The sequence below is a fragment of the Carettochelys insculpta genome, chromosome 6, assembly GCF_033958435.1.
Source record: "Carettochelys insculpta isolate YL-2023 chromosome 6, ASM3395843v1, whole genome shotgun sequence".
Classification (NCBI taxonomy): domain Eukaryota; kingdom Metazoa; phylum Chordata; order Testudines; family Carettochelyidae; genus Carettochelys; species Carettochelys insculpta.
In genome coordinates, this window is record NC_134142.1 from 123,655,535 (window position 1) to 123,724,471 (window position 68,937).

The 68,937-nt window shown below is 52.7% G+C and overlaps 4 protein-coding genes across 9 annotated transcripts in view; 3 read left to right on the plus strand and 1 right to left on the minus strand.

Annotated features, from left to right (window-relative positions):
• LOC142014957 (apoptosis-associated speck-like protein containing a CARD) overlaps nucleotides 1–4,901 on the plus strand; it is a 14,726-nt gene extending 9,825 nt beyond the window's left edge. Inside the window, exon 3 of the mRNA XM_074998289.1 lies at nucleotides 2,179–4,901. Within this exon, the coding sequence (XP_074854390.1) occupies nucleotides 2,179–2,435 (257 nt within the window). The 3' untranslated portion in view covers nucleotides 2,436–4,901. The remainder of the gene's footprint in view (nucleotides 1–2,178) is intronic.
• Nucleotides 4,902–15,759: 10,858 nt separating this feature from the next.
• On the plus strand, nucleotides 15,760–36,930 carry LOC142014936 (uncharacterized). 4 transcript variants are annotated; one of them, XM_074998235.1, is made up of 4 exons: nucleotides 16,923–17,804; nucleotides 19,012–19,172; nucleotides 21,930–22,912; nucleotides 33,668–36,930. In XM_074998235.1, exons 2-4 carry the CDS (start codon nucleotides 19,094–19,096, stop codon nucleotides 34,469–34,471), a joined length of 1,866 nt encoding a protein of 621 aa, XP_074854336.1. In that variant the 5' UTR covers nucleotides 16,923–17,804; nucleotides 19,012–19,093; the 3' UTR covers nucleotides 34,472–36,930. The 4 variants fall into 4 exon arrangements, with proteins under 4 accessions (XP_074854334.1, XP_074854336.1, XP_074854332.1 ...); XM_074998233.1 differs by lacking the exon at nucleotides 33,668–36,930 and having other exon boundaries at nucleotides 15,760–17,804; nucleotides 19,059–19,172; nucleotides 21,930–27,790; XM_074998231.1 differs by lacking the exon at nucleotides 33,668–36,930 and having other exon boundaries at nucleotides 21,933–27,790.
• An 898-nt stretch (nucleotides 36,931–37,828) lies between these two features.
• On the plus strand, nucleotides 37,829–50,265 carry KAT8 (lysine acetyltransferase 8). The gene is made up of 11 exons (XM_074998276.1): nucleotides 37,829–38,766; nucleotides 39,093–39,167; nucleotides 40,056–40,231; nucleotides 40,501–40,554; nucleotides 44,445–44,609; nucleotides 44,822–44,911; nucleotides 45,233–45,373; nucleotides 45,770–45,863; nucleotides 46,152–46,302; nucleotides 46,643–46,797; nucleotides 48,784–50,265. Exons 3-11 carry the CDS (start codon nucleotides 40,148–40,150, stop codon nucleotides 48,846–48,848), a joined length of 999 nt encoding a protein of 332 aa, XP_074854377.1. The 5' UTR covers nucleotides 37,829–38,766; nucleotides 39,093–39,167; nucleotides 40,056–40,147; the 3' UTR covers nucleotides 48,849–50,265.
• Nucleotides 50,266–50,709: 444 nt separating this feature from the next.
• Nucleotides 50,710–60,478, minus strand: PRSS8 (serine protease 8). 3 transcript variants are annotated; one of them, XM_074998274.1, is made up of 7 exons: nucleotides 60,330–60,478; nucleotides 55,535–55,561; nucleotides 54,595–54,757; nucleotides 53,569–53,840; nucleotides 52,863–53,029; nucleotides 52,190–52,584; nucleotides 51,412–51,543 (listed from the first exon to the last, which is right to left on the minus strand). In XM_074998274.1, exons 1-6 carry the CDS (start codon nucleotides 60,382–60,384, stop codon nucleotides 52,207–52,209), a joined length of 1,062 nt encoding a protein of 353 aa, XP_074854375.1. In that variant the 5' UTR covers nucleotides 60,385–60,478; the 3' UTR covers nucleotides 51,412–51,543; nucleotides 52,190–52,206. The 3 variants fall into 3 exon arrangements, with proteins under 3 accessions (XP_074854376.1, XP_074854374.1, XP_074854375.1); XM_074998275.1 differs by lacking the exon at nucleotides 52,190–52,584 and having other exon boundaries at nucleotides 50,710–51,543; XM_074998273.1 differs by having other exon boundaries at nucleotides 51,408–52,584.
• Nucleotides 60,479–68,937: the final 8,459 nt, after the last annotated feature.

Here is a 68,937-nt window from a genome sequence, read left to right on the forward strand (position 1 = left end):
CACCCAAACTTTCTCTGTATCCCCCTTCAGTTGCCCCACTTACAACTCTGTCTCATCCGTGCCAGCCCTGACACATCAGCCTGATGCATTCCCTCACTGAACCTGAGGCACTGCCACCTTTGCACTGGTCCGGCGTTCCACTTGCCCCCTGCCAGCTGCCCCACCTGCCAGCCACCAGTCCCTCCTGCCAGCCAGCCACTAGCTCACTGCTTCTCCTAGGCTGGGTCTACACGTGCCCCTTCCTTTCGAAAGGGGCATGTTAATGAGCAGGTTCAAATATGCTAATGAGGTGCTGCAATGAATATGCATTGCCTTATTAGCATAATGGCGGCCACGGCAATTCGGAAGTGCGGCTTTTTGAATCACGCACTGCCCATGGAGATGGGACCTTCTGAAAGGACCTCCCCCCCCCAGTTTTCTAAAGCCCTTCTTCCTATCTGTGATCGGAAGAAGGGCTTTTGAAAACTGGGGGGGTCCTTTCAGAAGGTCCCATCTCCACGGGAGGCACGTGATTCGAAAAGCCGCACTTGCGAATTGCTGGGGCTGCCATTATGCTAATGAGGTGATGCATATTCATTGCACTGCGTCATTAGCATATTTCGAACCTGCTCATTAACATACCCCTTTCGAAAAGAAAGGGCACGTGTAGACCCAGCCCTAGTGGCCAGTTCCTGCTGTCTTGTGAGTTTTGTTATAGGCAAAACCCTGTGATTTCAGCTCTCCATAGCTTCAGCTACCAGTGATTTCAGCTCATAGTAGCATTCAGCTCCAGACCTAGCCACAGCATCTCAGAATCTACCAAGGTGGATTCTCACAGAATAACTATAGACTTATCATTAGGTCTATCTTTGAACAGTGGGGAGGAGAACTAGTCAAAACAGTCTTACAGCTAGACAGCCAAAAGGTTTCCAGCCAGCTGGTTCAACCACTATTCCTCCCCCTCCTTTCACCTCATGATGCTTAGATAGAGAGAGCCCTCTGCAATCCATTTCTTACACAGTGGTGATGACTGCCCCGTACCCCTACAACAACTTCAAGCATTATTGAGACTCCACAATTCTTACGCTGGGTGAGAGCATAAATTGTGACTTTACAACAACACGTTTACAATAGACAAAAGCTTATTGCTTCACCTGCTCCCATCAGGCTTTGTTTACAAGGTATTATATATGCACACCTTTGCATTTTCAAGCAAATAATCTCTGAAGGACACATTCTTCAGCAGTATTGAGCTCCTGCTGGCACATTCCTTACACATGGATCTAACTGTTTGCTCAAAGTCAAACTAAATAAAACTGACGTAACGTAGCCCAGACGTGCCCTGACGGCTTGTCTCCGCTTCACTGGAGAGAGACAATTTGGAGATTGACCTCCCAGAGATTGATTTAGTAGGTCAAGTAGAGATGCACTGAATCGACCACTTGTCACTGTCACATCAACTGCGGTACTCCATGGGGTTGTGAGGAATAAGGGAAATTTGGCTTCAGGTATGTCAACTCCAGCTATGCTATTCACGCAGCTGAAGCTGCATATCTTAAGTCAACGTTCTCTCTAAGGCCAGACCGTAAAGTCAATTGTATATATGCAACTCCAGCTACAGCAGTTGTGTAGCTGGAATCGACTTGTCTACAGTCGACTTACCTGGGCATCCTCACTGGGGGAAGGTGACAGGAAAACTCTCTATTCGACCTCCCTTAACCCTTGCGAGACTGAGGAGTACAGGGAATGACTGTCAAACCCAGATGGGTCAATTTCGCACGTCCCCATCAGCGCACTAAATGGAAACCCGGAAGACCGATCCTGACTGGGCTGATCTTCCAGGTAGTGAAGACATACCCTAAGTCTAGACTTGCCCTTGCCCTCTACTGTAGAGGTGACTTGGTTGCAGGCGGAGGTTAATGAGCCTGTTATAACCTTGGCTAGGAGAGCTGGGTATGAGATTTTGCTACCTAAGGTAAAAGAGCAAGACGCCACCAGTTCACTCCCTCCTCACACCAACCCACCTGAGATATGGCATTATTCATGGTGGCCCTCTTTTGAAGCACCTCTGTGTTGTGTGGCCATTAAACAGCTGCCCCACATCCCCCGGTCAGCTGTGTTTTCCTGTGGGTTGGAATGATGGAACAGTACATTGGCAAATAGCTGTTCATTACCTTTGTGTGTGTTTGGCCTTCCCAGAGCAACATTTTGTCGACCGACACCGAGAGGCGCTGATTCAGCGTACCACCCCGGTGGAGCCCATCCTGGACGTCCTTCATGGGAGCGTGCTGACCGACGAGCAATACCAGACCGTCCTATCCGGGAACACCAGCCAGGAGAAAATGCGGAAGCTGTATCAGCTAATGCCAGGCTGGAATAAAAGATGCAAGGACCAGTTGTATGAAGCCCTGAAAACCAAGAACAGGTTCCTCGTTGAAGACCTTGAGGGAAACTAAGACACTCAAGAAGTTATGTTTCCCGTGAACATGCATCTCTTCCGGTTGCAAGAGTCCCCATGTCCGGGCATGGTGCCTTCATCCTCCCTCTGCCAACATTACTCCAGGGTCAGAGAACTCTTGTCCCTTTGGTGGAATGGGTGAGCTGGTGATGGGCTGCAGCAATGGGATGGTTGCTCAGGTGAGTCTATGCTGCAGTGAAACACCTGCCTCTGGCCCATATCAGCTGACTCAGGCTCCTGAGGCTCAGGCCAAGGAGGTGTTTAATTGCACCATTGCAGTGCAGGCTCAGGTAGAGCCTGTGCTCTGGGCCTTCCCTCCTCAGGAGGTTCCAGAGCTCTGGCTCCAACCTGAGCTAAAATATCTGCAACACAATTAAACAGCCCCTTAGCCTATAGCCTATGAACCTGAGACAGAAGATATGGGCCAGCTGTGAGTTTTTCACTGCAGTGAAGACGTACCCTGAAGGAAATAAGGGAAGTACATGATGGATGGGAGCAGGGTTCCCTCTGACATTGTCCACCTGTGGTGGAATAAATTTTGTTATGTGCACCAAGGCATGTTCAGATGTGCACCACCCATAGAAACACAGGCTGCTGGCTGTGGGCACTCTGCTAATCAGCTGGGTGGCACCTGAATCTCTCCTGGGCAGGCACCCAAGAGCTTAGCTTACAGGGAAGGCTGGATGGGATACCAGCTGAGCCCTCTGCCCTGCAGACAATGGAGCAGAACTCAAAGGTGCTTGAAGGGCTGTGTAGGGATTGCTTGCCTGGGTCTGAGATGGGGATACTTCTCAGTAGCTGTCACAGCAACGCTGTGTAGGTATCACTCAGCCAGTGCTGAAATGCATCCACCTCTGGGGTGCAGCATGGTAGCAAATTAACTGTGGCACAGCAAAGCTGCACAGGGATCACCTCTCTATACCTGAAAAGCAGCTGCTTCTGGAGTGGGTTATATGTGCTGGAATTTACAAAAATTGGACACCATGAGGAAACCAACATCTAACAATGATGTGAGGCTCCATGGACATCCACCGTGGGGGGCACACCTCCCTAGTGGGGCACAGAGGAACCTGGGGGAGGTGAGCGGTGACACCAGAATGCTCATGTCACCTCCATCCACCTCTGTCCCCAACTCATCTCAGCAGAGCCAGTATTCTGCGCCAATTTCTGCCCCCAGCAGCATCTGCACCCGGCACTGGCTGCACCCCCAGGGCCTGTGACAGGTGCCTGCCCTCACCCTGAAAACCTGAGGAGGGAGGGGCAATTACTGGCTGTGCTCTAGCAGTGCAGCCCAGTCGCAAGGTCGAAGAAGCCCATGGCTGAGAAGAAGCCGGGGCGATGCAGCAGCTGGGGAGAGAGACCAAGGAGGGAGAGAAGGGAACAATTCCATTAGTGGTAAGGGGTAGGGGAGGCCACTAGACAAGTTTGTGCACCACTGTCCTAGTGTGGGCATTCTGCAAGGCCAACCTGCATCCCACCCCTCGAGTACTTCCACCTGTTCCTTCAGAGCCCACCCCTGCGCCTCACCACAGGCACTTGGGCTGGGACTACAGGCAGAGCTTGCAGCTGTGCGTCTGCAGATGCTCTCCAAGGACAGAACTGAGCCATCCCGGCTACTAAATTATTCCAGCCCCAATGAGCAGCAGTAGCTTCTGCAGCTGACCGAGTGCTGTCCACACCAGGGCTTAGGTCAGTGTAACTTACATCACTCGGAGTGGTTTCGTCCTGAGCGACACAATCAACAAGCTGTGGTGTGTACCTACTGCCTGTGCGTCTCCATCTGACCTCATCAAGTAACCTCCCAAAGAGTCACTGTGCTGGCCCAAATGCCACCTCAGAATTCCTGGCAAGGCTCTGACTCTGTCTTCCCACCTTCCTCACCAGCTCCCAAGAACTCAGGGCCTGTTTGTTGGGTGAGGTGGTTTTGTTTTGGCTTTTGTTTGGGGGTGGGGAAGAGAGGTTAGAATCCTAGAATGGGACAGGACCTCTAGAGGTCATCAAGTCCAGTCCCCTGCCCTCATGGCAGGACCAAGTACCATAGACCATCCCCCACAGATGTCTATCTAACCTGCTCTTAGCTATCTCCATTGATGGAGATTCCACAACCTCCCTAGGCAATTCCCAGTGCTTAATCACCAGGACAGGAAGTTTGTTCTAACGTCCAACCTAAACCTCCCTTGCTGTGATTTAAGCCCATTGCTTCTAGTCTTATTCTCAGAGGTTCAGGAGAACAATTTTTCCCCTCCTCCTTGTAAATGGGTTTAAAGATGATTTTGCCCAAACTATTTTTTTAAAACTATGCAAATGTGTATTTTGTTATGAAATGGACAACAAGAAACAAACGCCCCAAATAAAGCTGGACGTGTCTCCCGGAGCACCCAGGCTGACCGGGATGATGCTTTGGATCTATGGCTCTGTGTTTTTTCCAGTCAGAATGTTTGTCACTGAGAGGAGCCTGGAGATGGATGGAGAGGAGCCTGGATGAAGTGGATGGTTGAGGAGGACCCATCCTCAGTGGGGATGTGGGGATGAATAGTTTGGGAGACCTGGACAGGCTGGGGGTGAATGGTTTAATGGGTGGATGCTCTGGCTGGGTGGCATGGTTCAGAGAGTTCAGAGGGTGTGTGGCTACATAGCACGAGTCATGGATGAGAGGGACAGAGCAGGTGGCATGAGGGGTTAAAGAGATACACAACACAGGGACATGGGTCCCCTTCCTCTGCAGAGTCCAAGGACAGCTCCCCATTCAGACCTTGACAGGAAGTCTCACCAGGTGGGAAAATGAGGTGGGAGCAGGTGGAAGTGGTCCCTGGGAGGGCTTGTTAATGGGCCTCCTCTCCTCTCCCACCAGAAGGTGGCACAGTAAGAGCGGCACCTACCAGGGAAGCTACCCCAGCCAGAACTGCCCTACCTGCATGGCTCACATCCCCCTGTCTGATCTGACTTGTTTTTGTCTCTTTTGATACCTACTGTGGATAATGGGCCATTTCCACCTTGCTGAACAGACCTTGTCAGCTCTGGCCCTCCCTTTTTCTGGGACCCCCCTCTTTAAATACCCCTCTGAAACCACCTGCCCACTCATGCATCTGATGAAGCGGGTCTTTGCCCACGAAAGCTCATGCTCCAAAATCTCTGCTAGTCTATAAGGTGCCACAGGACTTCTTCTTGTTCTCAAAGCTACAGACTAACACGGCTCCCTCTCTGGTGCCTGCATGGCCATCCTTTGGATGTAGGGGCCCCTGTGCTGTACTATTAAACTTGTGCCTCTTTGCTTGACAGCAGCTTGGAGACAGTGATTTTTTAGAGCTGTGATTTTGTAATCCATAGCAACCCAGTAATGAAATATTTTAAAGCAAATTTTTACACTCAGATGCTGTAGACTTACACAGTAAATTCAGAAACGGACCATCCATACCTGGGACTGGCAAGTGCTTGTTAAATAGCTTCATTACCCCTTGAATTGGCTCTTTCATAGGCTCAGTGTCTGCTAATAGGTCAGGTGGACTTTTTCACGGTTAATGAGAAGCAGTTAGCTCCGGAAGAAGAAGGGCCTCCGAACAGGGATAGGAGGAGGTGGGTGGGTGGACATTCAGACTCAGTGGTGCCTTGAATTTCCAGGTGTCCTACACCACTGCATATGGGCTACATCTACGCGACAGCGATCTGTTGACAGAAGTGACTGTCGGAAGAGATCTTCCTACAAAACTTCTGTTGACAGATCCCGTCTGAAGTAAGATGGAAGGCCTAGGTCCACGCAGCATAGGCCTTGTGTGAGGCCTAAGGCCTATCCAACAATGGACAAAACATGGCTCAAAGCAAAGCTAAGCTGTGAGCAAGAGGCAGGTCTCTGCTAACAGAACTTGGCACAGATGGGGCTGAGAGTACAGAACACTCATTGGTAGTTGACCAGGAGCAGAACAACAATTAGGGTAAGTTGAAATCACAAGGTCTCACCAGCTCATTAAAAAAGACCTTGGTACCTACTCCTTACAGATACAGACTCAGGTTCAGGAAAGAGTTTAAAACGACACCATGATGGATAGAGATGATCAAACCAAACCACGAGGTACAGGGACATGGGTGGTATGTAAGTAGCGTCAGAGGGTGGTAACCTGATGAACATCACCAGTGTTCTGGTCTGGCTATGGTCTGAAGAAGTGGGTCTGTCCCACGAAAGCTCATCACCTAATCAATTATTTTGTTAGTTTTTCAAGTGCTACTTGATTGCGGTTTTATTTTGATAGTATATAGACTAGCACGGCTCCCTCTCTGTTACGAATCACCAGTGAGGTGTGCTTTGTTTGTACCTCACACCAGGTACATAACATGATGTCTTGAAGGGATCGTCTCTGTCTGACATAGAGGGCAGTGGGATTCCCACTGGCTGTGTCACTCCACTGCTTCAGGTACATCTGTACACTGTTTCAGTACAGTATACTATACTTGACAACAGTTATTTGTACCTGGCTTGGCAATAAACCCTGGCTGGGCGCCTTCAATCCTTACCTGGTCTGTCGTCTTTGGGGAAGTTCATGGGGTCTGCTGAGATTATTGGTCCCATATAATTGAACACACACGCAAGCAGCCTTCTGGTTATCACCAATGGAGTCAAAGACCCATGAGGACACAACGGCAGTAAATCTGCCGAACTACAACATCCACACACGAAAGATCAATCCGCTCCCTTGACAGAGAGCAGCCAGACTGCCCGGCTCTCTTGACAGAATGGCCACCTGGAAGCGCAGCAAAGAGGATGGTCGACAGAGGGCTCCCTGGTGACTCTACATGGCTTTTTTGTCGACAAAGGCATTATTGCACTTCGCAGAGCGACAGAACGCTGTTGGCAGAAGTGCTAAGTTTTGTCAACAGACTGTTGACAAAACACATTTTGTGCATAGACGTTCCGCAAGTTTTGTCAACAAAGCCCCAGTTTTATAGACAAAACTCTCTAGCGTGTATGGGTAAGTGTAACCCATGCACCTATGGGGTGTGGGTCACAGGCCCATGTAGTGGTGCCTAGACGCTTTCAGAGGGAAAGAACAAGTCTCCTCTACAGCCTTAGCTGAGCAGCAGAGGGCTTTTAGCTCAAACTATGGAGGCTCCTGCACTAGGTTCTGAAGGTCCCTAGTTCAAGCCCACCTGAGGGCAGTTACAAAGGGGAGCTTATCTGGGATTTCAACAAGCTGGAGGAAGTTTGTGTTGGGATAAAGCCTGGATACTGTATGTGAAGCAACAAAGGTATATTACAGCCAGCTGGTGGAGTGATTCTGAGCTTGGCTGAGTTTCAGAATGTCCTGACAGGCATCAAGTTATGTGTGGTTATATTGAGAGCTGATAGGCAGAGGAAAGAACAGTACCAGACAGTAAGGAAATGAGCAATCCCAATGAATGAACAAACAATCTAGGAGCTACAAAGAGTTTCCATGCACAATTTAGAGGACGTTTTATCTATAAACAACAAGTTCTTTGAAGAGTGCCGTCATCAACACCGATGTAAAGCCGTGATATCTCATCTGTAATACACCGATGTCTTGTCTGGCATCTTCACATGGACATGACCATTTGCGTTATCTCTACAGAATCAAAGCAAGCGGACAATAAAGGATCAAAGCAGAAGCTAGTGAAAAAATCACGTCACTCGCCCTTAACTACAGTCCACTTCCCCTACCCGGAGGGTTCCTTCCTGGAATGTGGCTGCCTAGGGACTTATTTACACCAGCTGGGATGTCCTCCCCAGATGGCTGGGGTGCAGGGATCTTACCAGACTCCACTTTGGAACAGTGGTTCTTAGCAAATATAATGACCTACTTCAGAATTTTATCCTCCATATGTAACCCACACACCTACTGGATGCAATTCACATCCAGTGATGCAATTCACATCCCATATAGTGGCACCCAGACCACTTACTGGCATAAGAAATGAGTCTCCTCCACAGGCTTAGCTGAGCAGCAGTGGGCTTTTAGCTCAAACTGTAGAGGCTCCTGCACTAACCTCTAGAGGGCCCAAGTTTGAGGCCAGCTGCCAGTGATTACATAAGGACAGCCCTGCCTACTTCATAGAACAATAGGGCTGGAAGATACCTAAGAAGCCATCAAGTCCAGCACCCTGCCCAAGGCAGGACCACATCCCATCAGATCAGCCCAGCCAGGGCTTTGTTGAGCCGAGACTTAAACACCTCCAGGGCTGGAGACTTCACTACTTCCCTGGGGAGAATGCTTCACCACCCTCCTAGTGAAAAAGTTTTTCCTAATGTTCGACCTGGACCTTCCCAACCATAACTTGAGACCATTGTTCCGTGTTCTGCCATCTGTGACCACTGTGAACAGCTTCTCTCCAGCCTCTTTGCAACCTCCCTTCAGTAAGTTGAAGGCTGTTATCAAGTCCCCCCTCAGTCTTCTCTTCTGCAGACTAAACAGACCCAATTCCCTCAACCTTTCTCCATAGGTCATACGCTCCAGCCCTCTATTTTGGTCACCCTCCGCTGGACCCTCTCCAGTGTGTCCACATCCTTCCTATAACTGGGGGCCCAGAACTGGACACACTACTCCGGATGCAGCCCACCAAAGCCGAATAAAGAGGAATAATGGGAATAATCACTTCTCTGGATCTACTGGCAACGCTCCTCTTGATGCAACCTCGTATGCCATTAGCCTTTTTGGCTACACTGGCACACCGTTGACTCATGTCCAGCTTCTCGTCCACTACAACTCCCAGGTCCTTTTCTGCAGAACTACTACTAAGCCAGTCGGACCCCAGCCTGTAACAATGCTTGGGATTCTTCTGGCCCAGCTACAGGGCTCAGGTGGGTGGCTCGCAGGGCTTGCAGGGCTTGAGCGGCCAGCCACCTTGCAGGACTTGTGGAGATTAGGTGGTTGGTCCTGGCAGAGCAGGGCTTGGACAGCTGGGCCCAGCAGCGTGGGGCTTGGACAGCTCAGGCTGGTGGGTGGCTGGCTGCCCCAGCAACGTGGGGCTCAGGCAGCTCGGGATGATGGGTGGCTGGCTGGCCCTGGCAGCGTGAGGCTTGGGCAGGTGGTTTGGGCAGCTGGCCCACAGCTGCAGTGGGTGGCTGGTGTGCAGGCAGATGGTCCTGGCAGCACAGGGCTCGGGCGGCCGGCGGGCAGGTGGATGGCTGGTCCAGGTGGCTGACGGGCGAGAGGGTGGCTGGCCCTGGAGGCGTGGTGCTCGGGCAGGCGGCTCTAGCAGCGCAGGTCTCATACGGGTGGGCAGCTGGTGCTGGCATCTCTGGAGACTGGCATGGGGCTCAGGCAGCTGGCCAGCCGGTGCTGCACCAGGCAACCACGAGGGACCAAGCAAAATGATTTGTGCTTATTTTTAATCTTAGATAACATTCTTATCTCAAGCTTTTGTGTGTCTTTCAAATTGCGAATTGAATGTTTTGTTTAAGAGGGGTTGGATGATGGTAAAGAAGAGGTGGGCGGGGCAAGAGGGTCTCTCCAAAATCAAAAGGGGGATATGATGCTGAAAAGTTTTGGGAACCACTGGCCCAGAGCGTGCCTGATTTCCAGGAACTCATTTGTTGTTTGGAGCACCCGCTCTCACCACTGCCCTGCCTTCCAGCCAGCAGGGCCTAGGGCAGGAGCCACAGCAGGCAGGCAAAGGCGTGTGGGGAGCATAGGACAGAGGAGGAAGAAGCCGAGTTTAGAAGCTGAAATAGCAATGAGTGCCCGGGACCGGCTGGAGAGAGTCCTGGAGGAGCTGGAGGAGATGGACTTCAAGAAGTTCAAGCTCAAGTTGAACCAGGCCCAGCCACCCTCGGGATTCAGCAACATCCCTCGAGGCCGGCTGGAGAAGGCAGATTACCTGGATGTGTGCAGCCTGATGATCAGCTACTACCTGGAGACAGGGGCTGTACAGATGGCCAAGCAGGTGCTGGAGGACATCAACCAGAGACACCTGGCTGCTCAGCTGGAGAGGGCATAAGAGGTGAGGTGAGGGGAGGGGATTTCAGATTGGTCCCACAACCCCTTGTACAATTTCTGCCCGTCCCTGGCTTCTAAAGGGCTTTGTTACTTACTTTCACTTTTGGTTTCTGGGTGGACGCTTCTGTCTGCTCCAGGGCACAGCTCTGCAAAAAGCAGGGTAACGGGCTGGCTTAGGGAAAGTACTAAGGGGGTTTCTCTCTTTCTAGAGGACCCACTTTTCATCCCCGCACTTAGCAGGGCTCCCTGCCACCCACCCCCTACCTAGTCCGTTTCATGTAATTGAACCTGACAGAAATTTTGGTTATGTTCATATGAATAAAAACCCCTCTTGGCATATGTAAGAAAATAAGTCTGTAGAGTGTAAAAACTTTATTAATCGGCCTATGACTATGAATACACAGATGAAACAAAGTAACATATTTCCACCACCTTGAATGAGATGGATGAGCCTGAGACGCAGCAGCCGATCATGCTGCACCCCCTTAGGAAGTTTCTGGCCCCCCTTTTGCATACCCTGGATCTAGACCATCCCTGCAGCGTTTGCCTAACCTGCTCTTAGAAACCTCCAGTGACAGAGATTCCTCCCTATCCAATTTATCCCATTGCTTATCCACCCCACCAGGAAGCTTTTCCTAATGTCCAACATAAACCACCTTGGCTGCAATTTAAGTGCATTGCCTCTTGTCCTATCCTCAGAGGCTAAGGAGAATAATTTTTCTCCCTCCTCCCTGCAACAACCTCCATGTACTTGAACACTGTTTTCAGTCTGCCTCAAACTTCTCTTCTCCAGACTAAACAGACCCAGGTCTTTCATTCTTCACTCAGTGGTCACATTTTCTAGACCTTTAATCGTTTTTGTTGCTCTTCTCTGGACTTCCTCCAGCTGGTCCACATCTTTCGTGAAATGTGGCACCCAGAACTGGACAGAGTATTCCAGTGAAGGACTAATCAGCGCAAAGTTGAGCAGAAGAATTATTTCTTGCATCTTGCTTATAACATCCCTGCTAACACATGTTGAGTTTTTTTCAACACTGTTACATTGTTGACTCATATTTACTTTGTGACTCAGTACGACGTCCAGATCCCTTTCTCTGGTGCTCGTTCCTAGGCAGTCATTTCCCATTTTATAGCTGTGCAGCTGTTTGGGGTAGATCTGATTATCTGGATATATCTCAATGAACCATTTGTGTGTTACTGGGTGTGTCTACACTGGGAGCTCACTTCCAGGTTAACTTCCGAGTTACGCACTACATCGAAGTAGCCAGCAGAGAGTCTACACACATTTTTCCCATACTTCGAAGTTAAGTAGCGAGCCCAACTTCAAAGTCCTCACTTCATTCCCGGGAATGGAGTAGCTCCTACTTCCAAGTTTAACTTTGAAGTAGGATGTGTGTAGCTGCTCATCTTCGAAGTTGCTTACTGCGAAGTAACCAACGTTGAAGTTATTTTTGTAGTGCAGACACAGCCATTGCAGCAGCCTTGGTCACTGGAGTAACACAAGCCCTCTGGCACATAACAGTCTAGTCTCCTGAGAATCCACAGATTCATAGGACTGGGACTTCAAGAAGACATCAAGTTCAGTCCCCTGCACTCCTGGCAGGAACAAGCACTGTTTAGACCATCCTGGAGCGATAAGTGTTTGTCTAACATGCTCTTAAAAAGTTTTTAATGGTGGAGATTAAACAATTTAGCCCATTGGTTAACCACTCCCATGGGTAGGAAAGTTTTTTCTCATGTCCAGCCTAAACCTCTCTTGCCCATTGGTTTTTGATCTATCATCTTGTAACCATTCACGGGGGGACTTGAACCTTCGGAGCTTAGTGCTTGAGCCTCTACAGTTTGAGCTAAAAAGCCCACTTGCTGTCAGCTAAGGCTATAGTGGGTGCTCAGTCTTTCTCACTGTAAGGCTACGTCTACACGTGCACCCAACTTCGAAATAGCTTATTTCGATGTTGCGACATCGAAATAGGCTATTTCGATGAATAACGTCTACACGTCCTCCAGGGCTGGCAACGTCGATGTTCAACTTCGACGTTGCTCAGCCCAACATCGAAATAGGCACAGCGAGGGAACGTCTACACGCCAAAGTAGCACACATCGAAATAAGGGAGCCAGGCACAGCTGCAGACAGGGTCACGGGGCGGACTCAACAGCAAGTCGCTCCCTTAAAGGGCCCCTCCCAGACACACTTTCATTAAACAGTGCAAGATACACAGAGCCAACAACTAGTTGCAGACCCTGTATATGCAGCACGGACCCCCAGCTGCAGCAGCAGCAGCCAGAAGCCCTGGGCTAAGGGCTGCTGCCCACGGTGACCACAGAGCCCCGCAAGGGCTGGAGAGAGAGTATCTCTCAACCCCCCAGCTGATGGCCGCCATGGAGGACCCCGCTATTTCGATGTTGCGGGACGCGGATCGTCTACACGTCCCTACTTCGATGTTGAACGTTGAAGTAGGGCGCTATTCCCATCCCCTCATGGGGTTAGCGACTTCGACGTCTCGCCGCCTAACGTCGATTTCAACTTCGAAATAGCGCCCAACACGTGTAGACGTGACGGGCGCTATTTCGAAGTTACTGCCGCTACTTCGAAGTAGCGTGCACGTGTAGACGCAGCTTAAGTGTTCTAGGTGCCACTACATGGGACAGTGAACCACATCCAAACATGGGCATTACAATCACAGCTTAAGGAGAATAATGTTTCTTCCTCCCCTTGTAACAGCCTTTACTGTTATCGTGTCCCCTGTCAGTTTTCTCTTTTCCAAACTCAACAAATACTCTAGTCTAATTATGTTTGCTGGGTTTAGTGTGCCAGGGCTGGGTGAGGGTGATCGCCTGTGATGCCCAGGAGGTCAGATTAGGTGGTCTGGTGGTCCTTTCTGCCCTTAAACTCTATGACTTTGTGACACTAAGGTGCTTTGTGATTTGCACAATGAAAAATGCTTTGCTAAAAATGTTTTACCAAATTCTCCTGACAGGGGAATCGAAGGAAGAAAAACTCCCGGACCAAAAAAATGCACTTTCTCCTCTAACGAGCTCCAAATCCTGCCACACAGAGATGGAAAGAAAATTCATGATCCTGAAACGCTGCAGCTCAGTCCATCATGTTCACTGCCCCAGACTGAATCTGGCCACCCTCTGTGGGACAAAATGCCTAACCTGGCTCTCTTTGCACAGGCCCATGGCCAAGGATGAAGGATGACCACAGGTTTCCACGAGGCCTATTTTTTCACAAATAAAGAGCTATTTTACAGTTGTTCCTGACTGCTCTTATCTTTCTGGTCCATTTAGTGCTGGGGGAAGGTGGTCCCTGGAGATTGGATCCTATTTGTACATCCACAGAGGGTACAATCTAATCACAGCAAGGAAGTTTTCTGCTCGACCGTGCTTGAGGCCTGGTGGCGCTCATTTCACAGCAGACCGCTTTTCAGCTTTCAGTCCCAACTGCTGTGCAGGGAGATTTGAAAAACTGGAACAAGCACCTCGAGGTAAAAGGCCCCTTACCTCATTCCCTGCTCCAACCAGTTAACCACTCTCCCATCCTGGAGTTACATTGGAGGATGGCACTGAACAGGAGAAAGGTTCCCTTTGCTACTCCCCCAACCAGCCCTCCCAAACTGGAGGTAGGTTGGTACTCAGCGGGGAAAAAGCTCCATATCCCATGATCCCCCGCTCCCCTGCAAGACATACCAGTCTCCTCAGCATGGACTGGGTTAAAACTGATGCCCAAGAGTCGAAGGACCTCATCTGCAATCCCCATACCTCCCAGAGCTGTGGTGCCCAACACGCTAGCCTCATGTTGCTGTTTCACCAGTTGAGTGTGGCTAGTTGGCTTGAACAATAAATATGTTTTCAGAATAAAGTGGCTACTTCACTAGAATTTCAAAACTGGTTGGACACCCCAGTCCTTGAGGTTCCAGGGACTAACTAGGCGAGGCTGGCTTTTTTATACCAAGCACACCTGTCGTGGTGAGATCTGACCAAGCGTGCAATTACATATGCTTAGTTTTTTCGCCTCACCCCTCGTGGAGATTTCGTTGTGGTGGTTCCTTTGGTTGCTGTGGGATTGCTGAGTCAAGCCAACAAGCTGCATTTTGTTTTGCATATGGTAAGGTTTGTGGCCAGGATATGAGTGTCACAGCCATGGGATGGCTGGGGGAAAAAGCTCTGTCCAACAGGTCCACAAGTCGCACGCTGGAGGTCGTCATGATCCGCTCTGACCTCTGTAACCCTGACACAGCCAGCAGTAGGTAGAACCCAGGAGTCCTGCATCCCTCTGCTCCAGTCCAGCAGACCCCATTTGCATCCCAGCCCCTGCTGTAAGCACTGCATCCTACTCCGCTCCTGACCTGTGCTTTACCCTACTATGTGGCTCTAGTCTTTATTACATGCAGGTTTTCTCCTCAGGTGCCCCAAAATCTCTGAGCCAGCTCAAAACACAACATCAGGAGACCTCATAACAGCAACCTTGATTGGCCCCCAGTACCTCCCCTCAGAGACTCTCCAAAGCCTCCTTCAAAGACCACCCCAACACTCACAAGAGCACTTCCCTAAAAGCTCTGCTCACAGACACCCTGAGAAACCCCAGCCTCTGTGCATCCCCCAAATCTGCTTCAGCGATCTCCCCCGAAAGCTGCCTGAGCGTCCAACATCTGTCAATGGCACCCCAACATCCTTAGTGAGGGACACCCTATATTCCCCCATGAGCCCCAAAAATCCCAACCCCAAGCCTTCCACTCTCTTCCAAGGGGATCCTCAATGTCCTCCTCAGAGACCTTCCAACAGCCCCCCCATGGGGGCCCCAATGTTCCCTCATGGACTCTTTCCCTTCCCCCATCCCCCCCATATCAGTTAAAATAGTTACAATGCCTCTCCCCCATTGTGTGGAACTTCCCGAGGCAGAGGGGGAGGGGCAATGGTTCCAGTCCCCCTCCCACTGTCACCAGGGGCTCAGGGTGGGGCTCACAGGTAGGAATGCTGGGGCTCTCAGAGGGCTCTGCTTTGTGGGTTCATGAGGGTATGATAATGGAGGGTTTTAAGGGGGATATTTAGGCTGTCTCTCTGGGGTTTACTGGGGGTGCAGGAGAATCTAGGGGGCCGAGAGATTATATGTTTGGAATCTCAGAGGGGATATCCAAGAAAGAGGATAGAAAAGAAGTCTTTCAGAAAGGAATTTGGGATGGATCCGAAAGGAGCATCTAAGAGGGCTGTCTATAAGGACAGGTATTGGGGTGTCCCTGAGAAGTTCATATGTTGGGATCTATGAGGGTAAATATTGGTGGGGTCCATCAATGGAAAATATTGAGGGGGTCTCTGAGAGGTCAATATTGGGGATTTTTGAGAGGGCTCTTGGAGGAACCCTAAGACAGGTATATTTAGGGGGGCTCTGAGGGTGCTCAGTATTGGGAGTCCATACAGAAGGGAGTAATGGAGGGGAATATTGGGGTGAGCTAGTGGACAAGGGTGTGCCTGAGTCAGATGACAGGTGCAGAACAGGGTAGGGAGAACAAGGGGAAAAGGAAAGAGACACAAAAGAACAAGAGCGTGGAGAGATCCATGTGTACAACTTTTTTTTTTTAAAAAAAAGATATTGGGGTAGAGTTTGAATTCTTCCAGAAATGGAAAAGGGAGAACTCTAGAGAGAACAAATGAGAAACGGAGACAGATGGAGGTGAAGATACCACAGAGGAAGGAGAAAAGACCCAATACATCAGAGTCCATGTTTCCGACTGATTCCTCCACTTAACAGCATGTACACTCTTTATTCCCATGCAAGAGCTCTTCCAGCAACAAAACTAAACCACCCCCACGAAGGGGCGGTAACTTCTTCACCAGAACCTCACCTCACACCCATCAAGCTGTGTCCACAGCTGCACTCGTGGATGCCAAACCTGCTGCTGTTCATGGGGGACTTTTTTTGCACATTCCTGAGTGACAAAATTTTTAGCAACACGAGCACCAGTGTAGACAGAGCTATAATGCAGCCTTGTCTATACTAGAGAGGGTTTGCTGAACAAGAGCAGTTTTGCTGATGCGGTTTACAAACCAGTTCTCCAAATGAAATAAAGCTGTAACAGTAAGGCTACATCTACGCTAGAGAGTTTTGTAGACAAAACTGGGGTTTCGTTAATGAAGGTTGCTATGGGGGGGGGGCCTTTTGTTGAAAGAGGGGATCAGAAGATTGATCCACTTTTGTGTGTAGATGCAGTCTGTCAACGATAGTTTTGTCAGAACACCTCTTCGGACGGTAACTTCTGTAGACAGGTGCTTCTAGCGTAGACGAAGCCTCAAAGTTTTAAGCGTACAGCGGGCCTCATTCTAGTGGCTTTTTTTAGTTCCGTTTACATTCCTTCCCAAGCAGAATAAGCTAAACCGAAACAAGTACTTAATTTCTGGAATAAAAGGCCTGGTGCACACTAAGCAGGTATGTTGGCATAGATTTGTCAGCTAGGAGGGCAGAAAACTCATGTTCACATCCCTCATAATCATGCCAAGAACTCTCATCTATGTATCCTATAATGTTTCTGCAGGTTGAACTTCTCTACTCAGGAACCTTCTCATTCAGCAACATCCATAATCCAACCTGATTTGAGTTCGCTGGATGACTACTCATCAAGGGGGTGGCCAAGCGTCCGGCGGCCCAAGAAAGTTTGTTTCCAGCCACCCGCCCCGGCTCTCAGTGTTCCGTGCTGGTATTTGGCTGTAACCTACCCCAAGCGTCTCCTAAGAGCCCAGCAAGCAGCGGAAGTCTCGGCCGTATCGACCTCCTGGGGGTCTGGCCAGTTCTCTGCCTCCGCGCCCCGAGGGTGCTGGGCTGGAGGGGTTCAACCTGTGCTTGAAAGCAGGAATCAGGTCCTCCGTCAGTCTTCTCCTCCCCCGCTTCTGCAGCCGCCGCAGCTCACCGGGGGTGGAGGCGCTGCGACCCACCCCCACAGGGGTCACACGGGACACCCCCCCCTGCGGCCATGCGGCTGCTTCTGTGCCACCGCGAGCTCCCTCGAGCAGATCCAGCCTCCCGTGAAACCGCCCGCACTTTGCAGCGCGGCCCGGGACAGGGACCTCTCCAGGCCCGCGGGTGACCCCCGGCGGGACACGCACCCGCAGAGGCGGGTACCCGCTGCAGCGGGCGGGGGGAGCGGCGGTCTCCAGAGCTCCGCGGCAAAGCCCCGTTCGCTGCCCGGGGACATTCGGCGCCGCGAGCCCCGCGGCGGCGGCGGGAGGCAGCTCGGGCCCGTTCCCCGGGCGGCGGCCGCCGTCCCCGCCCCGCCCCGCCCCCAGGCCCGGCCCGGCCCGGCCCGGCCCGCTCCGCCGGCGGGAACCATCGCGGCGGGCCGCGTTCCCGGGGAGGCCCTTGGCGCGGCACCGCCGCGGTTCCTGTCCCGCGCCCGGGCGGCGGTGGTGGCGGCGGCGGCGGCGGCGCCCGGGTGAGATAAGCGCTGCGGGTGCGGCCCCGGGGGGCAGGCGGGGCTGGGGCTGGGGCTGGGGCTGGGGCTGCTTTGTGTCCGTCCGTCCGTCCCTCCGGCCTTGCAGCCTCGTGTCTGTCTGTCTGTCTCCCTGCGCCCCCTTCGTCGCTCCCCCCAGGCACAGCCTCCCCCCCCCCGCACACCCGCCTGCTCTCCCCATCGACTCCTTCCCCTCGTCCTGCTGCGTGTCCGTGTGTCCGTCCCTTTCTCTGGCCCTACAGCCTAGGATTTGTCTGTCTGTCATTCCCGGCATTGCTCCCCGCCCCCGCCGCCGACCCAGGCTCACCCTCCTCTCCCCACAGACACCCCCCACCTCTCCGCACCTCCCCCCATCTGCATGCACCCCTCTGTCTGGCTGTGCACATTGAGCCCCACATCTCCCGCACTCCCCTTTATACCCTCCCTGGCCTCCCCACTACACACACCCTTCTCTCCCCATAGACACCCCCTGCCTCTTCGAACACCCCCCCCGTGTCTCTATATCTATAGCCCCATATATCGCACTCCCCATAGACACCCCTTCTCTTCATATATACCCCCTCGATCCTCATACATCCTTGGATCTTTCTCAGTCTCTCTGTCTCTCCAGCCCTAGATCTTATTATGTTGGTCTATCAGCACATCCTGGCCCAACGCCAGAGTCTAGCTCCTCCGACTTGGAAAATGCAGTGCATTGCACCCAGAATCAGTCAAGGAACATAAAATCTAGCACATGGAATTGAAATGAGTCCCAAGCGCTTTCTTTGGTGCTAAATAGGAAAAGTAGTTGAGTATTTTTTATCTTCAGTGAGGGTTAGACCCCCCAATGAAAAACAATGATTTTCCAGTGATTGATGTGGGGTGAACTGTTCAGCTAATATTTAGAGAATATTATCCATCCTGCTGCTGTTGCTATTTTTTTATTATCACCATGATTTGCATTACAGTAACAACCACAGTCCTCAACTGAGAATGTGGCACCATGGTATAGGTCACGGTATATGCATATAGATGGAAAACTTACCATCTAAAACCCAGTCTATGTATACATTTGTACTGATTTAACTATTGTGGTTTGCGGCACGATTTTTTAAATGAAGTAATTATATCCATAAAACCCTCTAGTGTAGATGATGTTATAGCAGCACTGAGCTCCTTATTCCAGTAAAGCTTGTTTCCTTTTTTGTAGAGCTTTCGTTGGATGTCGGGTTCACCTGTTTTCTTCCCAACAAGCAGGATTTTCAATCTTTGAGCTTTCTGTGGTGTCCGGGATGGAGCCAGAGGACGAGCCTCATATCTTGGATCTCCAGGGTGCCGAGGAAAGGGAGATCCGGAAAGATGTGCACACAGGTGAGGAATGAGTAACGCCAGCTCAGACGCTGTCCAGGAGGAAAGGGAAAGCTGGGATCCTGGCAAAGGCAGTGGGTGCCCCCCGGCTCTGCCTCATCTCATTCAGTATCAAACAAAACTGGTGTCCTTGCCTCACAGCAGGTGTTATTCATGGCATAGATCAGTGGTGGGCAACCTGTGGCCCACAGGCCACATGCAGCCCACTAGGGCTCCACCTGTGGCTCACGGACCCCTGTCTGTCCTCCACCCCCACACGCTTCTCACGTGCCGAGACACTGGAGCCCGGCACTTCCTCGACCTCTCCCTCCCTCCCAGCACTTGCTGAATGACACAGTTCCCATTCCTCCCCGTCCCTCCCAGAGCTGGGATGCCACAAATTAGCTGTTCACAGCATTACATCTCTGGGAGGGAGCAGGGACAGAGTGTGAATCAGGCAACTCTCATGCTCTGGAAGTGCTGGGAGGGAAGGAAAGGAACAGATAAATGTGGGGCTCTAGTGTGTGAGAGGCATGAGGAGGGGAGCAGAGGGAGGGGTTGTGGGCAGAGCCTCAGTGGGCCGTGGGCTGCTGAGGTGAAGGGGGGCAGCCCAGCCACTGTTCCTGTTTCCCCATCTCCGGCAGAGACCCTTGTATATTATTTTGCTGTGACATCCACATAGTGACCCACAAATTTTCACTTGTACAGTTGTGAAGAAACTCTTTCAAACAAACCCCATTATATCGATGCAGCGATACCTGTCTGAGCAGAAATAGCTCTCTAATGTTTTCTTTTCAGTAAACCTCGCACCCCAAAAGCTTCAGCTCCCTTTCCCTGCCTGCCATAACCTGCACTCTTGCTTCCCAACCTGGGGAAAAAGGGAGGGGAGCGGGATTAAATAAACAGTGTGGAAGGATTAGGTTATTTCTTTTCCTAGCTAATGCATCCTTTAAAAAGTCCACTTAAAATGAATTAATTCAGAACATAAGTAATGAATTATCCAGGCCCTGGACTGTCTGGAGAAGCCTGAGCATGGCTGAGCCATGTGGTTTGAGCCATTTCCCCTGGAGTGGTGCAAACGCAGTGGTTTGTTTGGCTAGCCCTGTCTGCGGGAGAGAGGTGAGAAAGCAGAGGACAGTTTGAGAAGAAGGTTTGTACATGACACGGAGAGTAGAGCTCCTTGCATACCAAACAGGCTAGCGGAGCAGAACTTGGAAGTAGTAAGCCAGGAAAGCACTGCTGTTTCCGCTGTGTTTGGGGACACAAGACTTCGTGTGTTCTTGAAGTCCTGTGGCACCTTATAGACTAACAGATATGTTGGAGCACAAGCTTTCGTGGGCAAAGACCCACTTTGTCAGATGCATGCGTGCAGTGGGTTGTTCCCCACGAAAGCTTATGCTCCAATATATCTGCTAGCCTGTAAGATGCCACAGGACTTCTCGTTTTTGTGGATACAGACTGACATGGCTACCCCTCTAATACTGTGTGTTCTTGGTAATCGAGCCAAATAATACACTGCACTCACGTGGTCAACTTTTTCACCTAATGAAAACAACCTGGTCAAACCTTAAATATTGCGTATCTGTTCGGACCAAAGGGGCCCAATGGGTAGGGTCTTTGTGTGTCAGGAGAGAAACTGAGTTGTACAATTGTGTGAGTTAACTGCCATTAATTGACAGGCCTAGTAATATGTAATCCCAAGGAAGAAGGAACGTTGGCTGAAAGGTAACAGTCACTACACTAGTCATGTTAATCATGTTGAATAGTAACAGAGAGTAAGCCATGCTAGTCTATACACTATCAAAACAAAAAGCAGTCAAGAAGCACTTTAAAGACTAGCAAAATAGTTTATTAGGTGAGCTTTCGTGGGACAGACCCACTTCTTCAGACCACAGCCAGACCAGAACAGACTCAATATTTAAGACACAGAGAACCAAAACCAGTAAGCAAGGAGGACAAATCAGAAAAAGATAATCAAGGTGAGCAAATCAGAGAGTGGAGGGGTGGGGGGGAAGGTCAAGAATTAGATTGAGCCAAGTATAATTCTTGACCTTCCCCCCCCACCCCTCCACTCTCTGATTTGCTCAACTTGATTATCTTTTTCTGATTTGTCCTCCTTGCTTACTGGTTTTGGTTCTCTGTGTTTTAAATATTGAGTCTGTTCTGATCTGGCTATGGTCTGAAGAAGTGGGTCTGTCCCACGAAAGCTCACCTAATAAACTATTTTGCTAGTCTTTAAAGTGCTACTTGACTGCTTTTTGTTTTGATCATGTTAATCATGTTATGGAATAGAGCATCCAAAACTGAATGAGCTACTTGATTCCAAGCAGAGACTTGTGAATATGCACCAATCCAAAAATGGGGAATGTTGGACTTGAGAACTGGAGCTCTGGTATTTGAGCAAGAAGTGGATGGCCAGTAGAGCGGATTATATGACTTTTCGCTTGGATTTCATTATGACTAATGATTATAATAAATGCCAAGAAAGCTGTCTTACCCATTCATTCTGTAGAAATTCTCTTAAAAGCTATCTCACCGTAAACAGATAGTTTATAAGCAACAGGTGTGCAGAGGGCAGGTTCTCCTATTTTCAGGAAATAGAAACTATGACAACAGCTCCCGTCATCGCTAAAGTGGTAGCATTCCTCCCTGACCCCTGGCGGGTGCCTGTTCCATCCTTTCCTTGAGTGACGTTGGTGCTGAATTCAGGATCTTCAGGGAGGGGTGTGAGTCCTGGTTCCCATTCTTACCTCCTGAGGTTTAATTCTCTCCTTCCCTCAGCAGGTGGCAGGGAGGCAAGGGAGGAGGAGGAGAATCCTCAGCCAGAAGCAGAGCCATGTGGGATGGACTCCGGGCTCATTCCTGCCTCTCAGAGCCAGGGAGGACCAGGGCGGCTGCGCGTGAACCCTCCCAAGATGAGGCGTCGCCGGTCTGCCCACCGTGAGAGAGGATTCATCAACCTGATGGGCATCCTGGAGCCCCGGCGGCCCGCGGCCAAGCCCTACCGGTGCACGGAATGCGAGAAGAGCTTCAGCCAGAGCTCGAACCTCATCGAGCACCAGCGCATCCACACGGGCGAGCGGCCCTTCACCTGCAGTGAGTGCGAGAAGAGCTTCAGCCGCAGCTCCACGCTCATCGAGCACCAGCGCACCCACACTGGCGAGAAGCCCTACACCTGCCCCGACTGCGGGCGCAGCTTCAGCCGCAGCTCCACCCTGACCGAGCACCAGCGCACCCACACCGGCGAGACCCCCTTCCACTGCCCCGAGTGTGGCAAGAGCTTCAGCCGCACCTCCAACCTGGTGAAGCACCTGCGCACCCACACCGGGGAGAAGCCCTACGGTTGCGGGGAGTGCGGCAAGCGCTTCAGCCTCAGCTCCAACCTCATCAAGCACCAGCGCACCCACACCGGCGAGAAGCCCTTCGCCTGCGGGGAGTGCGGCAAGCGCTTCAAGAAGAAGACCCACCTGGTGTCCCACCACCGCACCCACACCGGGGAGCGTCCCTACCAGTGCACGGAGTGCGGCAAGCGCTTCAGCCAGAGCTCCACCCTCATCGAGCACCAGCGCATCCACACCGGCGAGAAGCCCTTCCGCTGCCCCGACTGCGGGAAGTGCTTCTGCGTCAGCTCCAATCTCATCAAGCACCAGCGCATCCACACTGGCGAGAAGCCCTACGGCTGCAGCGCCTGTGGGAAGAGCTTCCGCTACAAGCCCCAGTTCACCCGCCACCAGAAGCTGCACCAGGGGGAGGAGGAGGAGCCAGTGGCTGTCCTGACCTTGGGGCCGTGGGCTGCAGCACCTCCGCTCCTGCAGATCGCGAAGACAGTTTAAAGCGGGCAAACTCCCCCCCCGGGGATAAGAGGGATGGGTTACTACAGCCAGCTGGTGGTGAAGTTCTGCTGAGCCCAGTGCAGAGCTGGAATGGAGGTGTTTTTTCTCTAAGCTCTGCGGCCCATGTTGCTGGAGTTTCTTTGATTCCTGTTCTAAGAATCTGGGGATTCCTGGTGGACTCCTCTAGCTCAGCATTGGTCCCCCAACTCTCCTGGCCACTCCAGCACAGAGCAGTGTGTGGTGTTCCTCTTCCTGCTTCCTTACAGCAAGTTAATGCCTGATCTGCCAGGTCAGTGGGTCTGTCTAGGGCAGTGTCCTTTCCCTCCTCCGGTGGATCAAACATGGTCTAACACAGCTTCCCATTCAGTTCCCAGCTTCCCCAGGTCAGCCCACTGAGACTTTCTAGCCCAGTATTCCTTCCCCTCACGGGGCCATGTTGGAGCAGACTAACGGGCCCATCCCTGCTGCACCAGTTCAGATCAATGGTCCATCTGGTCCAGTATCCTACCTCCAAGAGTGGCCAGTGCTAGAAGCTGCAAAAGAAATGCCAAATGCACTTCACTGGGCAGTGTACCACAGAAGGGGAAGCTAGCTCCTTCCAAACTGCAACTGCCTCTCAGTTTCTGTGACAGATTATGAGTCACATGTCCTTGACATTTCAGTGTTCATCCTGTCTAGTATCAATGCAGGTGCTATTGTTATTCTTACAAACATCAAATCTTTTGTTGTGATTGTGTGACACTTGCCTCCATAATATCCTGCTGCAGGGAATTCCACAGGTTGACGGCATCCATTTCTATTGCTGTCACTGGCGGTACAGCAGGGGGAAGTCCTGCAAAGCAAGCTCAGTCCATTGGAAGGCTGTTTTTTCTTAGGTCTTGTAATGTAGACCAACAAATTAATTTGCAGCAAGGGAGGGTCAGTCTACTCTGTGCTAGCCTGCCACAGATTAGCTGTCCGTGTGGACCCTACTGACATGTATTAACTTTGTGTTAATGTGCTTTGACCAACTACCATTTCAAAGACGACTTTCTGCCATCATTTAGTCGCATCAAGCTAATGCACTGCAATCAAGAGAAGAAAGTGGGGATGGTTAGGCTGCGCTCTCAGAAAACCATCATCCAGTATAGTCCATCAAGCTCTCACATGGAACCCACAAGGAAAACGCAAAGAGGAATTCCTCGGACAACGTGGAGAAGGTCTCCTGAGACTGAAGGACAACAACTGGCGTACTCCTGGATCCAGCTTGAAGTTTTGTCCCAAGACAGTGAAGTGGAGGAGATTTAGTTGAATTATGCTCCACATGGAGTACAAGGGTTAAGCAGTAGTCGTAGGTTAGTGCAGGGTCGATTCACGGACTGAATGTTCTTATAGACAAGCCCTTAGGCTCTAGAGAGCAAGCTGTAAAATGAGCAGTCCTGATGTCTATAGGATCTGGACAGGCGTCTGAGGCTTACTGCTCTTGCAAAAGGAGCAAACATCTGGAAGACAGAGTAATTGACCTTCTAGTCACTGCAAGAGATGGGGGCCTTTGGTAGATAGCATGGGCTAATGGCAAAAGAGTCTCTTACATGGAATTAATTGATTGGGTCTCAGTCTTTTCCTTAGCAGGCTGGGTGTGTCTCGTAAAATTGCATTTCAGCTGGTTCTCATGTGGGCAGAAAGGCCAAGGACTGAAAAGGGGTTGAACTCCCCTTTGGCCCCATGGAGGCAGTTCCTGAATGTGAGGCACAATGGCAGGATCTCTGTGCTACCCATTCAGGGTGGACAAGTCTGAAGACTCAGTCGCCGGTGCCGTCCATAGCATCGTTTTTCATCCAAAAATGGGGCTGGAGCAGAGTGTGGCCACGGCTCACAAAGCTGTGTGGAGGAAAGTGGAGCTACGATAGGAGCATTCCAGATTCCCACCAGGTCTGGGGTCCCCAGGAGCTCATGAGAGACCAGGAGAGTCATTTTTAATTCTGGGAAATGGGATGGCGTGACTTGTTAGGACAAGTGTCCTCTTGTGTTCCAGGACAACAGAGGAAAGAAACCATCTTCCTGTCTCGGATGGTTAAACTAGATGACCCTTGTGGTCCCTTCCATCCATGTGTTTTTGGACCAACCCCAGGAGCCTCAAGCATCTGTCGAGATGGCCTGTGCACTGTGCTGGTTCTGTGTCCCACCAGGCTAAGAACGTGGTACATAATTGGACAGAGAATGCTGACGCTGTGTCGGAGCCAAGGGAGCTTGTGAGCTGTGGGGAGAGGGATTTGAGCTGCACAGATGTTTCTCTCTTTTTTTTTTTTTATCACAAAGCTTGGGAATTAATCTGTATTTCAACAGCAAGGGTTGTAATGAGGAGTACCTGAATGCTGAGGTCACCTAATGACTCTCTTAAGTGACTACAGAGTCTCAGCTGCCCTGCAACTTTCAGTATATAGGTTTCTCCCTTCCCTCTCCTCTCAGCACATCCCTTCAAGGCAAAACTGAACCAGTTGTTGCTGTACGCAGAGGATTTGGGCTCCAGGGCATGGTGAGGCACCACTGGAAGGGTAGAGGATGTGTGTGTGTTTTGGGCAAGGTCCATCTCGCACTTCCCAGGCTCCTATGAATGCGTGGAGAGAATCCAGTCTCCCTAGGCACCTTTCCCTGTGATTAAATTCACGCCCAAATATAAACTCAATATAACTTTTAATAACATAAAATGTAAATGATGGGGATGATTCAAGGTGGTTTTCTTGGACACGCGTCAGACCTGTGATCCCAAAGTGATGATCACAGAGGTAGGTAGGTAAACAGGAGGTGATTCTTATTGTAGGCTTTACTATATATGGTTGTAAAGCCTTGTATTAAAAGGGATTAAATATTAGAGTCTTCATGATTATAGAGACAGTGTTCTTACGCACTTGATTGTGGTGTTGCATTGCTGTATAGCCTAGTTTCGCTGAGTTTTTACAGATGCAAAGAAACAACAGCCCTACACAAAGATAATGTTAGAACTGATGATGTTAATGCTGGCACAAAAACCAGGGGGAATGTCAAAGCAAAGCTTTTGTTCCTGAATGTTAACTATGCCATAGGCATAGACACTGTACAGGTTCTTCCATTACCATGATTGGTAAGAGGGTTAGTCGAAGCAGAGGGCTGGGTATCACCATACCTGGGCTGTGTTCTCAGCTCAGTGAGAGGAGTGGGAAGTAGTGGTTACAGTATATCTGTGGCTGGAAGGGTGGGGTGAATTGGAAATTGGGATCCTTGAATTCTAGCGGAATGGTGCCTAGAGGTGGAAGTTTGGGGGTGAGGAAGAGGTGGGAATTCAGGCCCCCTAGGTTCTATAACCGCCAACATCTATTCCCTTCCCACAGCTGGAAAGCGGTAGCAGGGTTCCAGGATCCAGATTCCTATGTTGTATTTCTGGTTCCACTACTGACTTGCAGTGTGATTCGGAGAACTTATCACAACTGAGTTGTTCCTGATTTATGCTCATCTGCGAAACAACAGATGCACAGACCTCAAGGTCTGATTCATACCAGGCACAGTTCTTATATTTCATTCTCTAAACATGGGAACATCCAGTTCCTCACAAAATATTGGGGTAGTTCAGTCTGACAAGCATTTCCTAATCTAAAGAGTACTGTAAATAGACCTATGATTAGAGGACATGCACAACACTACATAAGCAAATTGCTAATTACTTTGGGTTTATAGGCAGGCAGAGATGGCAGCTTCTGATATTAAAGTGTGGGAACATTGTGTATCCATTGTGGTATAGCTGTAGCAGGTAATATTTAGCAGAATGCCATGAAAAAATGACCAAGTATTGAGTTATTATGTAAAAAAGGCTCATGTAATTTAATTTGGTAATAGGGGACTCTGACCTGACTGCACAAGTCTGGTCATCCTCTATGTTCCTTCTGATTTTTTCCACACAGATGAAGAATAAATGTTACGTGTACAGAGACAGGCAGATGTGCGCCACCAGTAGGAAGGAGACGTTGCCAACTGTGAGCATTCAGCTCATCAGCTGGGCAGCACTTGAATCTCTGCTAAGTGGCCACCCAAGCAATCGGCTTGCAGGGAACACTGGTCATCTTGTCCAGCTCTGTTCGTAAATGTAACAGATTTTGACTTTGTAAATTTAAATGTAAGCTATATTAATTTCTTGTTGGCCAGTCAAATTGGACATGCAGCACAATCAACTTAAGTCTTCCGAGTCCTGGAATCCCTCAAAAAATGATAGGTTCAGAAAATCAAGACTTTTTAAAACAATGAGAAGTTTGTTGTTCTCTTTTGTTGCTTTCTTTGAACCTTTTTTGGTTACCTCTTCATGCTTTCCTCTGTAACCACAAGGGTTAGACCCTTATATTTTCAGAGTGAAATGTGAGATATTCACGTAAGCAGATGCATTCAGGAGTCGAGATGCTAAGAAAAATAAATTTTGTGAGGCTTGCGATAAAATCACAAGAGATGACAACACTACAGACATGAAACATCAGGTGCATTCATCTGAGACCAGTCTAACCTCAGACTCACTTGAGATGCTTATAACAACACTGGAAAGTTAGCTTTAAATGTTGATGTTAGGTCTAATGTCTCTGTACCTCTGCCACTAGTAGAGCTCCATGTCAAAGATGCTTATGAATTGATTTGTTAAATGATACTGGGTTGTTGGTTTTTTTTCCTTTTATTGGCAGACACAGCTTAGGTTCTCTGCTCGTGTCTTGCTTGTTTTGTACTGACCATATTCCTTCTTAACTGCTCATGTTTTCTTTCTTTGTTGTAAAACATCAGTAGATTGTCATGGAAAATAAATGTGAAAGTCCTTGAATGTTAGCTTTGTCTTGCAGTGCAATGTGTTAGGTGGCACGCTCCAGGATAGTGATTAAAGCTGGAGTGGACTTGAGAGCCAGGAGTTCTGGGTTCTGTTCTCAGCCCTGGGAGGGGAGTGAGGGTGCTGGGAGTCTGAATTGCTGGGTTATTGTCCCAGCTCTGAGATGGGAAGTGGTTCTGGTGGGTTTAGAGTAGGTCTGGGAATCATGACTCTTGGGTTTTCTTCCTGGCTTGGAGGGGTGAGTGGGGTCCGGTAGCTTGAGGGAAGACTGGGAGTCAGGACTCCTGGGTTCTCAGGGAAGAGAGTCGGGGCTGGTAGCTGATATCTAGGACTCCTGGGTTCTGCTCCCAGCTCAGGAGAAGGGGTCAGGACTCCTGGGTTCTCCAGGGAGTGGGGGGGTTGGTCTCAGCTAAATGAGGAGCTAGAAGATGCCTTGCTGTGGGGACAAGGGGCAAGTCATGCTGCATAAGAAGCTGGTGGGGGGGAGCTGAGAGTGGTGTATGCTGGGACACCAGCTCAAACTTATTAACAGCAAAACAAAAAAGCAGTCCAGTAGCACTTTAACAAAATAGTTTATTAGATGATGAGCTTTCGTGGGACAGACCCACTTCTTCAGACCATACCCATACCAGAACAGACTCAATATTTAAGGCACAGAGAACCAAAAATAGTAATCAAGTTTGACAAATCAGAAAAATATTATCAAGGTGAGCAAATCAGAGAGCAGAGGGGCAGAAAGGGAGGGAGTCAAGAATTAGATTAAGCCAAGTATGCAAATGAGCCCCATAATGACCTAAAAAATTCCCATCCTGGTTCAAACCACGTGTTAATGTGTCAAATTTGAATATGAAAGAGAGTTCAGCAGCCTCTCTTTCCAAAGTAGTGTGAAAATTCATCTTCAGTAAGATGCAAACTCTTAAGTCATTAACAGAATGGCCCACTCCATTAAAATGCCAGCTGACCAGTTTGTGGATCAGGAGTGTTTTTGTCTGTTTTGTGCCCATTAATTCCTTGTCTAAGCGAGTTTGAAGTCTGTCCAATATACAAAGCATCTGGGCGTTGTTGGCACATGATGGCATATATCATGTTAGTTGAGGAACACGAGAATGTGCCCGTGATTCTGTGAATAACCTGGTTAGATCCACTGACGGTATCTCCAGAATAGATACATGGACAAAGGTGGCAACGGGCTTTGTGGCAAGGAAAAGTTCCAGGACTTGTGCTCCTGTGGTATAGGTTGTGGTTGTGGATGACAATCCTCTTAAGGTTGGGAGGTTGTCTGTGGGAGAGAACAGGCCTGTCATCTAGGGCCTTCTGGAGTGTGGAGTGTGGTTAAGGAGAGGTTGTAGGTCTTTAATAATTCGTTGCAGTCGTTTGAGTTGGGGGCTGTAGGTGATGACCAGTGGTGTTCTGTTCTTGGCTTTTTTGGGCCAATCTTGGAGTAGCTGGTCTCTGGGTATTTGTCTGGCCCTGTCAATTTGTTTTTTTATTTCTCCTGGTAGGTAATTCAGGTTTATGAATATATGGTAAAGATCTTGTAGTTTTCGGTCTCTGTCAGTAGGATCAGAGCAAATGCAATTGTATTTAAGGGCTTGACCATAAACAATGGATCCAACACACCTATGAACAACAGTCTGACTCTCTCAAACCCCGCCCCCCCTCCACCAACACCAAAAGAAGAAGATCTCTACGTGGACTCCCCCTGAAGGTCGTAGTGAAAGTCTGGATTTCTACATACAATGTTTCCACACCTGTGCGCAGACTGACATTATACACAAACAATGCCAAAGGAGACACAGTCTCAACTATGCTGAACGCCATACTGTCCAGAGTCTCAAAAATAACCCAGACATTATAATCAAACCAGCTGACAAAGGGGGTGCAGTTGTCATCATGAATAAATCAGACTATGAACAGGAGGCAGCCAGACAACTCTCCAACACCAAGTTTTACAGACCTCTTTCCGCTGATCCCACTTTGGAATTCCAAAAGAAATTGCAATGACTACTTAAGGAACTCCCTGCTGCTACTCGGGACCTCATTCACTCAGACACACCATCTGAGCCCCAACCTGGATTATTCTATTTATTCCCAAAATCGACACACCTGGAAACCACGGACGCCCTATCATTTCGGGTATGGCACCCTTACCACCGGACTATCCAGTTACGTGGACTCCCTCCTCAAACCGTATGCCACCAACACTCCCAGCTATCTCTGAGATAACACCAACTTCCTGAGGAAATTACAAAACATTGGAAAAGTTCCTGACAACACCATCCTTGCCACCATGGATGTAGAGGCTCTGTACACTAATATTCCATACGAATATGGATTACAAGTGATCAGGAATACCATCCCTGATGTCACCATAGCCAATCTGGTGTCTGACCTCTGTAACTTTGTTCTCACCCACAGTTATTCTGATTTGGGGACAATTTATACCTTCAGATTAGTGGACCTGCTATGGGTACCCGCATGGCCCCACAATATGCTAATATATTTATGGCTGACCTGGAACAACGATTCCTCAGCTCTCGTCCCCTATTACCCCTCCTCTACTTACGATACATTGATGACATCTTTATTATTTGGACCCATGGTATAGAGACTCTAGAAGAATTCGACAGAGACTTTAACAATCTGCACCCCACCATCAACTTATGCTTCAACTACTCCATGCGAGAGATACATTTCCTGGACACTACAGTACAAATCAAGGATGGCCTGATCAGTACCACACTCCACCAGAAACCCACTGATTACATACTTACCTACACGCTTCTAGCTTCCATCCTGCACGCATAACTAGATCCATTGTTTACAGTCAAGCCCTTAGGTACAATCGCATTTGCTCTGATCCTACTGACAGAGACGAAAAACTACAAGATCTTTACCAAATATTCATAAATCTGAATTACCCAGCAGGAGATGTAAAAAAACAAATTGACAGGGTCAGACAAATACTCAGGGACCAGCTACTCCAAGATTGGCCCAAAGAAGCCAAGAACAGAACACCACTGGTCATCACCTATAGCCCCCAACTCAAACGACTGCAACGAATTATCGAAGACCTACAGCCTATCCTTAATCAGGTTGCCACACTCCAGAAGGCCCTTGGTGACAGGACTGTTCTCTCCCACAGACAACCCCCCAACCTTATAAGGATTCTCACTAGCAGCCACAGTCTATACTGCAGGAACACCAGTCCTGGAACTTTTCCTTGCAACAAAGCCTGTTGCCACCTTTGTCCACATATCTATTCTGGAGATACCGTCAGTGGACCTAACCAGGTTATTCACAGAATCACGGTCACGTTCCCACGTTCCTCAACTAACATCATATATGCCATCATGTGCCAACAATGCCCAGATGCTTTGTATATTGGACAGACTTCAAACTCTCTTAGACAAGGAATTAATGGGCACAAAACAGACATAAAAACACTCCTGATCCACAAATCTGTTAGCTGGCATTTTAATGGAGTGGGCCATTCTGTTAATGACTTAAGAGTTTGCGTGCTACTGAAGAGGAATTTTCACACTGCTTTGGAAAGTGAGGCTGCTGAACTCTCTTTTGTATTCAAATTCGACACATTAACGTGCTTTGAACCAGGATGGGAATTTTTAGGTCATTATAGCAACAAAGGGTCCTGTGGCACCTTATAGACTAACAGAAAAGTTTTGAGCATGAGCTTTGGTGAGCACAGACTCACTTCATCAGATGCATCACAGCATCTGATGAAGTGAGTCTGCGCTCACAAAAGCTCATGCTCAAAACTTTTCTGTTAGTCTATAAGGTGCCACAGGACCCTTCGTTGCTGTTACAGATCCAGACTAACACGGCTACCCCTCCGATATTAGGTCATTATCGGGGCTCATTTGCATACTTGGCTTAATCTAATTCTTCACACACACACACACAGTAGTAGGTAGTAGGCATCCTTCAGTCTGCATAGACTATGGATCGCGCCCTTAAAAGTTTCAATTGAAGACTTCATTTACAGCGTCTATTGTGACTATAAAGACCCACACGAGAGTGACAGTCCTTGCTGCATCTCTTGCAGATGTAGTGGGTGTCTGGAAAGTCCTTAGTGTGCTTTCTGTGCGCTCGCTTCTCCTCTGCTAGCTGTCTGATCTTCAACTCGCCCTTCTGAAGGCCCTTGTGTAACCCCTGCCTCCATCTGCTGCGGTCGTCTGCTAGTTCTTCCCAGTTGTCCAGCTCGATGTCTACCTCTCCGAGGTCTCTCTTGCAGACATCTTTGTAGCGCAACTGGGGGCGTCCAGAGGGTCTTTTGCCAGAGGCTAGCTCACCATACAGGATGTCTTTTGGAATCCTTCCATCGTTCATCCTGTGGACGTGGCCAAGCCAGCGGAGCCGACGCTGCCTGAGGAGGGTGTGCGTGGTTGGGATTCCAGCTTGCTCGAGGACGGCGGTGTTGGTCACTCTGTCCTTCCATGATATTCCAAGGATGCGCATGAGGCAGCGCAAGTGGAAGACGTTCAGCCTCTTTTCCTGGCGGCCATACAGGGTCCAAGTCTCGCTGCCATAAAGGAGGGTGCTGAGGATGCAGGCTCTGCAGACTTGCATGTTGGTGTGAGTGTGCAGCTTGTTGTTATCCCACACTCTCTTGCTGAGTCTGGACAGAGTTGTGGCCGCTTTTCCGATCCTCCTATTTAGCTCAGTGTCCAACGACAGGGGGGCCAGTGATGGTGGACCCGAGGTAAACGAACTCGTGGATGACGAACACACACACACACACACACACACACACACACACACACACACACACACACACACACACACACACACACACACACACACACACACACACACACACACACACACACACACACACACACACACACCCCCTCTCCCTCCCCCGCCCACCCCACTCTCTGCGGCTTATTAGCAGCAGCGGCTCCCGCAGGCACCAAGCCCAGCGGCCTGAGGGGCCTGCCTGTCTCCCTTGGTCTCCTAGCAACGGCCGCCCCCTCCCGTTTCCTCTCGCCACGTGACCCAGGCCGATGACCTCATCAGCGGGTTCCCCCTGGAACGCTGGGCTGCCGAGCGGAACCCCGCGGGGCTGCTCGCCGGCGGGAGCCCGGCATGGAGCCGGCTGAGCGGGGATCCCCGCGCTGATGATGCCCGGCGGGGCCGAGCCGGGGAGCCCGGTGGGACGGGGCTCCGAGGACAGGGAGCTGCCAGGTGATGAGGGGACCCCAGCACAGCTGACCCCTGCGTTCCCCCTTTTCTCTGACCCCAACCCCCTGTCCTGAACCCCCCTTTTTCTTTCCCACCAGGGCTAGAATAGGGGCAGAGGCAGCCTTTCCCCTCCCCTCGGGGGACAGTGTCCGAGGTGATCAGGATCTTTTACCCTTTTTCTCCCCAGAACTGGGAAAGAATTCCAGTCCTCAGGCATGGAACAGGATCCCAGTGTGCTAGGTGCTGTATGTTATTGATTTGATGTATTATAGGAGCCTCGCAGTGCATCAGGATCCCAGCGTGCTAGGCATGAGACATTATAGTTTACTGTCGTGCCTAGGATAGGAGCCATTGTGAGAGTTGCTGCAGAGACACCGCAAACAGAGAATCCCTGCTGCAAAGAGCTGTCACTGCCAAGCATTTTGGTGGCAGTGGCATAATCATAGTGGTTCCTTCTATTGGGATAACGTATGAATCCTTTTTTCCTGGCAGCTGTGGGGACAGTGAGTAAAGTGGAGCCCAATGGGACATGCCCTGATGTCTGTGTGCAGCAGAGAGGCCCTGCCAGGAGGAGACGGATTAAAGAAGCTTGCTCTGAGCCTGGTTTCATTAACCTGCTGGGCATCCTCGAACCTCCACACGCTGCCGCCCGGCAGCCAGCGGCCAAGCCCTACCGGTGCACAGAGTGCGAGAAGAGCTTTGGCCAAAGCTCGGTGCTGATTGAGCACATGCGGATCCACACAGGCGAGCGGCCCTTCGTCTGCAGCCAGTGTGGGAAGCGCTTCAGCCAGAGCTCCACCCTTCTGGGCCACCAGCGCACCCACACCGGTGAGAAGCCCTTCACCTGCCCCGAGTGCCAGCGCAGCTTCAGCCGCAGCTCTGCCCTGACCGAGCACCAGCGCACCCACACTGGCGAGACCCCCTTCCACTGCCCCGAGTGCGGCAAGAGCTTCAGCCGCACCTCCAACCTGGTGAAGCACCTGCGCACCCACACCGGGGAGAAGCCCTACGGTTGCGGGGAGTGCGGCAAGCGCTTCAGCCTCAGCTCCAACCTCCTCAAGCACCAGCGCACCCACACCGGCGAGAAGCCCTTCGCCTGCGGGGAGTGCAGCAAGCGCTTCAAGAAGAAGACCCACCTGGTGTCCCACCACCGCACCCACACCGGGGAGCGTCCCTACCAGTGCATGGAGTGCGGCAAGCGCTTCAGCCAGAGCTCCACCCTCATCGAGCACCAGCGCATCCACACCGGCGAGAAGCCCTTCCGCTGCCCCGACTGCGGGCGCGGCTTCTATGTCAATTCCAAGCTGGTCAAACACCGGCGCATCCACACTGGCGAGAAGCCCTACGGCTGCAGCGCCTGTGGGAAGAGCTTCCGCTACAAGCAGCAGTTCACCCGCCACCAGCAGCAGCACCAGGGGGAGGAGCCGGTGGCCGTTCTGACCCTGGGGGCAGTTAACGTCCTTCTGACTTAGGAATTCCTTGGGCCTCCCGTCTTTGAGCACTGGAATCTCGCATCTAGATTTCCTGCAGCTGCGGGAGCAGGGGCTGGTGGTTAGGGTGGAGGGTGGCTATCAGAACGCCTCTGACTTCTGTCCATGGCTCGGAGAGGGGAGTGGAATTTCGTGGTTAGAGCAGGTGGGGACAGGACTCCTGGGTTCTCTTCCCAGATCTGACAGGGAACTCAGGGGTGGAGGTAGAGCAGGCAGGACTCTTGAGCTCGGGGTAGGGAGTGGAGTCTAGTGGCTGGCAATGGGGACTCCTGTGCTCTGCTCCTAGTGAGAGGAGCAGAGTCTCATGGGGGTGAGCAAAAGGGGGACCAGGAGTCTGCACCCCCGAGTTCTGTTCCTGGATCTGGTAGAACATTGGAAATGTGTGTGGTGAAAGGAGTTTGGGCATGGCTCTAAACTGAAGTTACAGCGTGCCTTGGTTTAAGCTGCCAGGGCTCACCTCCAAGGGAGTGGTTCAAATCTAACTATTGTAAGGTGCCCCAGCGTGAGAGACACTGATTGGGCGTGCTCAGACATTTCCCGCATCAAGACTGCCCTGGGATGCCCTTTCCATCATGTTTATGACTCCCTTGATGGACTGAGAGCACCCAAGTTCAGAACTTACACACTAGTTGTTGTCACACTGGATGAAAGATCTTTAGAATAGGCTTGTTCCAAAGGCTTGTATGTTGTAACTGTGTGTTAGTAAAATACAAACCATGCACTGATAGGATGCTAAGGTTCAGATTCGTAGGTAGTTGCAGGTGGGGTGGGGGAATTCAAATTTAAACTTCCCATCTCAGCTGTGTTCCCTGGGAAATGGCATGATGTGACTTGTTAGGACAAGTGTTCTCTTGTATTCTAGGACACGAGGGGAAAGAAACCATCTTCCTGTCTTGGATGGTTCCATAACCCTAAGCTGAGTGCTTGGGTGTCCACCCAAGAGAGATTCAAATACAACCCAGCTGATTGGCCTAGTGGGCCACGGCTTCCCACAGCAGGCAGCATGCTTCCACTCATGGTGCACATCTGTGCATGCCTCAGTGCCATAACAAAATTTATTTCACACATGGATGGAAAAAATTAGAGGGAATATTGTACCTCAGTATTAACTTCATTGCACCAACTCATTGCGACAAGATCACCCAGTGCAGCAGAAGAGAGGGGTAGTCTAAGGGCTTGTCTGCATTGGCACATTCTTTGCTGTAGTTTCCTCTGTGGGTTCTTTCTTCTGCGAGAAGAGGGATTTGATTCTGGAGCAAGTGCTGCTCTTCAGAAACATACTAGTTATTCCAGAATAGAGTGGCTATGTAAGGACCTTATTCCACTCATATTCCAGTCAGTTTCCTCATGTAGATGAGTCCTGAAAAGAGGATTGGGAGCTGGTATTTTTCTCCTCACAGGGCAAGGACTGCAGTCTGGTTAGAACCGGCAGGCCTGGGAGTCAGGATTCCTGGGTTCTGTGTCTATCTCTGCGGTTGACCGGAAGAAGGCAAATAATTTCCTCACTGTTTTTCCACTCTTCTTTAGGGCAATAACACTACTGACCAGTGTTCCCTGTAAACCGCACTCTCAGGACAGATTCAAATGCAGCCCAGCTGGTTACCAAGCACCCACAACTAGGTGGTGTTTCTGCTGGGGGTGCATATTCACACATGCGTCGGTGCACATAAAAAATAGTGTTCTGCACTGATGGAATAGCTTCGAGGGAACATTGCTACTGATGTGGTTTTTTATTAGTTAATATTTATAAGCATGATGTAAATATTAGTACTGTAAACAGACCTATCACTAGAGGGCATTCAATACACTACATGGATGAATTATGATGTTCTTTAGGGTCTACAGATAGTGACTCAAATTACTACCTCCTGGCACCTGAGGCTGTGATGGAAAACAGATGCCTGTCCCTAGTGTTATGTACTGTCCAGTGTTGTCTGGCCAAGTGCTTTGCTGAAATGGGCCGTTGTTTTGTTGGTTACATAGTAAAGGATTGTATCATTTATTCCAGTAATACTGGACTGTAGTCTGGGATCATCCTAATTCTGTTTTGTGATTTTCAGCTTAGTGGGTTTTAGTTTTGTGAATTTAAATGTAACCAAAACAGATGTTCTGGTCATTGGCCAAACTATACCCATGGGTTATGGGCTATACAAATCAAACGCCTGAAACAATGCTTAGATTAATACGAGAGATTAACTTTAGCTGTCAATACAAGTAGTTCTGATACTGTTCGCTGGTCTGTGGAGAGAAGACAAAAATTTTGTATATGTACTTGAGTCAGTATGTTGGAATAAAGTTGTGTGGTGTTATGTTGGGAGGAGGGAAGGAATCTAGCTTCTCTCCTCCCTTTTTGTGATTGTCCTGTATTGACCGTACTCCTGGTTAATGGCTAACACTTCCTTTGATGTACGACCTCAGTAAAGCATACATATTTCAAAACCCTTACAAGGCTGGATGTGATTGCCTATAACGTACGCTGCTTTTCTGGGAAGGAAAGTGGACTGCCAGGGACCAGGCTGGGTGCCAAGGCGGATGGGTTCTTTCCCCAGCTTTGGGAGGGGAGCAGGGTCTGGTGTGGAGGACTTTAGACCAGGAACCTTCTGGCCCCAGATCTGAAAGGGGAATGGGGCACTGGGCTGGGAACCAGAACTGCTGGTTCTGCCCACAGTTCTGGGGGGAGGAGGGGCTGGGAGACAGGCCGCCTGGCTCCGTGCAGGACGATGGGGTGACAGGCCAGGTTGTGGGCGCTGGGGGTGCGGGCAAGGACAGTGGTGCATGCTGGGATACGAGGGAAGGGTGCCGGGATGAACTCCGGGATACCGGGCCCATGAGATTGGGAGACAGGCAGGAACTGGGCGCAGTGCATACTGGGAGGCCGGCGGACACGTGTGTGGCAACAGGGGCGCGGTGCATGCTGGGAAGCTGGACGACTCGCAGAGCGGAGGCGGGGAAAGAGACCGCAGTGCATGCTGGGATACTAGGCCCTGTCCCAGACCTGTCCGCCCTCAGCGCCCGCTAACAGCGGTTGCCGCGAACACGTGATGCGGGAGGGACGTCACGCGGGCGCCTGCCGCGCGCAGGAGGGGGCGGTTTGTTTTCCCGAGGCACTTCCGACAACGTATTTCCGGTCTGTCATGGCGGCGGAGCCGGGCGGCGGGAGCCCCCTCGGGCCGGAGCCGCTGCGCGGGGCGGGCGGCGAGGAGGATCGGGAGGCCCAGGCCCGGCCTCTGAGCCCGGGGCCGCCGCGCGAGGCCGAGGTCACCGTGGAGATCGGGGAGACCTACCTGTGCCGGCGGGCGGACGGGACCTGGCGTGAGCGTCACACCCCGGCCGGGATATCCCCCCCTACCGCGTCACACCCCGGCCGGGATATCCCCCCTGCTCGCGTCACCACATGCCGCCGGGATCCCCCATAGCTGGGGTCTTGCATTGCTCCCATCCAGCTGGGGTCCCCATGCCCAGCTTCCCCCCCGCCTCAGTTACTCTCCCCACCAGCATTCCTAGGGCCGTTCCCCCCTCCCCAGTCTCTTGGACTGGGCCCCGCCTCCCGTTTTGTACCTCTCCCCTGGAATCTCCAGGGTTAGTCTTCTGCCCTGCGCCATGTCACTCCTCCACCCTCTAGAATACACCAGGCCTAGGTCCTCTCACCCACACCACTTTATTTTCTACCAGTCTGCTCTCCCTGTTAGCTACCCCCCCCCACTGGGATCCCCTGGGGTTGGGGCACCCTGCATCACCCCCACAGGCTAGGGTCATGTGGGTCTATAAACCCCACCCACTCTGTAATCCCCCCTCCCTGCCAGGATCCCCCACACCCTGATACCAGCTCTCCCTGTGAGCCCCTCCCACATAGTCATCTGTAGTCCTACATGTGTCCAGGAATGTTCCACCCATTGCAGTAACTCTTATGACACCATGCTGAACCCTGGTACCAAGTGCTGCTGTGGGCCCCTCCCCATCTCATGGTCTGTGTGTGGATGAGATTTGGCTGGAGAAAGAGCTCTTATGATAACCTATGTTGTAGTACAGTATCCCCAGACCCAGGCTTCCAGCTCTCCCCTTTCATTCTCTAGCTCTACCAACTCCTGTGCTGATGCGCAGAGGGCCCTGGAATGAGAGACCAGCCCCTGTTGTGAAACTTCACACTGATCTCTCAGTTCACCAGAACCACTTACCATCTGACCTTCCCAGCCATGTGCCCGCAGGTCGTGGCGTAAGGCCTTCCCTTCCCCACATTATACGTCCCATCTTCGCTCATTTCACTACAGCTGTTTAAGGTAACATTAAGGTTCTCTTGTTTCAGGCGGTTGCATAGATATTTCCTTAATCTCTCTGAGATTTCATGGGGAAGCCATTTCAAAATAAACCAGGGTGTAAACTTAAAGCACAGGAATTATTCCATATGAGCACCATGAGTGGAGGCTCTAATGCTGCATTAAGGCATCATTTCCCCCCGAGATGAACTTGTCCTTAGTAAAGTGTCTGGCTACCCGTTAGTGGAATGGGGTTACTATTTTCCGGGGCGTACACTGTTGCACCTATCCCCTTGTTCCTGCTCCCCATGAGCATCTAGCCTGGCACTGATCTGATGATTGCTTTGCAGACTCGGCTGAGGTGATCCAGTCACGACTCAATGAGCAGGAGGCCCGGGAGGAATATTACGTGCACTATGTTGGATGTGAGTACGGCCCTGGTTTTTGTTCCTGGGAGGGGGAATTAACGCAGGTGCCAGTTTATTAGACCCACTATGGTAGCTCCTAGCTGTGTGTCATTGTTAATTCCTTTTCCTCCATAGTTCATATTTAGTAACTGCCTCAACAGCACCTTTAAAATGTGCCTTTCCCCCCGTACGCCTCTAATCTGTGGAGAAATGAATTGCCTGGGGGGGTTGTCGAATCTTCATCATTGGAGATATTTAAGAACAGGTTAGATAAATAGCTAACGGGGTGATCTAGCTCAGTGTTTCTTAAACTGTGTTCTGTGAGCAACTCGTGGGCGTGCTGCAAGCGTTTGGAACAATAATTCGAACTATTTTCTGTTGTTAAAACCAGATACAATGTAACTACTACTTTGCTCTGATACCTGATTCAAATTACTTCATTGTAGTTTTGTTCCATGCATTGCCCTTTTGGGTTTTGTTTTTTCTCTGACGACAGCTTTTTTTGAAGAAAATTTTCGGAGACGGTCTGCTTAAAGAATAATATTTTTTGTTATTCTGTGATCTCAGAAAGATTAAGAAGCACTGATATAGATGGTACTTGGCCCTGATGGCAGGGGTCTAGACTTATGACCTATTAAGGTCCCTTTCTGTTCTAGTATTCGATAAAACGATGACTTATTCTGCAGAGTTCCCCATAACAGAATTTCCTGGAGGCAAAGAGAACTTTGCCCTTCCATAGCACTGAGATGTAAGGATATGCCTGCTTTGCCTGGCTATGGGAGAGGTTTCTGGAGAGCTAAAATACCTTGGGATCAATCCATCCTGATTCCTGTGTCCAGCTGTTGAGTGTTCTGGGACATGGTGAAAAGGTTCCTTACTGCCTCCCCTTCCCTGCCCGAACCACAGTCAACCGGCGCCTGGATGAGTGGGTAGATAAGAATCGGCTGGCCCTCACCAAGACAGTTAAAGATGCCGTCCAGAAAAACACTGACCAGTACATGAACGAGCTGTCGGAGCAGCCGGAGCGGAAGATCACCCGCAACCAGAAGCGCAAACATGATGAGATCAACCATGTTCAGAAGGCAAGTGCACTGGCAGGGGGAGTATTTCAGGGCTGGGGCAGCTCAGTAGGAGGCTCTCTTCCCTTCTAGTCACTGCTGATGCTGGGGGAGCTGTGCTGCAGGGAGTGGAGTGGAGGAGCTCAGTATGGGGCGCTTTCCCTTCGCAATCAGCGCTGGCCGCAGTGCAGTACGAGGGGGCGCTGCGCCTCGGCGGCTGGCGTGGAAGGGTCAGTGGAGACTCAGTTAAAGTCTGTTCTGCAGCTACCTGGTACTCTGTTGTTTTCCCTCAGACCTATGCAGAGATGGATCCAACCACAGCTGCCCTGGAGAAGGAGCATGAAGCGGTGAGTGTCCCCAGGGCCTGGCATCTCAGTGGGCGGGACCTCAGCTCCTTGCTCTGATTGCTAACCAGTGTGCCCTGGAAGCTGAGCACTTGGCGGCTGGCCAGGTGCTGCCCAGCTGGTTAGCAGAGCGCCACAGCCAGCAGCATGTTCCTACTGGTGGTGCACATCCCGAGAGGCCTTGGTGCACAGCACAAAATTTATTCTGCCCCTTCGGGAGAAAAAAATAGAGGGACCCTGTCATAGAATCATAGAATAACAGAGCTGGAAGAGACCTAAAAAAAGCCATCGAGTCCAGCCCCCTGCTCTAAGCAGGACCAAACCCATCAGATCAGCCCTGCCAGGGATTTGTCAAGGTGAGATGGAGACTCCACCACTTCCCTGGGGAGACCATTCCAATGCTTCACCACCCTCCTAGTGAAAAAGTTTTTCTAATGTTCAACCTGGACCTTCCCAACCGCAACTTGTGCTCATTGTTCCACGTTCTGCCATCTGTGACCACTGTGAACAGCCTCTGTCCAGCCTCTTTGCAGCCTCCCTTGAGTAAGTTAAAGGCTGTTATCAAGTCCCCCCCTCAGTCTTCTCTTCTGCAGACTAAACAGTCCCAATTCCCTCAACCTTTCTTCATAGGTCATATGCTCCAGCCCCCTAATTATTTTGGTCGCCCTCTGCTGGACCCTCTCCAGTGTATCCGCATCCTTCCTATAAATGGGGGCCCAGAACTGCACACAGTACTCCAGATGCAGCCTCACCAAAGCCATGTAAAGAGGAATAATCACTTCTCTGGATCTACTGGCAACACTCCTCTTGATGCAACCTAATATGCCATTGGCTTCCTTGGCTACAATGTCACACTGTTGACTCATGTCCAGCTTCTCGTCCACTACAACTCCCAGGTCCTTCTCTGCAAAACTACTACCGAGCCAGTCGAACCCCAGCCTGTAACAATGCTTGGGATTCTTCCGGCCCAAGTGCAGGACTCTGCACTTGTCCTTATTGAACCTCATCAGATTTCTTGCAGCCCAGTCTTCCAATTTATCTAAGTCAGTCTGGACCCTGTCCCTACCCTCCAGCGTATCGGCCTCTCCCCCAGCTTAGTGTCATCTGCAAACTTGCTGAGGGTGCAGTCCAACCCCTCATCCAGGTCATTGATAAATATGTTGAACAGAACAGGACCCAGAACCGAGCCTTGGGGCACTCCACTAGAAACCAACTGCCATCCCAACATCGAGCCGTTGATCACTACCCGCTGGGCCCGACCTTCTTGCCAGCTTTCTATCCATCTTACCGTCCGTTTATCCAATCCACATTCCTTTAACTTGCTGACAAGAATGTTGTGGGAGACCACATCAAAATCTTTGCTAAAGTCCAGATAAATCACATCCATTGATTTTCCCCTATCCACAGAGCCAGTTATCTGATTGTAGAAACTAATCAGATTGGTCAGGCCTGACTTGCCCTTCATGAATCCAGGCTGACTATTCCTGATCACTCTCCCCTCCTCCAAGTGCCTCAAAATGACTTCCTTGAGGAGCCCCTCCATGATTTTTCCAGGGACTGATGTAAGACTGACTGGCCTATAGTTCCCTGAATCATCCTTCTTCCCTTTTTCAAAGATGGGCACTACATTTGCCTTTGTCCAATCATCCAGGATCTCTCCCGATCTCCGCGACTTTTCAAAGATAACGGCCAAGGGGTCGTCAAAAACATACTCCAACTCCCTCAGAACCCTCGGATGAATTAGTTCCGGGCCCATTGATTTATGTACATTTAGCCTTTTTAGATAGCTCCTAAGCTGCTCTTTCCCCATCAAAGGCTGTCCACCTTCATCGCACAGTGCATCACTTATCACATTAGTCTGGGAGCTGTCTTTGTCCGTGAAGACAGAGGCAAAGAAAGCATTAAGTACTTCAGCTTTCCCTACATCACCTGTCACTGGGTTACCTCCCTCACCCAGTAGGGGCCCCACACCCTCTCTGATCACCTTCTTGTTAACATGCCTGTAGAAACTTTTCTTGTTATCCTCCACATTCCTCGCGAGTCACAATTCCAGTTGCGCTTTCGCCTTCCTGATAACTGCCCTACGTTCTCGAGCTGTACGTTTATAGCCCTCCCTAGACATCTGTCCCAGTTTCCACTTTTTGGAAGCTCCCTTTTTGTGCCTGAGTTTTCCAAGGATTTCCCCATTAAGCCAGTCCAATCTCCTACCATATTTACTTCTCTTGCTGCACATCAGGATGGTTTCTTTCTGCGCCTTCAATAGGGCTTCCTTAAAATACTGCCAGTTTTTGTGGACTCCTTTTCCCTTCATGGTAGCATCCCAGGGGATTCTGCCCATCAGGTTCCTGAAAGAGTCAGAGTCTGCTTTTCTGAAGTCCAAGGTGTGTAATTTGCTGCCCTCTTTCCTTCCTTTGGTCAGATCCTGAAGTCTCCCATGTCATGATCACTGCTTCCCAGGTTGTCCCCCACCTCTACCTTCCCTATTAGTTCCTCCCTGTTTGTAAGCAGCAGGTCAAGCCGCGCACTACCTCTGGTCGGGTCCTTCAGCACTTGTACCAAGAAGTGATCCCCAACATATTCCAGAAATTTCCTGGACTGCTTTTGTACTGCCGCATTTGTCTCCCAACAGATGTCAGGGTAATTGAAGTCCCCCACGATAACGAGAGCCCGTGATCCGGAAGCTTCTCTCAGTTATCCAAAAAAAACCTCATCTACCTCATCATCCTGATTTGGCGGCCTGTAGCAGACACCAACCACCACATCTCCAGTGCTGCCTACACCACTAAGCTTGACCCATAGATTCTCAACAGGCTTTTCTCCCTCTATGTACTGGAGTTCCAAGCAATCAAAGTGCTCCGTTACATACAGTGCAACCCCGCCTCCTTTTCTCCCTTGCCTGTTCTTCCTGAACAGTTTATACCCTTTCATGGCAGCGCTCCAGTCATGCGAGTCATCCCACCAAGTCTCTGTTATTCCAATCAAGTCATAGTTCTTGGACTGGGCCAGGGCTTCTAATTCCTCTTGCTTGTTACCCTGGCTTCTGGCATTGGTGTACAAACACCTCAGATAACCAGTTGATCTCCCCGCCCTCAGTACTCGAACCAAGGGTCCACTTTTGTTGTACATTCCTCTTTGCATTTCTTCCCAGTCTCCAGGTTCCTTTCTACTCACAAGGTTTTGGTCACCGTCCCCCAGCGAACCTAGTTTAAAGCCCTCCTCACTAAGTTTGCAAGCCTACTTGCAAAAATGCTCTTTCCTCTCTTGGTTAGGTGGACCCCATCTCTTCCCACTAAGCCTTGTGCCCGGAACAGCATCCCATGATCAAAGAATCCAAAGGCCTCTCTCCGACACCACCTGCGTAACCATGCGTTTACTTCCTCAATTCCACGATCCCTACCTCGCCCTTTCCCTTTGACAGGAAGGATGGACGAGAACACCACTTGCGCTCCAAATCTTTGATCCTTCTTCCCAACGCCACAGAATCCGCAGTAACCCGCTCAAGGTCATTCTTGGCCGTATCGTTAGTTCCCACATGCAGAAGTAGGAAGGGGTAGTATTCTGAAGGCTGGAGCAGTTTTGTAAGGCTCTCAGTCACATCTGAATTTGAGCTCCCGGTAAACAGCACACCTCATGAGACTGCAGGTCCAGTCTGCAGATTGATGGTTCAGTCCCTCTTAGGAGGGAGTCCCCTACCACCACCACCCGTCTTTTACTTCTGGCGGTGATAGTCATTGAACACCCCCGCCCCCCAGGACTGCACATCCTCTGTCCTGCATTAGAAGCGGTTCTCTTGCGATTTTCTTCCTGTGAGGCTCCTTTCAAAGCATTCACCACCAGAACCAGAATTCGCTAACCGGGAGTGTCCTCTGCTCCCTCCCGCTCCCTAATCCCAGATCACCAAGGTGAAATACGTCGATAAGATCCACATCGGCCACTATGAGATCGACGCCTGGTATTTCTCCCCCTTCCCGGAGGATTATGGGAAGCAGCCCAAGCTGTGGATCTGCGAGTACTGCCTGAAATACATGAAGTTCGAGAAGAGCTACAGGTACCACCTAGTAAGTAAGAGCCAAGTCCTGGTGGTGGTAGTGCCTTGGTGCTGAGGAGCCAGGGGCGCTGGTATAACTGCTAGGGTAGGGGGCTGGGATACCAGGAGGGTTGGCACTGAGGGCCTGGCTATGTTTTGAGGAGAGGGGAAGGAGTCGGGATTGAGGGGCCCCAGCATGCCGAGTTGGCTTGGCCAGTGTCTGACAGTTTCTCTCTGTCGCAGGGCCAGTGCCAGTGGAGGCAGCCCCCAGGGAAGGAGATCTACAGGAAGAGCAACATCTCTGTCTATGAAGTGGATGGCAAAGATCACAAGGTGAGGTGGGCCTGTGGGGCATCCCAGTGCACAGTGCCATGGGCCTGCTCTGAGGAGTCCTGCGTGGGTCTGGCCAAAAGGCTGCAGGACTCCCCACCCAGGCCCCTCTAGCCAGTCCCCACCCAGGGCAGGCTTATCCCTGATGGTCTGTTCCCCGGCAGAGGTGTCGCCGCTCTGTCGGGGCTTCCTCGCCTGTCCCCAGCATCGTCTCCGATGTTGTGGGCTCCCACCCCTTCCCTGGGGTTCAGTGCTTTGTCAGTGGTGCCCTGGGCTGGGCAAGGCTGTGCTCTCTGACGGCTGCTGTTCCCACTCCCCACTCAGATTTACTGCCAGAACCTGTGTCTCCTGGCCAAGCTCTTCCTAGACCACAAGACGCTCTACTTCGACGTGGAGCCCTTCGTCTTCTACATCCTCACCGAGGTCGACAGGCAGGGAGCCCACATCGTCGGCTACTTCTCCAAGGTAGCGGCCCTGGAAACAGTGCTGCCAGGTTTCAGTCTCAGGGCTGGGAGCCAGGACTTCTGGAAAGGTGGGGGACTCTAGTGGATTAGAGTGGGGGCGGGAGCCAGGACTCCTGGGTTCGGTCCCCAGTTCTGGGTGGGGAGGGGTTACAGTGGAATGAGGGGGGAGGGACAGCTTTGGGAAATGAAGACTTTTTGTCAGTTTGCACCAGTCCCCCCAGGTTTTGCCGCGATCTTGGACAGATGTGGGTCACGCTGAGCCCAGGTGCGGAACACTGGTTTCCCCTTCCTGTGCCCCTCTGGCCAGCCTCTTCCCCCCTCTGCACGCTGCCCTGCCCCACTCCTTTGAGCTCCGCTGGGGCTCTGTGGTAACCTTGTGTGAACTCTTTGTGCCCAGGAGAAGGAGTCTCCAGATGGGAACAACGTGGCCTGTATCCTCACCCTGCCCCCCTACCAGAGACGGGGCTACGGCAAGTTTCTCATCGCTTTCAGTGAGTAGCCCTGGCGCCTGCCACCCTTACGCTGTCAGCCGTGCGGGCGGTGAGTTGGTACGTTCCCAGGCGGGAATAAGTGTGGATCTGCTCTTGGACTGCCGTGGACTGAACTCCCTCCTGCCCGTGGAGGAGGTCCCAGCAGCACAAAGACAGGGACTTCTGTCCTGAGACGCCGCCCCTCCCCTTCCTCACAGCACACAATGTTGCCGGAGGGAACGGCGTAGGATTCCCACCCTCCCAAGCCAGGGGCTCTCACCTCTCCCCACCCCTTCTCCACGCCCATAGGCTATGAGCTGTCGAAGCTAGAAAGCACGGTGGGCTCCCCAGAGAAGCCCCTCTCGGACCTGGGCAAGCTGAGCTACCGGAGCTACTGGTCCTGGGTGCTGCTGGAGATCCTGAGGGACTTCCGAGGGACCCTGTCCATTAAAGACCTCAGGTGAGCGCATGAGTGGGGCTGGCTGGGGGGACAGGCTGCAGCAGGGACTGAGATCGGGGAGCATGCCCTGTTGAGCCCTGTCAAGCCACACGGGGGCTGGCACTGACGGGAGACAGAGCACCCTGCGCCGAGGCCTTGCCCCGCTGCAGGCAGCAAAGCGCCCTCTCGTGCTGCTTTGGCACCAGCTCTGCCTGAGAAGAGGGCACGTGCCCTGACTCAGCCCCACACCCGCTGCTGTGTTCTCCCATCCGAGCCGGAGCTTCCCCCGCCGAGCGCTTAACCCCAACCTGGTGCAGGCTGCGGCTGCTGCCAACGCCCCCGCCCCGCTCTTCCCGCGCAGCCAGATGACCAGCATCACGCAGAACGACATCATCAGCACGCTGCAGTCCCTCAATATGGTCAAGTACTGGAAGGGGCAGCACGTCATCTGTGTCACGCCCAAGCTGGTGGAGGAGCATCTGAAGAGCGCCCAGTACAAGAAGCCTCCCATCACAGGTACTGGGCTGAGAACGCGTTGCGGGGCCTCTCCCCTCCAGGGGGCGCTGGCGCGCATGGGACATGAAGCTTCCTCCCCGCTAGGGGGCGCCGGCTGCCATGCAGCCCCAAGCTGGGAGGGACTGGTTGGCTCTGGGGGCAGTGGGATACAGGTTCTTTCTCTTGGGGGGAGCCTTGTCCTGTTTGGAAACGTTACCGAGATCATTGGCACTTTCCTTCTCTGCCTGCGTGGGCCCAGAGAGCTGCAACACAGCGATGAGCCCAAACAATGCAGCCCTGTTAGAGGCCGGAGCAGTACACACACCCCGTTGAGTGTTTCTCGGCCATGCCCAGGTGTCTGGTTTCTCTGAAGAAGGACGTTTTTTCCCAAGGGCAGCGGAGGGGTGCATTGCTGCCATCTCACAAACTGGGAGAGAGCCACTCTTATAGCAAGCCAGCTCCCGGGAAAGGTGCCAAGCTCTTCCGAAGCTGCAGGCTCGCTGTGCGGTTCCCTCCTAACAGGCCTTGCTCATTCTTCACTGACCTGCACTCACTCTGGGGTGGGACTTGCTGGTTAATAGCAACACTGCCTGGTTCATCCAGCTGCCTCTGGGCCTGAAACGGCACAGTGGGGACTGAAGGAGGAAGAACAAGAATTTTGCTTTAAAGCTGGACTGATGGTCCCGGAATCCTCTAATACCATGGAGGTGTCGTAGAGTGGTTGCTACGTCCCATGCCAGAGATGGCTGCGTTTCAGGGGCAGGTGACCTGCACCCCTGCTGCATTTGCTGTGTGGCTGGTATCCAGCTGCCTCACCCTGGGGGGGGCTGCGTCTCAGCTCTGGCTCAGTGGTTTCTCTGTATTCCCCCACAAACTGCTTTTCCCCAGGTGCAGGGCTGTAACTGGCCGAGCGTTTGGCTGTGGAATATTTGGGGGGGTTCACTAGAATAAACCTCTGCTTGAAGTGCATTTGTACAACCACCTGGATGAGAGTTGAGCACTTAAAAATGATCACTGAAGAAAAGGTGATAGACTTATGGAGCAGGGTCCCTTTGGCTGGTCACTGGAAGAGCCCAGAGTGGTTTGATCCAGGTGTGAAGGTACCGCACAGGCAGAGAAAGGGAAGGGAGTAGAGCCCAGGCGCTCCAGGGCTCATTACGCGAGCAGAGAATGGCAGAACAAGAACCAAGGGGGGCTGCCAGTTAAAACCAGTTAGAAATAAGGAACCAGTTTTCAGCAGTGTGGGAGATGAAGTCCATGTGTTTCCACTGAAGGCTCAAGTGCAGAAGGGACCCTCCTGACCTAGTCTGAGCTGTAGACTATCCACACACTCCTGCACTAGCCCCCTGCCCCACGGCTGAATTACTGAAGTCCTCAGATCAGGGGTTAAAGACCTCATGTTACAGAGAACGCACCCTCTGCATTAGCCGCACGCTGCAGAAGACGACAAAACCCCCCAAGGGCTTTGCTGATCTGACCTGGGGGGAATGCTCCATCCCACCCTCCAGAGATGGTCAGTTAGACCTGTGCATGTGAGTGAGACCTGCCCCCAGCCAACCAGTTTAAGAAATCTCTGCAGTAGCCCTTCCCGTTTGCTGTGTTGTCATTGGCCGTGGGGGATATTTGCTGCTTGCAGTCACACAGCTGCATGCCACAGGAAACCAGCTCATCTTGCCTTTCCCTCCAGAAGTGCACTGGGGCAGAATAAATTTTGTTCTGTGCACCACCCCTAGAAACACAGGCTGTCGGCAGCGGGTGCTCTGCTGTTAACCTGAGCAGCACCTGAATTTCTCCTGGGTGACTGCTCAAGCGCCCAGCTTACTCTGGGGGCGTATCTTGAGGGTACTTGAATCCTACCCAAGTTGTTGGGTTTGACATGGGGTAACTGGCTGGGAGTTTCTGGAAGACGATGATCTGACTGGGCCCTTTGGGCCAGAGAGCAAAGGAGAGGGTTGGGGATTGGGTGTAGACTTTGTCTAACTCGCCCCATTTCCTTTCCCCCTTTAGTGGATTCCATCTGCCTCAAGTGGGCGCCCCCCAAACACAAACAGGCCAAGATCTCCAAGAAGTGATGACGTGATGGGGCACAGGGGTTCCAATAACCCCTCCATCTCCTGAGGATCTGCAGCCCACCTGACTGCAAAGCACCCCCGGGAACACCCAGCTGGGAGAGCTGCTGCGACTGCATGGGGCTGGCATCCTGCCCTGTAGCACCTCACTCCCCTTGAGCACTGCATGGTGGGATAGGCTGAGCTTTTCCCTCCCAAACAGCCCTAGGAAAGGGAGCTCCCCACAGCAGGGCTAGTGCGCTGCACACCTAGTCAGTTGCATGCTGCACTTGGGTCAGTATCAGCAGGGTGAACTTGTCGGTTTCAGGAGGAGGGGTGGGGGCTGCTGCCGAGGCTGGGGTGGGCAGAGCGGCTGAGTCAGCGGCAGGAGACAGCTGCCAGTGCTAATGGGTTTAACAGCCTGGCAGCAGGAGTTCTTTGCTGGGCAAACACTCCTTGTCCTGTTGGGCCCCTGGGCTGGTCTGAGGAAGCAGCAGGAGATTGGCTCTGGCACCAGGCAGGGGCACTGTGTGGTTCCCTCCTAAGAGACAATTGTGCTGTGGTGCACCCCCTGCCTGAGCTGGGCTCTGGTGGGGGCAGTACAGCCTAGCCCGACTTACTGGGGCCCACACGGGCTCCAGCTGCTGGAGGAAGAGCCGATTCTTGGGGTGGGGGCATCTCCCACCTAGGACCTCAGCTGGTTCCTTCCCCTTTCATGTGTGGGCTGTTTCCTGCTTAGTGAGCAGGGAGCCTGGTGCCAGTCACAGCTGAGGGGGTGGTGCTGGCGTGTGCATGGAGGCTCTGGCTCAACAAAGCCCACATGCCGCAGGGCTCCTTCCCCACTCCCCTTGCCTCTTTTCTGACCTGTGCTCCTCCAGCCTGTCCAGCGTTTGCTCCCCAATTTGACCTGCCTGGAGGCCAGGGCTCCCCTCACCAGCCAGAGCTCCTTTTGCCACTTGCTTTCCCTGCTGCTGGTGTCCTTGCACAGCCTCTGCTGCTGGGATCCTGGCCCAGCCCACTCTCCTTGAAGGCTTGTGTTCCTCACTTCTGGGAGTTTTCCATGGCCAGTGGTGTCCCCTTCCTGCCGCCTGGGCTCCCCACCAACAGGGACATGGTGTCGTCATGGGATGGCTGTTGAGTTTAGCGGATCTCATTTCAGTTCTTGACCCGCCCCCCTACACAAAGCCAAGCAGGTGTGGGAGGGTTTCTCCCTGGGGCACCCCCTGTCCACACATCCACCAAGGAGCCTAGTCTCTGGGCCACTGAGCTCCCATCTCGCTGACCTCCCCCTCCTCCAAGACTTGGAGCTGCTGCTGGGGGTGGGGGTGGCTGGCCAGTGTGGACGCCCCCAAGCCCATCCCCTGCGCTTCTGCTGGCTCCATACACGTGTAATTCTTCTGTTTAAAGTGTGTATTTTTCATAAATAAAAGTGTTAATGAGCTGTGTCTGTCCTGAGCCCTGCCTGGGGCTGGAGCCCAGCACAACAGGATTGCCTGGGCACGTGGGGGAGGGATGGACTGGGAGGTAACTGGGCAGGTAGGGAGCCCAGCTTGCTGGGAGCCAGCAGAGAAACATATCCCAGCTTGTGTCTGCGCACTGAAGGGTTAATGCCTCCTCCTACCTTATCAGTGCAGGTGCCACCGCACAACTCATCAGCAATTCCTTGGCACAGCTCCCACCCGGATTCACCTGCTGGATAAGTGCCACCCTGCCTTGTGGCCAGCACCCAGGGGCGAGGCAGGTGCAGCCCAGTGTGGGCGTGGTGGGATGGGGCCTCTCTGAGTTCCGGGTGTTGGGCAGCGGGGGCTAGCCCCAGCTGTGGGAAGGAGAGCAGTGTTCAGTGGTTAGAACAGCACAAAGGTCCTAAAAAGACCACCAAAGGCAGTTGTGTAAGAGAGCTTCCACCCTTTATTAGACCTGTAATCTGGCAACCACCAGCCCTTCCATATCCCCACCCTGGCCTGGCCTGGCCTGGTTACCCTCAGACAGGCAGACACAGGCCCCTCTGCTTCATGTCATTCACTCCCTGCTGGGTGTGTGTGTAAAGAACTTGCTCAGTACCCCCACCCCCGGTTGGAAAAACCAGCTCTGCCGAGGCTGCCTGGCCCAGCCCTGGCCAATGGGTTCAGCTGGCCTCAAGGAACAGAGATTGTCTTGCCAACGTCAGCAGTCTGCTCCCTCGAGCCTGATTCGTGCTGCATGACGCAGTGGTAAGAGGGGAACATTTCCCCAGCCTCAGGGCCAGCTCTGCTCAGCGCACCTGTCTTCTGGGGCCAAGCTGCCTCCTGCTGGAAAACTTTGGGGGAGGGGGGCATTGCTAGTAAAGGGGGCTTTGTGGGGCAAAATCCAGTTCTCCTGGGGTATCTGGCAGGATCCCAGTGGCAGGTTGTGCAGCCCCAAGCTCCTCACCCTCCCCAACATTGCTACGAGAGTGGGGTTACCCTGCCTGGCCCAGCTGCAGGATGGCCCAGCAGAGCAGCCAGGGGGCCAGCCACGGGGCAGCTGCACCAGAGCAGGGCACCTCCTCTGTCCCTGGCTCCAGGCTCACATCCTGCAGCTCCACAGCTGGGACGATCCCTTTGATCCAGTCAGCGTAGGCTGCGACACGGATGTAGACACCGGGCCGGTTGGCTGTCCCGCACGCGTCCCCCCAGCTCACCACACCGGCTAACAGCCAGGCATTGCCCACTTGGCAGGAAAGGGGTCCCCCGGAGTCACCCTGGAAAATTCAGGATGGGGCAGGGGGAGATTGGGAGCTTGTTAGGCTGCCCTAGGCGGGATGGTGACAGTAGAACCAGACCTAGGAGCAGGTGCCAGGGCTACCTATTGCTATGGCCTGGCTGGGGGGTGCCAGGAGGGAGGTCACAGGAAGTCTGGAGGAGGTTGACATGAGCCAGGGTACCAGAATGGAGGTGGAGGGGGGGGTGTCAGCTGCTGGCGGGAGTCCCAAAGCAAGGCTCCGTGGTAGGTGTGTGTCCCAGAGCAGGGCACGGGGGTTGGTGTGCGTCCCATGCCCAGAGCGAGGCTCAGGTGAGCGCGAGTCCCAGAGCGAGGCTCAGAGGCTGACGTGAGTCCCAGAGCGAGGCTCGGGGGAAGTGCACAAGACCCAGATGGCCAGAACTCAGGGGTCTCCAGCCCAGGAGGCAGAAACGACACTGCCAGGAGCAAGGCTGCTGCCAGCTCAGTTGAAGAACTCTCAGCCTTTCCCTGACTGCGACGTGCACCACGTCACCGGCAACCAACAGGGACAGTCAAATGGGTACAGTCGGCCTTTGAACTCCTGGGCCCACCCTGCTGTGTTTGCAATGGGGTGGGCAGGATGCCCCTGGCTGCAGCGAGGGGCAGGTTTCCCATGCCGAGCTGACCTTGCAGGATGAGGGCGCTATAAGGCATGTAGCGTGTGAAGCAGCAGGCAGAAGAACAGAAGGCTGGCAGCAAGGATGTGGGCGGAGGCGTGGTCTGATGGTGGGATGGGGGAGATTGGCTGATGCCAGTTGGGATGGGACTGGATGCTGTCATAGGGGCCAGGCTGACTGGTGATGTTGGGGCACAGCCCCTCCTCTGAGGCCGGCTCCTGAGTCACATGCACGTCGCTTATCTCCACCGCTGGGATGGTCTCTTTGATCCAGGTAACGTGGGCCGAGATGCGGGTGTAGACACCGGGCCGGTTGGCGGCCCCACATGTATCCCCCCAGCTCACCACCCCGGCTAACAGCCAGGCATTGCCAACACGGCAGGAGAGGGGTCCTCCGGAGTCACCCTGGAAGAACAGGGTGGGGAGAGGGCATTAAGGGGGTGATTGGTGTCAGGTGTGGGATATGAACGGTTGGTTGCTACAAAGCTCAGCTGTGGTGGGTGGAAACTGGCAGAGAGGTGTGTGGCTCTTGAGATCAAAGCCCAAGGAGTGGCCCAGAAGGGACAGAAAACTTATAGCCCAACCCTGGGGCCAGTGCTCGTGGTACCCCAGTAGCTCCTGTTGACTCCCAGCAGCCCCACCCTAAGTGCCATGGACATCTAGACAATGAGCACCCCGCTCACCTGGCAGGCATCCTTCTTGCCCTCAGCAAACCCAGCACACATCATGTCCTCCTGGATCACATGCGGCTCTGCTGGGTTGGCGTTGACCTTGTAGAGGCAGCGGCAGGTCTCCAGCCCAATCACTGGCACCTCCAGCTGCTGCAGGGTCTTCGGATTGGGCAGGCTGACTGCAGGGGGTGGGGAACAAAACCAGCCAAGTCAGGGTGGACAGCCAACGCCTCCATGGGGAGGTGGCAGCCAGCGGGGGTGCTGTGGTGGTGAGGGACCCAAACAAAGGGACTCACTTCGCAGCTGCTCAGGCTGTAAGGGGAGGGGGCCTAAACTGATCCAGATTTTAGAGCAAGATTCAGGGGCTGGTACGTGTCCTACACTCCTCCCTTTGATTTCAGCTGAACATACATTTCACCTTCTCTTCCTCCCCACCAAAAATTATTGGCAGCTGTTATCCAGCTGCTCCACCCCAGACATGGCTGCATCACAGCACCAGCTGAGCCATCCCCCTTTTGCATTGCTGGATGACTGTTACCCAGCTGCTGCACTCCAGACACAGCTGCATCTGAGCACTGACCAAGCCACTCCGCTTTTGCATTGCTAGGTGCCTGTTATCCAGCTGCCCTACCCCAGAAACAGCTGCATCACAGCACCAGGTAAGCCATCTCCCCCATGGGACTTCTTTACCCACAGGCTGTGTTAACCCTTCATTTACCAGTTGTAAGCACATGCCCCCAGCCAGTCACAGTGCATTTCATGCCGCTGGGGAAGACGACCGAAGCGGATGGCAGGCAGATAGGGCGAATGGTACGCGAGTAGGAGACGGGACTTTTCAATTTCACCAGAGCAATGTCCCCACTGGAACCTTCGTCCGTGTAGCTGGGGTGTTTGATGGCCTGCTCCACTGCAACCACCTGGATGTCCTGCGAGGGGTTGGTGAGCTGGAAGGCTCCCAGCATCACCTCATACTCGGTGATTTCATTTTCTCTGCAAGGGGGGGGAGAAAATGTGGGACCTCAGCAAGCAGAAAAGCCAGAACCTCAGGCCAGAATCTTCAGCTAAGGTGGAATCTCCCTTATCTGGCAGCAGTATTGGAGCACAGACACACACCATGTTGTGGCAGAATCTGTGTTGAATGTAGAGAGTAGAAGCGCACACAGAGAGAGTGGGGTCAAGTGAGCTGGATGGGGAACTGGGAGTTGAGGCTCCTGATTTTATCCCTGGCAAGGAGAACTCAGTGGGGTCTAGTGGATAAGAGTGGTGGGGATGCTGAGAATCAGACCGTCTAGTTTCTTTTCTAGCCTTATTCTTTGAGGGGAGTGTACGTAGTCAGCAGCAGAGAGGCTGGGCGTCAGGACCAGCGTTTCCTGTAAGCTGAGCACTTGGGCAGCCGCCCAGGAGGATTTAGGTGCCACCCAGCTCATTAGCAGAGCGCCTGCAGCAGGCAGCCTGTGTTTCTATAGGTGGTGCACATTCGTGCATGCCTCAGTGCACAGAACAAAATTTATTCTGCCCATGGATGGAATAAATTAGAGGGAATCCTAGTGAGGACTCCTGGGTTCTTTCTCTGGTTCTAGTAAGGGAGCGGAGTCCCGAAGGGGAGGCTGGCAGTCTGCCTACAGAACCCCCTTCAGATGGGGAGGGTCAGAAATGGATGGAAGATACAGGCTCCTTTTGACTGGTCTCATTCCCAACTCCCAGCCTGGCCCAGCCCAGCTCGTCCCACCTGTGTCCTACTTACACTGGGAAGCAGTGAGCTGCGGTGATCACCCACTCTGGGGCAATGAGGGAGCCACCACACACGTGACTATTCTGAAAGTTCAGGCTGATCTGCCAAGGCCACTGCCCGGCCTGCGCATCTGTGCCCCCCACAATCCGGCCCATGGCAGGGATCCCGCACATTGCTGCAGAGGAGCAGAGAAGCAGTGAGTGAAACAGAAACAGCCCTTTGCTCTAACCACTACAGTGGTGCAGATGCTACTGGAGCCAATGCTCCCCCGTTGCTGTACTTAATGGAATGCTCCAAGGTCAACGGCATGGCGCTGTCTACACTAGGGCTTAGGTTGGCTTAAATATGCTGCTCATGGGGGTTGAGTTTTTTCAGCGAGATAGCTGGGTTGGACTAACTTTTTAATGTACACCTGGCATAAGGGAGGACAGAGGTTCATTCCCCTTTGTGGTTAGGCCCTTTTGACGTCTATTTGCCTACTATAGATGCAAATTAAGGGAGCTATTCGTATAGTTTCACTGATAGTGGCTTATGCTTTTAGCTCAAGAGGTGGGAGTTCAAATTCCACTTCCTAGTGTAACCCGCACACCTACTGGGTGTGAGTCACTGTCCCACACAGCGGCACCTAGATGACTTACAAAGAGAAAGAATGAGCCCCCCTCTGCAGCCTGAGCTAAGGCCAGCCTTTTAGCTCAGAGTGTAGAGGCACCTGCAGTAAACACCAGAGGCCGCAGGTTGGAGTCTGCCTGTGGGTTACAAAAGCACTAAGCTCCACAGGTTGCAGGACTGGGTCTGGTTCCAGTAGCTCAAAGGAGGGCTGGTTACACCCACTCTTGGTACCGGCACTACAAATACTCTAGAAGAAAATGCTGCTAGCTGGCTAAAGGAGCCAGGAAGGGCTTGGGGCACCTGATCTGGAGGAGAGAAGTGATGGTTCCCAGCCAATCCTTACCTGCTTGTCCAGAGGCCTCTCTCACACCTGTTCAGAGGAGGGGAAAAAAGGCACAGTTAGAAAGGCACCAGCCCTCGGGCTACTAAAACGAAGTGTGTTTGGGGCAGTGGGGGAGGGGCGGGAAAGGGACAGCTTCATTTCTGCAGGGGGAGGGGCTGTGAAACGTCCGGGCTTGGGCCCACTCAATGGGCAACAATAAGGAAGAGGACAGAGCAATAGAGCTAAGCTCCTTCCACTCCATTTAACTCCCCAGCTAGAGCCAGGGATAGAATCCAGGAGTGCAGATGCTTAACCCACCTGGGCTCTAACCACTAGATCCTTCTCCCTTCCTGGAGCCAGGGAAAGAAACCAGGAGCCTCATCACCAGAGGAAAGAGCACAGGCGCAAGACCACAACTCCTGGGTGTCTCCCAGAGGTCTCCTCTTCCACCCAGCCCATGTGATGCAGCACAGCCCTGGGGTGGAGGCAGCTGTCACTGCAGGCTGGCAGGGTCATTCCTTTCCCTCTCGCCTCTGCCTCCCAGGCAGTGTCACCTCCTTTTCCAGGAACTGCTCCTAATCCGCAGCAGGAGACAAGCTTTCGGCTTCACTCAAGGTATTGCATGACTGGGGGTGAGTGGAGAGAGAAAGGGGCCTGTGGTATCCCCCTCTATGGGCACTGGCTTTGATCCTGCTCCACGGCAGGACACTGACTGCCCTAAGGTGGGGGGAAATGGGATCTGGGGCTTTTACCATCTAGAGCAGGGAGCTCAAACTCCCACCCCACAGGCCATGGGCAGCTGAGCTCTTCCCCCATCCGGCTAGTGAAAAAGAAGTTACGGAATCGGGCCCACTCTGCTGCTGGTCCAGGGGTGGTGGGAGGGTGAACAGGGCACCCAGCTCCCAGTAGCACCCATTGCCAGCCACAGAGGGGCTGTCAGTTACCCCAGGCAGGGGCTCACAGCACAAGGACGTGGGAGCATCAAGGTGAGGACTCAGTTTCATGTCTTTTCTAGGACCCTGGTCTTTGGGTGCCTGGAGGCAGGTAGACACACTGTCAACTTGCCTGTCCTGTATTGCCAACCCCCAGAGCTCACTGCTCACAAATCAGCTCCACCTCCCCCCCCGCCCCCGAGAAGGGCTTCTTGAAATCACATGTGGGGAGTATTTAATGGGGCACCCAGCATTTGAGGACTTTGGCTGAACTCGGGGCAGGTTTTTTAGTTTTTTTTCTCCATAAACAGGAGTGCACAAAGCAGGGGGCAGGCCCGGGGGTGGGAAAATTCACAAGGGGGACGCAGCACAATCAGCTGCTGGGTCTCGGGCTCTTCCAGCTCATTAAAAATGGTGAAATCTGTGACTGGTTTTATGTCTGCGTATTCACATTTCTATACCGAGGAATAAAGTTGTTTACATTCCACAGACTTATTTTCAGGCACGGCCCAAAAGGGTCTTTTCAGGTGAACAAAACCGAAATTTCCATCGGTTTGGATTACGTTGGACAGGTCGCAGAGGGAGGGGCTGCTACTTGCAGAGATGATAAGTGGGGCCCAAGGTAAAAAGTTTCCGCACCCTGAATCAAGAGACCCTAAGTCTGCCTTTACAAAAAAGAAGAAGCAACTTGGGATTCTCACCTAACACCAGGCACCAGCAAACAAGTGCAAATCAGAGACATGCAAACTGAGAGCAGTGCCTGAGGCATTAGGTAATGCCATTCCCAGATCTGCCCTAATTCTAGGAAAGAGTTTAGCCGTTTAGCTTCTAAGAAAGTGACTACTGATTTCCAGAGAAACAAGCTCAGATGATCTTGAGGTTTGTGATCAGATCAGGAGAGGTGTTGAACTGGGTGTCTAGTCAGTTTCGCCCAACGAGTTACTAGTTTCATGGCTTACACCTATGGCTCTGTGGATCTGCACACACCTCTCTCAGAGCACATGGGGCAGCTGTGTGGAGCCAGCTGGCAGAAGCCGCACCGGCTCCACTGTGCTGCCACTGGTGGTGGCAGAAGCCCCCGGTGACATTTTAATCGCCTGGGGGCTGCAGGCAGGGCCAGAGGATGCATGAAGAGGAGTGTACGGGCCAGCAGGCAGGGCGGGGAGATACATAGGGGGTAACCCTAGAGCCCTGCCACAGGGTGTTCCCCACTGGCTCTCTAGGAAGATTTCAGAGCTGACACCAACCCTAAGGAAAACTGAGTTTGCAAACCTTGCTCTAGAGGGCACCAGCTCAGCTCTGGCCTTAGGTCTGTGTTGATCTACCAGCCTGATGTCCCATTCAGTGGCCTGTGTGAAGTGAATTTGCCAGGTCTCAGCCCCCTTCCCAGCAGGCCTGGCATCTCCACAGGAGCCAGCCTTCGCCCAGGGCATTGTGCGCCATCTACACCTCTCCTTTGCTGCCTGCAGAGCGGGCTCTTCTGACTCAGTATTACGTAAAGAGCCCTGGGACCCAGTCACAGGGCAATTGTCGTCAGCGGCTGTCTGTCTGCCCAGCCTCCCTCCAGCCTGACCTGAGAGGCTAAATATGGAGGCAGACCTGTAGGACAGGTTACTGACACAGGGACACAATGTCCCCCAGGGACATAAACTCCGCTGCTAGAGGAGCCCAACCCAGCTTCAGATGCACTAGCGGGGCAGTGGGAGCTGGGCCCAGCCCTGGGAGAGCAGTAGGTTCTGCCCAACCCAACCCGCAAGCTGCCCCTGCACTGGGAGCTGTGCCGTTCCCACAGCGAGCCCCGGCCCTGCATGAGGGCAGATGAGGGGCTAGTTTCTCCCTGCACCCCTAGAACAGGGGCTGGGCAAATTCACACACACAGAACCTGGCTTGCAACTTCCCCCCCCAGCTCTGGGCCAGATGAGAGACAGCAACCCTGGAGATACAGGCCTTGTGTCCCGTCCCTTGTCCCCCAGCCCCACCCTGTACAGCTCAGAGCCTGCATGTCCTGGGGGGAAAGGCCCCATGTCACATCCCCTGGGGCCAACCGATGCCCCCACTCTGTGACCGGATGAGCATCCCCACGCTCTGGAAAGAGGCCCTGGGTGCTGCACTGCAGACGAGCAGCAGCCCTACCCCAGGGCACTAGCCTGTGAAGGCTGCGCTGGCTGGGGACAGCAAGGGGCAGAGCAGGGAACCATCCAGGGGCCCCTGGCCCGTTGGGGGCTGTGCCGAGCATCAGGGCCTCTCACCCAGGGCCCGACTCCTGGGGGTTCCAGTCTCCCAAGCCCTGGCAATGGGAATCAGGGACTTTCTTCCATAGCCCTCTGCTATAGCTCCACCCACGAGGCCCCCCTGCCCTCGCGGTGCTGGGAATGGAACCCAGGCGTCCTGCTGCTGATCCCCCCACTCCCAAGCGCTCGGGAGCGCGTCCTGCGAGCCGCGGGGAGCAGACCCCGTCCGGCTCCCTGCAGCGCTTCCCAGGGAGGCGCCGCTTTTCCCAGGGCAGGGTGCGCAACCCCTCCCCCACATCCAGATAACAGACCGGGGGAACCTGCCCGTCAGGAATGTACCAGCCAACCGCCGGCCCAGCCAGCAGCGCCTGCCGTCTGCACAGCTCCCGCCGCCCGCAGAAACGCACCCCCGTAACACAACACCACCGGCGACACACCCACAGCCCTGACACAACGCATGCATCACACACAAACACACACACACAACCCCGTAACACAACAGCACCAGAGACACACCCACAGCCCTGACACAACGCATGCATCACACACAAACAACCCCGTAACACAACAGCACCAGAGACACACCCACAGCCCTGACACAACGCATGCATCACACACAAACACACACACACACAACCCCGTAACACAGCACCACCGGCGACACACCCACAGCCCTGACACAACGCATGCATCACACACAAACACACACACACACAACCCCGTAACACAACACCACCGGAGACACACCCACAGCCCTGACACAACGCATGCATCACACACAAACACACACACACACACACAACCCCGTAACACAACACCACCGGAGACACACCCACAGCCCTGACACAACGCATGCATCACACACACACACACACACAACCCCGTAACACAACAGCACCAGAGACACACCCACAGCCCTGACACAACGCATGCATCACACACAAACACACACCCACAACCCCGTAACACAGCACCACCAGAGACACACCCACAACCCTAACACAACGCAGGCATCACACACAAACACACACACACACACAACCCCGTAACACAGCACCACCAGAGACACACCCACAGCCCTAACACAACGCATGCATCACACAGACACACACACAAACCTCTGTAACACAACCCAACCACAGGCACATACAGTCCTAAAACACTGCATGCATCACACACACACCGTAACATAACACATCCGGGCACACATGCCGCCCGAACACAACTCTTGCATCACACACACACAGACCCAAGCATCGGCCCTTCACACAACCCAGGCGACACAGGAACCCCCCCCCACAACAACACAAACTGTATGACCACTTGTATCACACCCCACCTACACCACACACGTTACAACCCACCTACCCCTCCATACACCCCAGCCCCCCTCCCCTCCCCTCCGCCAACACAACCCGGGAGCAAGCGGGACCCTAGTTCAATACCAGACTCAGCCGAACCTCCCCTCCCCCCGCCGCGATCTCCACCCCTCCCCCAGCCCGGGGCCGCCGGAACACCTGGGGCAGTGGGGGTGCGGGGAGCCCCTCCCTGGCTTGGCTGCAAACGGCCCTATGGCCCCGCCCAGCCCCCGCCAGCTGGGACCCTGCCCGGGACAGACAGAAAGGGGGAGGGGCCGTCGCCCCCCGCACTCACCCAGGCTGAGCAGGAGGCCGATCAGAGCCCCCAGGTGTGCCCGCGGCGCTCCCATCTCCGGACGCAGAAGCGGGGACGGGCAGGCGGCGCTGGGGAGCGGCGGAACTCGGTGCTGCGCGGCCGGGGCAGGTGCGCTCGGCTCTGGGACGCGGCACTCGGTCCCTCCCCTCTTCAGGGAGCTGAGCCAGGGAAGCCGCCCAAACCTGCTGCGCAAGGCTCCACCTCCTGCCCGGGCCCGCCCCCAGCCCCAGCCCCGCTCTGGCCGCTCGCCCCAGGCCGGGATTCACTGCCCTGCCCTGCCCTGGGGCGCCCGGCGCGCCCCACTGTCCGACGAGGGCGCTGGCTCCCCGGCGGCTGCCCCGCTCGGGTGCTTTAGGGGCGCTGGGAAGTGTTAGTGGAGGGTCTCTCCCGGCTTTGTTAGGGCAGGGGCTCCGGTTTCGCTGCCCGCCTGGCTTTGTTATGGTTCTAGCCCTCTGTTATGGTAGGGTCGCCGGGGGAGTCCCGGGACATGCCAGCCATTCCTTCGGCAGCCACTAATGTGCGGCTGATTCACTCCTGGGCCGGAAGGGAAAAATTATTTCCTGCCTTCCTGCACGTGAGCCAAAGCCGTGTCACCCCCTCAGCATCCCAAGTGGGGCAGTCTGCATGGGCGGGGGAGGGGCAGGGTCCTCCCTCACCCCTCCCACATCCCTACGGCTACCGGGCATTATCACGGCCTGGGGCGCTGGGCCCTTAGCAGGGTGTGGGAGAGAGTGGGGGAGGAGCGACTGTGGTGTGGAATGTGATAGGCATGAATGAAGTGTGTATATATGAATGGGGGGTGAGCGTGTGTTCGTGTGTGGGACTGCTGTGTGTATGAGTGGGGTATGTGGGAATGTAGTGAGTATGTATGAATGGGGGTGCCTGTGGCAATGCACTGTGTAGTTATGAATGATGCACGTGTATGAGCTGTGTGTATATGAATGGTGTGGCTGAATGTAATAGGTATCTGTGAATGGTGTGGGTGTGCATATGAATGGTGTGGGTGAATGTAACAGGTATCTATGAATGGTATAAAAACAAAGAGAAGTCTTGTGGAGCCTTATAGACTAACACATTTATTAGAGCACAAGCTTTCCTGAGAAAAGGAGCAGATGCATCTGCAGAAGTGGGTCTTTGCCCGGGAAAGTTTATTCTCCAATAAACCTGTTGGTCTATAGGTCAGTCTAGCGGATGCGAACCCTCTGATTCTTATGAATAATGTGTGTTCGTATGAATGGAGTGGGTGACTGTAATGGGTATCTGTGAATGGTATAGGTAAAAATGAGGGGGTATGTGTGTGAGAACAGGGGTGTAGGAAAAAGGTGTGTGTCTATGAATGGGATATGTGAACGTGAATGGGTCTATAGGAATGAAGTGCGGGTGGAAGGGTGTGCGTGAATGGACGTGTGTGAGAATACAGCTGGGTGTGTGGAATGGTGTCTGTATAGGAATGCGTGTGCTGGTTACCGCTGTGTGTGTTTATGAAGGGGTTATGTGCATATGTATGAATGGGGTGCAGGGGAGGGGAGGGGAGAGGCTGCTGGTGCCCGTGTGCATGTAACGGCTGCAGTTTCCCTTCCCAGGGCCCCTGGGCTGGGCAGGGCGGGAAGGTGCTAATAGGGCTCAGCGGGGGGGTGGGCTGGCTCTTTTCACACCTGCCCTCCGGATGAAAGCCCCGAGCCATGGGAAGGGGAATCCACCAGCTCCTCCCCACCCCACACTTCCTCTGGGCTGGAGCGTGTGAACGACTTTCCCCGGCCCACGGGGAGTGGTCGCGACTGGCCCCGATGCCCGCGTGCGGCACGAGGGGGGCGTTGTACTGCAGGGAGCGGGGAGGGCTCGGGGATAGGTGCTTTGCCCTGTCAGTCAGGCCTAGCCTCAGTGCCCCAGTGCTGTTCTAGGGGGCAGGAGGGTGCGCACCTTCCCCTGGCTCTCCCTAGACTTTGACCCGTGTACTGCACCGGCACATTTTCTCTCTCTTCATCTGGGGGCCACCCTATGACTGTGGCATTTCTCCTCCCCCTGACACAATTCCCTAGTGCGAAGAGCTGGGGGAGGGGTGATCCTGAGTATGTCTGTGGTTTTCCCGGGCACCCAGCCACTCTGAAAGCCCTGAGGCAAAAGCGCAGAGATCTGGGGGGGCCGCCAAGCCAGTGTGGTTTTAAATGAGCTGTTCAAAGTCCCTTTGGCCTGGGATTAACACCTTCCAACTTGGCATTGGCCTGGGGTGGGTGAGACCTAGAAATGGGCTTTTCACTTTCAGGAAGTGGGGGGAGGTGAAAAGACCCATCTCCTTCTCCCCCTCCCCTTGGGCAGGGGGTCGGCCCTCCAGCACTGTCCTCTCCCGGAATCCAAGGTCAATCACTCAAGATTCTGGCCTGTAATGAAACCCGTGGGAACACAGCCAGCAGAAATTAGCTAACCTACCTGCCAGACCCAGGAAGCTGGATGGGAGTCAGCAAGCCCTTGGGGAAAAGGCCCATGGCCTATTCCCTGAGCCAGCCAGTTCCTGGGCCTAGCTCCAGGCCCCATATCCCATTCCCCACACCCACCCAGCCAGTTGTTAATTTCTTCCCCAGCTCTGGGCCCTTAGACCCTCCTAGAGGCTAAAGTCTCCTGTTCTTATTTGCCTTGTCTTAGTCCAATTGTAACAGTCTGGAGAAGGTGAATAGGTAACTAGCTAGCTAGCGTCACTGGAGCCAGGAATGTGCTGGAGTGGCTTTTATCAGCAGTCATCTGTGAAGAATGTGACATTATCTAAGAGAGGGGAGGCAGAGTTGCCAGGGAATGCCTGCCCAGTTCCTGGTGCACCTGTAACACACAGGCCCTGGCCCTGCATTCTGGCTGCTGAGCTGTGGTGGCTGGAGTTTATTGGAGGGAAAAACAGACCACAGATTTGGGGTTGGGGTTGGGGTTGGGGTTGGGGTTGGGCTGAAGGGGGCACCCCCAGCCCCACTTGCAGGGTCAGGACAGAGTGGAGCCAGGACACATGGGTTCAATTTCAGGGAAGGGAGGAAAGTCCAGTGGGGTGGAGCAGGATGTGGCTGGGGGGGCAGGGTTCAGAATTTCTGGGTAGTACCCCCAGCTCAGGGAGGGTAGTGAGGTCTGGTGGTTAGAAGAGAAGGGCTGGAGACTGTGGAAAGCGAGTGAGAGAGATTTGGGGGTGGGGAGAGGACTCCTTGGCTCTGCTGTGGCCCTAGAATAATTTGCCTGTTATCTCTGGTGGATGGGGAGAGTCTTTGCCTTCCCTAGGGATTTCCTTTGACGTTCTCGATAGCTTGATGTATTGGCCTCATGAAATCACTGAGTTTAAAGAGCAGATAAGAGGGGAAAGACAACAGCGACTGGCACTGCGTAGACATTACAGGTCAGCAGGGTAGAGGTGAATATAAAAAACATGTTTGCCCAGCTGGAGCACTAGGGGCAGCAGGGATGGACATATACCCCTCTTTCCCCACGAAAGAATAGCTGCCCTCATGGCAGCCAGCTGGGAACTCTTGCCCATCATAGCAGAGTAGGGATGCCTCAGTGACATGTGTCCCATGTCGGATGCCCCCCGGCATTGTGTAATGGCTCACCATTACCAGCAGGAGGCAGTGGCAGCACCGGGACTGGCTCCCCTATACATACCCGCCTATCCAATGGATTGATTCCCACCCCAGCTCACATAGAGGGAACTGGCCCATTTCATGCCAATGTACAGCAACGGCTCGCCCTCTGAGAAGATGCAGCTGCTTCTGGGGAGGGGCAACTGGGTAACACAGCTGGTGGCTCACCAGGTACTCAGATGTAGCCAGCTACGGGGGCGGGGTGGGGCAAGCACACCTCTCTCTGCCCCAACCCCAACCCCCACCCCCAGCCCCAGCCCTCACCGGCTATCCATCCCAGGCCTTGGTCACCTGCACTGCATCATCTCCCTGTGAGTTGGCCCTTAATCACTAGGGAACAGCTGAGTGATGAGCAAGTGTCCTAGCTGTCGGGGTGAACCTGCGGGCAGCTAATGAGCACCTGCCTACATCATGTGATTTACGTAATACCTGGGCTATTTCCTGGTGAACCCTCAGTTACTGGGTGTGGACTCCCCAAAAGCAGGAAGCTGGTGATTACTGCCTGCCAGATCACCCCTGCGGCCAGTAATTGATGGGTTGACGAGGCTTGTGGCTGCAGGGCTGCGAAAGGCAGTTGCCTGGGGGGAGAGGCAGCTGGGGAACAGCCATGCAGCAGTGCCACATGGGGGTGGCTCACCTGGCTGGGATGCAGCCTGTTGCTGATGGGAGCACATTGGAATATGGAGTCACCTGAGAATGAGCAGCTGTGATGGGTCAGGCCCTGCGTGCTATCCCCACGCCCTCTCCCGGAGCCATCCTGGAGCTGGAGTGGAACCAGCACTCGCTCAGGCCAAAGCCCTTAGTCCCACTCCCTGGAGCTATCAAGCCACACACTGAATTTATTTTGCCCCAGAGACCCTCAGGGATCTTTGTCTTTCTGTGCAGTGTGGGGCACAGGCCACCTGCAGGCTTGAACCAGTGGCCACCAGTGATGGGGCTCCGGGGGCTGCAGTGGCTAAGTGGTCCCCCTCCCTGCAGCCCTTTTTCATCTCAAGCTCCTCCCCTCCCACCGTTGCTTTGCCCCAAGCTCCTCCCACCTACCCTTGCTCCATCCCTTCACCTCCCCTCCGCCTCCTCCGGAAGTGGCACTGTGCTGATGGTGAGTGTGGGGGCCACCTGTGACTTCTTGTGCGCCCCCCCATGTGGTGCCCCTGGTTTGATCTACAGGTTGAAACTCCTTGGTCCAGCACCCTGGGGACCTGAGGGGGTCCAGACCAGGGAGTTTTCTGGACCTCAGAAGTCAATCCCCTGCTGTTGGCATTCCAGCCTATGCTCCTGGGCTCCCTTCCCAGCCATTGACCAACTCCTGCAGGCTCCCCTGCCCCGGCTCAGCCACAGCTGCTGTTTCCCAGCCTCAGCCACTGCTGGCTCCTGGCCCCAGCAAGCTGCTCCCCAGCTCCAGCCTCAACTGCTCCGTCTGGGGCATCCCACCTGGCCCGGGCCAGGAGCCACTGCAAGCCACCTCTCCCCAGGCCCAGGCTCCCTGGCCACTGTTGCCCTTGTCCCACGCCACCCCATCCCCCTTGCTGCCACTATGGACTCTGGCCGCTAGACCAGCTGGCCCGTCCCCCTCCCAGCACTGGGATTCTGCTCCTGGAAGATCCATGTTGGACGAGAGAATCCCGGATTTCGGAGTTTCACCCTGTAGTGTAAATGTGGATTCTCTGCAACATGATGTCTTTGGGCCCTGATCTGAGGAGGGCAGTGACTCAACCAGAGGTTCTGGGGCTAGTACAGGAGCGGGTGGAGGAGGTGCTGTGGCCTGCAAAGTGCAGGTCAAATTAGATGACCATGAATGAACCCTTCTGGCCTTCAAGTCTGTGAATACAGAAGCACACAGAGCCCTCCCCCGGACTCTTTCTGTCATGCTGCCCCCTGCTGGCCAGCGGGCATGTTAACCACTGCAAGTATGACACCAAGTATCGTCTAACAGGTGGGTCCTTGTGCACCCGCGGGCGTGTGTCATAGCCCTGCAGAGCCATGCTCCACAATCTGAGCTTGCCCTTAACTCTCCCGCCCCCCCGTAATGGCAAGCGTAAGCATGGTAGCAGTACCTGCCTGACTTTGCAGAGAACCTAAGGCAACTGCATACCAGAAGTTCCCCCCCCCTTACCCCAGACTCATTTGAAGAGCATTGTTACCTCTGAAACTGAATGATGAACTTTAAAGTCTCAGGCATTACTCCAACAGCCGCCGCACCCCTCCTGGTGAGTAAGGGCACAGAATAAGGCACCAAGTGGCGCTTCCTAACTTAAAAACCCAGCCTCAAGGCCTCTGCTCACAACCGATGCAGCCTGGAACCAACCAGGGCTGCAGCTCAGAGGCAGGTGGATGCAGGGATGAGGTAACTGGCTGTGTGTGTGGGGAGGAGGTTTCAAGTACCCTGGGGGAGCCTGAGCAGAAAAGTGAAGCCATGAGTGAGAGGAGTCAGATCGTCCCACTGATGCAAGTGATAACTCTGAAACCTAATGGTGGTGGTTTAATTGTCAGCATTTCCATAATGGAAGGTTCCGGCAGGAATGGTGGCAGCAGAGAGGAGGGGGTAATCAGAGAAGGTCACATCCCACCAGGCTGTTTAGCAGAGCGATTTGAGGTTTCCACCTGCTCCACAGCCCCAGCACCCCTTTATGAAGTGCCCAACTCCCCGAACCAGGCCTCAACTTCTCTTTCCAGCCCTTTTCCAGCACAGAGGTTGGGGCGGGGCAGAGTGGAGTAGAGCAGGCTGATGAGCCACTCCCATTTGTGAGTTTACAGGTCTGGGGCATGGACAGGACGGCTCTTGCCATTAGTCCCCATGGGCTCAGGAGATCAATGCCTGCAGGAGTATGTCTGGACCACGCAGCCAGCGTGGTCAGCTGCATATTCTAAGGAGTTATACAGGTCTGAATATTAAGATGTTTTCTGTCTTGTTATCCACTCCTTTCCTAAAGGTGCCTGACACTGTCAGGTTTTTTTTGACTACCTTTGCACACTATGGCCATGTCTACACTAGCCCCAAACTTCGAAATGGCCACGCAAATGGCCATTTCGAAGTTTACTAATGAAGCGCTGAAATGTATATTCAGCGCTTCATTAGCATGTGGGCAGCCGCGGCACTTCGAAATTGATGCGCCTCGCTGCCATGCGGCTTGTCCTGACGGGGCTCCTTTTCAAAAGGAACCCAACTACTTCAAAGTCCCCTTATTCCCATGAGCTGATGGGAATAAGGGGACTTCGAAGTAGTCGGGGTCCTTTCGAAAAGGAGCCCTGTTGGGACGAGCAGCGCGGCAGCGAGGCACATCAATTTCAAAGTGCCGCGGCCGCCCGCATGCTAATGAAGCGCTGAATATACATTTCAGCGCTTCATTAGTAAACTTTGAAATGGCCATTTGCGTGGCCATTTCGAAGTTTGGGGCTAGTGTAGACGTAGTCTATGACTCCAAGATCTATTCCTTGACTAGTAATTGTTGATTTAGATAGTAATTGCTGATTTAGATCTCATGATTTTATTTGTATCATTAGGATTATGTTTTTGAGACCTGCTGTACTAAAAAGCCTTTAAATCACAAGCTACAGACAATCATAAACAGATTGCTGAGGTACATCCTTCACATCAAATGGCAAGATCTGGTCACAGATTAGGAGCTTTGAAACAGAGGAGGATAGGACCCACTTGATGTCCAAATCAAGAGAAGAAAGGGGATGGCTCAGCCACATGCTCAGAAACCATCCAGCACAGTCTGTCAAGCTCTCACATGGAACCTGAAAGGAAAACACAAGATGACAACCTTGGACAACATGGAGAAGATCTATCAAGACTGAAGGACAACAATTGGGGTACTCCTGGGGTCAGCTATAAGTTTTGTCCCAAGACAGAGTGAAGTGGAAGAGACTTGTAGATGACCTATGCTCCACTGAGTGTATAAGGGTTTAAAGAATTATCTGTGCCTGAATTTGATCTGCCATTTTTTTGTCCCACAGTCACCCAATTTTGAGAGATCCCTTTGTAACTCTGGACTGTCAGCTTCGTTCTTAGCTCTCTTGGGTAATTTGGTATCATCTGAAGATTTTGCCACCTCACTGTTCACCCTTTTCCAAATCACTTCCCAACAAGTTGCACAATACTGGTCCCAGTACAGCTCCTTGTGGGACCCAGCTATCTTTCTTCATTATGAAAACTGACCATTTCTTCCACCTTTTGTTTCCTGCCTTTCAGCCAGTTACTGATCCAAGCCCTTCCCGCTGATCTCAACAGAGTACTTTGCTTTATAGCGCTTAGCTGTTGGCCAGGTCCCTCACTTTCTTAAACTCTACTTCCACTGCAGCCACAGGATCACTCATGTTCACACCTTCAGAACAGTAAGGGGTTGAAGTGGTCTGATTTCTCTTTACAGATGGTAGGCTGACTCTTCCCTGCCAAACCTTGTTCAACTACACGGCTGATAATTCTGTTCTTTACTGTAGGGTCAACCACTTTACCCGGTGCTGAGGTTAAACTTTACTGGCCTGTGCTTGCCAGGATCATGTGTGGGGCCTTAAGAAACCCACCCACCCTGCAAAGAAACCAGTTGCTAACTTTCCATAAAGGTTGAGTTGCACATCTGTTTCACTAGAGACATGCAACTGTTCCTGGCACAGTTAACAAAAAGTTTCCCCTCAGTGGGACCTGTCTGGTCAATGCTAGCACCCCCTGGTGCCAGGTATTCTCAGCACCAGTATACAGGGCTCATGAGCAGAGATGTAAAGTCTGCATCAGCTAGTTCTGAATCCTTGGTACCCATCAGCCCTTGAACACATTTTACCTGGAAATGTTGTTCAAGCTGGATACTAACAAGGGGATACTCTAGCCTCAGATCCCATTAATGCCAGCAGCCCCAAGCAAGATGAGACTCACCCACAACTAGCTTGATTGTGAACTTGTGGTTTTACTCAACTGGAGGTCAGCAGATGAAGTTTGGAGAGCTCATGTCTTAAATATGTTGAATTAAAAATGTGTTCAC

Coding starts and splice junctions, on each gene's coding strand:
- KAT8 (XM_074998276.1), top strand. CDS start 40,148: ATGAACGAGCTGTCGGAGCAGCCGGAGCGGAAGATCACCCGCAACCAG. Junction 40,555..44,444: donor TGGAGAAGGAGCATGAAGCG/GTGAGTGTCCCC, acceptor CCCTAATCCCAG/ATCACCAAGGTGAAATACGT. Junction 44,610..44,821: donor AGAGCTACAGGTACCACCTA/GTAAGTAAGAGC, acceptor TCTCTGTCGCAG/GGCCAGTGCCAGTGGAGGCA.
- PRSS8 (XM_074998273.1), bottom strand. CDS start 60,384: ATGGGAGCGCCGCGGGCACACCTGGGGGCTCTGATCGGCCTCCTGCTC. Junction 55,562..60,329: donor CGGCCTCCTGCTCAGCCTGG/GTGAGTGCGGGG, acceptor TCCTCTGAACAG/GTGTGAGAGAGGCCTCTGGA. Junction 54,758..55,534: donor AGAGGCCTCTGGACAAGCAG/GTAAGGATTGGC, acceptor GCTCCTCTGCAG/CAATGTGCGGGATCCCTGCC.
- LOC142014936 (XM_074998235.1), top strand. CDS start 19,094: ATGGAGCCAGAGGACGAGCCTCATATCTTGGATCTCCAGGGTGCCGAG. Junction 19,173..21,929: donor CCGGAAAGATGTGCACACAG/GTGAGGAATGAG, acceptor TCCTTCCCTCAG/CAGGTGGCAGGGAGGCAAGG. Junction 22,913..33,667: donor AGGGGGAGGAGGAGGAGCCA/GTGGCTGTCCTG, acceptor CCAGCGGCCAAG/CCCTACCGGTGCACAGAGTG.